Source organism: Salmo salar, chromosome ssa16, assembly GCF_905237065.1.
Source record: "Salmo salar chromosome ssa16, Ssal_v3.1, whole genome shotgun sequence".
Classification (NCBI taxonomy): Eukaryota; Metazoa; Chordata; class Actinopteri; order Salmoniformes; family Salmonidae; genus Salmo; species Salmo salar.
In genome coordinates this window covers 41,031,383-41,103,471 of record NC_059457.1, presented here as the reverse complement: position 1 = coordinate 41,103,471, position 72,089 = coordinate 41,031,383, and the positions used below count along the sequence as shown (strand labels likewise).

The following is a 72,089-nucleotide window of genomic DNA, read 5'->3' as shown; positions in this document are numbered from 1 at the left end:
GGCTGGAATGGGCGACAAGACCATCGCCAAGCAGCTTGGTGAGAAGGTGACAACAGTTGGTGCGATTATTCGCAAATGGAAGAAACACAAAAGAACTGTCAATCTCCCTCGGCCTGGAGCTCCATGCAAGATCTCACCTCGTGGAGTTGCAATGATCATGAGAACGGTGAGGAATCAGCCCAGAACTACACGGGAGGATCTTGTCAATGATCTCAAGGCAGCTGGGACCATAGTCACCAAGAAAACAATTGGTAACACACTACGCCGTAACACACTGTCTCCTGCAGCGCACGCAAGGTCCCCAAGCTCAAGAAAGCACATATACATGCCCGTCTGAAGTTTGCCAATGAACATCTGAATGATTCAGAGGACAACTGGGTGAAAGTGTTGTGGTCAGATGAGACCAAAATGGAGCTCTTTGGCATCAATTGAACTCGCCATGTTTGGAGGAGGAGGAATGCGGCCTATGACCCCAAGAATACCATCCCCACCGTCAAACATGGAGGTGGAAACATTATGCTTTGGGGGTGTTTTTCTGCTAAGGGGACAGGACAACTTCACCGCATCAAAGGGACGATGGACGGGGCCATGTACCATCAAATCTTGGGTGAGAACATCCTTCCCTCAGCCAGGGCATTGAAAATGGGTCGTGGATGGGTATTCCAGCATGACAATGACCCAAAACACACGGCCAAGGCAACAAAGGAGTGGCTCAAGGAGAAGCACATTAAGGTCCTGGAGTGGCCTAGCCAGTCTCCAGACCTTAAACCCATAGAAAGTCTGTGGAGGGAGCGGAAGGTTCGAGTTGCCAAACGTCAGCCACAAAACCTTAATGACTTGGAGAAGATCTGCAAAGAGGAGTGGGACAAAATCCCTCCTAAGATGTGTGCAAACCTGGTGGCCAACTACAAGAAACGTCTGACCTCTGTGATTGCCAACAAGGGTTTTGCCACCAAGTACTAAGTCATGTTTTACAGAGGGGTCAAATACTTATTTCCCTCATTAAAATGCAAATAATTTTATAACATTTTTGACATGCATTTTTCTGGATTTTTTTGTTGTTATTCTATCTCTCACTGTTCAAATAAACCTACCATTCAAATTATAGACTGATCATTTCTTTGTCAGTGGGCAAACGTACAAAATAAGCAGGGGATCAAATACTTTTTCCCCTCACTGTAGCAGTTTAAAATTCAGAAAATGATTTAAATTGCTATTGGCCAATTTTGCCCATGGGGAGCTAACATGGCTTCCATGTCATGGAAATGCATCATAACGCAGAAACCTCAATGTCCTAAACCTCGAAATATAGGGCTCTCGGTCATTATATACCGTAGGCCTATCTAGTGAATCTAACGGTGGGAGAAACAATACAAGGCAAAGGACCTTTGTAAGCATTTCGTTGGATGGTGTATACCATGTGTATCCTGTACTAACTGTATTATGTGCATATGGGGTTCATATGGACTATACTGTAGGTATTCCCTAAAGAAATGAGACATTATAATAACCTATATATAAATGTGGAAATGTTGTGAAATTTCATGTTTAGTCTGACCCACACTTGAAACCATTCCATAGCAATAACGTTGACATGTAACAGGGCTGGATAGTTGTTTCACATGGCCTTTCCTTTGTACAAATTGGCTCAAGCCCTGAAACTAGTCCATAAGTATAATTTTTCATTTTCTAAATTTCAGTGTCAAGACAATGAGCTCAGATGCATCATTGTAAAGTATCAACCCTTGAAGTACCGAGGGGATATTTGTGAGTGTACACTGACTGGCTTGACTCTATCACTCTACCAGTGGAGGCGAGGATGGCCCATAATAATGGCTGGAACAGAGCGAATGGGATGGCATCAAACACATAGAATAACATTCCAGTCAAGCCATTACCAAGAGCCCAACCTCACCAATTAAGGTGCCACCAACCTCCTGTGAGCTACACACTCTCTCTAAATAAGCTATTTCAGTTTTTTAATAATGTGTAACATTTTCTAAAAACATGTTTCCACTTTGTCATTATGGGGTATTGTGTGTAGATTGATGAGGGAAAAAAATATTTCATTTTACGAGGTTGTAATGTAATAAAATGCACTGTGCCTTTAGAAAGTATTCAGAACCCTTGACTTTTTCCACATTTTGTTACATTACAGCCTTATTCTAAAATTGGAGAAAAAAAATTCCTCTGCAATTTACACACAATACCCCATAATGACAAAGCTAAAACAGGTTTTTAGAAATGTTAGCAAATTTATTTACATAAGTATTCAGGCCCTTTGCTATGAGACTCAAAATTGAGCTCAGGTGCATCCTGTTTCCATTGATCATCCTTGAGATGTTTCTATTACAGGGGCTGTCACTGGCTTACTGGTGTTCTTCCATGCCGTCCCTAGGAGGGCTGCGTCACTTGAGTGGGTTGAGTCACTGACGTGGTCTTCCTGTCTGGGTTGGCGCCCCCCCTTGGGTTGTGCTGTGGTGGAGATCTTTGTGGGCTATACTCGGCCTTGTCTCAGGATGGTAAGTTGGTGGTTGAAGATATCCCTCTAGTGGTGCTGTGCTTTGGCAAAGTGGGTGGGGTTATATCCTGCCTATTTGGCCCTGTCCAGGGGTTTCATTGGATGGGGTCACAGTGTCTCCTGACCTCTCCTGTCTCAGCCTCCAGTATTTATGCTGCAGTAGTTTGTGTCGGGGGGCTAGGGTCAGTCTGTTATATCTGTAGTATTTCTCCTGTCTTATCCGGTGTCCTGTGTGAATTTCAGTATGCCCTCTTTCTTTCTCTCGGAGGACCTGAGCCCTAGGACCATGCCTCAGGACTACCTGACCGTGCTGTCCCCAGTCCACCTGGCAGTGCTGCTGCTCCAGTTTCAACTGTTCTGCCTGCGGCTATGGAATCCTGACCTGTTCACCGCACGTGTTACCTGTCCCAGACCTGCTGTTTTCAACTCTCTAGAGATAGCAGGAGCGGTAGATACTCTCAATGATCGGCTATAAAAAGCCAACTGACATTTACTCTTGAGGTGCTGACTTGTTGCACCCTCGACAACTGTGATTGTTATTATTTGACCATGCTGGTCATTTATTAACATTTGAACATCTTGGCCATGTTCTGTTATAATCTCCACCTGGCCCAGCCAGAAGAGGACTGGCCACCCCTCAGCCTGGTTCCTCTCTAGGTTTTTGCCTTTCTAGGGAGTTTTTCCTAGCCAGCGTGCTTCTACACCTGCATTACTTGCTGTTTGGGGTTTTAGGCTGGGTTTCTGTACAGCACTTTGAGATATCAGCTGATGTAAGAAGGGCTATATAAATACATTTGATTCTACAACTTAATTGGAGTCCACCTGAGTGCTCTACAGCACTCAGCAGTCCTGTTCGCTTGTGTGGTCTGCCTCTGCAAGGCTGAGCGGTTGACATTTCCACTTAACCTGTTAGGGCTAGGGGGCAGTATTGACACGGCCGGATAAAAAACGTACCCGATTTAATCTGGTTACTACTCCTGCCCAGTAACTAGAATATGCATATAATTATTGGCTTTGGATAGAAAACACCCTAAAGTTTCTAAAACTGTTTGAATGGTGTCTGTGAGTATAACAGAACTCATATGGCAGGCCAAAACCTGAGAAGATTCCATGCAGGAAGTGGCCTGTCTGACAAGTTGTGTTTCATCTTGGCTCTTTTTATTGAAGACTGAGGATCTTTGCTATAACGTGACACTTCCTACGGCTCCCATAGGCTCTCAGAGCCCGGGAAAAAACGGAACGATATCGAGGCAGCCTCTGGCTGAAACACATTATCGCGTTTGGCAAGTGGCCGATCAGAGTACTATGGGCTTAGGCGCGTGCCCGAGTCGACCCCATGCTTTATTTTCTTTCGTCTGTTTACCTAAACGCAGATTCCCGGTCGGAATATTATCGCTGTTTTATGAGAAAAATGGCATAAAAATTGATTTTAAACAGCGGTTGACATGCTTCGAAGTACGGTAATGGAATATTTAGAATTTTTTTGTCACGAATTGCGCCATGCTCGTCACCCTTATTTACCCTTTCGGATAGTGTCTTGAACGCACGAACAAAACGCCGCTATTTGGATATAACTATGGATTATTTGGGACCAAACCAACATTTGTTATTGAAGTAGAAGTCCTGGGAGTGCATTCTGACGAAGACAGCAAAGGTAATAACATTTTTCTTATAGTAAATCTGACTTTGGTGAGTGCGAAACTTGCTGGGTGTCTAAATAGCTAGCCCTGTGATGCCGGGCTATCTACTGAGAATATTGCAAAATGTGCTTTCACCGAAAAGCTATTTTAAAATCGGACATATCGAGTGCATAGAGGAGTTCTGTATCTATAATTCTTAAAATAATTGTTATGCTTTTTGTGAACTTTTATCGTGAGTCATTTAGTAAATTCACCGGCAGTGTTCGGTGGGAATGCTAGTCACATGCTAGTCACATGCTAATGTAAAAAGCTGGTTTTTGATATAAATATGAACTTGATTGAACAAAACATGCATGTATTGTATAACATAATGTCCTAGGGTTGTCATCTGATGAAGATCATCAAAGGTTAGTGCTACATTTAGCTGTGGTTTGGGTTTATGTGACATTATATGCTAGCAGGTGTCTGATTATTTCTGGCTGGGTACTCTGCTGACATAATCTAATGTTTTGCTTTCGTTGTAAAGCCTTTTTGAAATCGGACAGTGTGGTTAGATTAACGAGACTCTTGTCTTTAAAATGGTGTAAAATAGTCATATGTTTGAAAAATTGAAGTTTTTGCATTTTTTAGGTATTTGAATAACGCACCACGGGATTACACTGGCTGTTGAGTAGGTGGGACGCTTGCCCATAGAGGTTAATAACAGCACTTACAGTTGACCGGGGAAGCTCTAGCAGGGCAGAATGATTTGTTGGAAAAGTGGCATCCTATGATGGTGCCATGTTGAAAGTGACTAAGCGCTTGAGGCCAGTCTAGTGCCAAAGTTTGTACTCAATTTTATACACCAGTCAGCAACAGGTGTGGCTGAAATAGCCAAAGCCACTAATTTGAAGGGGTGTCCATATACATGCCCCATCTACCACACTTCATTTTAGAACGTAAATAAAGACAGGACACAGGAGTAACATTATCACTTGGAATAGTGACAACCCAATTTAATTGGAGATTAATGAGAATTTGGCAAGTACATTTTACAAATACTATTTACAACAAGGAATACAATGAGAATTAAAAAAAAAAAAATACAAAATAAAACAACGAGTCTTCAGTCTTGGTGCTATTTACAAGTTCCTGCTGTAAAGTACAAAAAGAAAGATCATGTTAGATAACCACTCAATTTAAACAGCAACACTAACGGGACATGTGCTAAAACAAACCAGTGTCACAGCTTACCTATAAACGATTCAACACTGTATTCCGGATGTCCTCATAGACCTGGCTGTAGAGCTCTTCTTTAGATTTCAAACCATCCAAATAAACTCCCCTCCAATGTACAGTTCTGAGTCTACTTAAGTAGAGCTTAGATCTGCATTTAACTAGTCTGCAGCCCGTAATACAGATACCACACTTCTGGAGAACATGTAATCCAGCAGCAAGGAGTGCGCCATTTAGTTAGCTAGCTGCTAACAACCCACGTGTGACACAGCCCCAAATATTTGTTTTCATACAATTCTCAGAATCTAATCCTGACAGTCTTAACCATGACAATTAAAACTTGCAAGATCTTTGAAACGCAATGACCTAAATTATTGTTAGGCAATGTAAACCAAACCATCAGATTACCACCCCCCCCCCTTTAAAAAAGACATGTTAGCTAGTACAATTCCAGTGGTGCAGGTGAACTCACTTATAACTGTACAGAAGGAAGCCCTCCACGATCAAAATGTGGACAAGTTGATCTGGGTCAGCCACCTCCGTGGCAGGAGACACATTGACACCGTGGGAGCAGGCAAACTTACAATTTAGTCATTTAGCAGACACTCTTATCCAGAGCAACTTACAGTAGAGTGCATACATTTTTATTACATTTTAAATACTGGCCCCCCGTGGGAATCGAACCCACAACCCTGACGTTGCAAACGCCATGCTCTACCAACTGAGCTACAGTGGGACTACTTCACTGGGTTCTTCACTGGGTTCTCAGCCCATCCTCGTATTGTATTCGCCATGGCATCCATGTCCAATGCTGTGATCACTGCACTGCACAGAACATAGAAAGACAGAAAGGAAAGCAAAGTTTAGAAGGGATATAGCTGGCTGGACAATTTATTCAGTCTTGAATAACGGGGATTGTAGTCTTGGGGTAATATTAATATTGTATGTACTATCAAATGTCATTTTGAGTGATGTTTGTAACACTGAGGGCCAAATACATCGGATGATCAGTTACTCTCCTACAGTGAAATCCAGGCTTAGCATCCCACTGTCTAAAGCCGTCCACCCCGACTTCTATATGATCAGGTTTCTGAAATAACAGTCATCAAAAAACCATTGCTGGGTGATCTGTATACAGGCAGATCCCATTACATCAAGCCAGACACACAGCTGACACATGCAGGGATAATAACATGCAGAAGAGCACAGATGATCTACAATGGCATGCATCATGGTTAATGTTGTGAGTTTTGGATATTAGCTAAAACAGAAAGTCAGGAGATAATATAGCAGCCCTTCCCTTGGCAAGGTCATGCATTGCAAAAAGATTACCACATAGCCATGTTGTAGCCGAGGATAACGCTTACCTTGAAAGTCATCTTGATGCACCACACAACAGTTAGGCAATGACTTGATCAGCCTATTCGTCAAAGTTGTTCTCCCACCATTGGTAACACTGAAAATAGATCAACATCAAATGTCTGATTTAGCAAGGTTTGTGTATTGAAAGTCTGAGTAGTCAACATTGCATGTCAATTAAAAACAAAAAATGGATTAGGTTCCCCTCATAGCTAGTACTAACCAGTGCAATTTATTGAGTGTTAGGCCAACTTTTAGAATATTGTTCTAATTCTAGCTATTCAGTTGCATAGCATTGTTTCAATATTTCCCATGTAATGGTAAAAGGGGCGCTAACATGGCTGCCATATCTTGAATCTGGGATTTAGTAAAATCGGCGCATTATCAGATTGTACGTTTACAAATTCAGAGCGTTTCTCGAGGGAGCACACACTTGAGGCTCTGGTCGAGGAGTAGGGTTGATACGAGCGTTCTGACCTCAACGGCAGTCAAGCGCCCAAGCAAACAGGCTAACGTTGGCTAGCTACTTCCAGACAAAGTAGAGAACACCTGACAATTTTAGTCGCCCTAGCAGGGCTGGTTAGACTGTTTTCATGTTATCCAGCGCGTTGGTGACCAACTGTGCTGCTGGCAACAATTTAATTGTGCTTATTTTCCGACGCTTACTGACACCGGCCATATTCAACGGGTGTTCAGTGTTCATAAATGCATCAGTCATTCTGCGCTCTGGCATACTTACTGAGTGACTCAGAAGTCTGAGTACATACATAGCCAGAGTGAATTTACAAACGCATCCTAAATACAGCTGTTAGTAACTAAACTTCACAAAAAAAAGAAATGTCCTCTCACTGTCAACTGCGTTTATTTTCAGCAAACTTAACATGTTCATACAAATATTTACACATAAGAGTCAACAACTGAGACATGAACTGAATAAGTTTCAGACATGTGACTAACAGAAATGTAATGTTTCCACTGAACAAAGCGGGGTCAAAAGCAAAAGTAAATGTCAGTATCTGGTGGCCACCAGCTGCATTAAGTACTGCAGTGCATCTCCTCATGGACTGCACCAGATTTGCTGTGAGATGTTACCCCTCTTCCATCTGCAAGTTCCTGGGGGGGGAGATGGCCCTAGCCCTCCGATCCAACAGGTCCCAGACGTGCTCGATGGGATTGAGATCAGGGCTTGTCGCTGGCCATGGCAGAAGACGGACATTCCTGTCTTGCAGGAAATCACGCACAGAACGAGCAATATGGCTGGTGGCATTGTCATGCTGGAGGGTCATGTCAGGATGAGCCTGCAGGAAGGGTATCACATAAGAGAGGAGGATGTCTTCCCTGTAACGCACAGCGTTGAGATTGCCTGCAATGACAAGCTCAGTCCGATGATGCTTTGACACAGCGCCCCAGACCATGACGGACCCTCCACCTCGATCCTGTTCCAGAGTACAGGCCTTGGTGTAACGCTCATTCCTTCGAAGAAACGCAAATCCGACCATCACTCCTGGTGAGACAAAACCGCGACTCGTCAGTGAAGAGCACTTTTTGCCAGTCCCATCTGGTATAGCGACGGTGGGTTTGTGCCCATAGGCAACGTTGTTGCCGGTGATGTCTGGCGAGGACCTGCCTTACAACAGGCCTACAAGCCCTCAGCCTATTGCGGAAAGTCTGAGCACTGATGGAGGGGTTGTGCATTCCTGGTGTAACTTGGGCAGTTGTTGTAGCCATTCTGTACCTGTCCCGCAGGTGTGATGTTCGGATGTACCAATCCTGTGCAGGTGTTGTTACACCTTGTCTGCCACTGCGAGGACGATCAGCTGCCCGTCCTATCTCCCTGTAGAGCCGTCTTTGGTGTCTCACAGTACGGACATTGCAATTTATTGCCCTAGCCACATCTGCAGTCCTCATGCCTCCTTGCAGCATGCCTAAGGCACGTTCACACAGATGAGCAGGGACCCTGGGCATATTTCTTTGTTTTTCAGAGTCAGTAGAAAGGCTTCTTTAGTGTCCTAAGTTTTCATAACTGTGACCTTAATTGTCTACTGTCTGTAAGCTGTTAGTGTCTTACGACCATTCCACAGGTGCATGTTCATTAATTGTTTATGGTTCATTGAACAAGCATGGGAAACAGTGTTTAAACCCTTCACAGTGAAGTCACTTGGATTTTTACAAATGATCTTTGAAAGACAGGGTCCTGAAAAAGGGACCTTTCTTTTTTTGCTGAGTTTAGCTAGTTAATGTTACCTTGTAACCTAGCCATGGTGGCTGGACAGGGCAGCTTTACTAGGGCAAATGGATTACATTCCTAACTAAAATTGTGTTAGCTAGCCAGGTTATGTTAACTACTTTGAATAGCAACCAAATATCACATTTAATGGGTTTAGCTAGGTAGTTAGCTAACTGCATCTTTGAATTTAGTCAGAGGTTAGCCGAGAACTCGAAATGTTGACAGTTCTAGCGAGTTATTCTGTTGCTAGTTAATATTAACGTACATCCAAGCCAGTTCACTTGATATTCAGCCATGTAAATGTTAGCTAGATTATAGAAACAAAGCTATCAATGTTTTAAATAAACATTTATAAATACTAGTTGCCAGCCATGTGTAGCCTACTATCGTATGTAGCTACAGCATGGCCAAACATTGTTCTGTGGTATGGCTCTCAATTTCAAACAGACTCCCTCCACTTTTCATGTGAAAGTCCGCGCTGGAAGTTTAAATCTCCCGCCTGACTACAAACGAACGCGTCAGGCGATTTGCTACAAAACCAAGTCAACGGATAACTAGCTGAATGCCGTAAGTAAATTAGCCTTGTCTGGATTCTCGAGCTATTTAAACAAAAAAATGTATTCCTGCAAGAAATTCAACTTTCATAGTAGCCAAGTTCCTAGTTAGCTAAGCACATGGCATGTGTTATTGTTTTGACATCGTCGGTGTTGTGTATCAACTAATGAGGTTATACATGTTTTACTAAGCAAAATGTGTATTATATAATAAACTAATACATGTCGATTTTTTTTACGATAAATTACAACTTACCCGCCAATTCCAATAACGTATTTCATTTTGAGTCGTGTTCTTGAGACTTCTGCTCCAAGTCCCAGTTGAAGTGACACTCACAGCAAAGCACAGTGAAGAATAAAAAATATACTCTGTGGTAGCCAGCATTCTGTGTGCCGTGAATTCTAAATAAATCACTGACAGTGTCACTAGCAAAGCACCCCCACACCATCACACCTCCTCCTCCATGCTTCATGGTGGGAACCACACACACAGAGATCCACCGTTAATCTACTCTGCGTCTCACAAAGACACAGCGGTTGGAACCAAAAATCTCAAATTTGACCAAAGGATAGATTTCCACAAGTCGAATGTCCATTGCTCTTGTCAAAAGTTTGGACACACCTAGTCATTCCAGAGTTTTTCTTTATTTTTTACAATTTTTCTACATTGTAGAATAAAAGTGAAGACATCAAAACTATGGAACAACACATATGGAATAATGTTGTAACCAAAATTAGTGTTAAACAAATCTAAATATATTTCATATTTGAGATTCTTCAAACTAGCCACCCTTTGCCTTGATGACAGCTTTGCACACTCTTGGCATTCTCTCAACCAGCTTTATGAGGTAGTCACCTGGAATGCATTTCAAATAACAGGTGTGCCTCGTTAAAAGTACATTTGTGGAATTTCTTTCCTTCTAAATGTGTTTGAGCCAATCAGTTGTGTTGTGACAAGGTAGGGGTGGTATACAGAAGATATCCCAATTTGGTAAAAGACCAAGTCCATATTATGGCAAGAACAGCTCAAATAAGCAAAGAGAAACGACAGTCCATCATTACGTTAAGACATGAAGGTCAGTCAATTCGGAACATTTCAAGAACTTTTAAAGTTTCTTCAAGTGCAGTCGCAAAAACCATCAAGTGCTATGATGAAACTGGAGCTTATGAGGACCGCCACAGGAAAGGAAGACCCAGAGTTACCTCTGCTGCAGATGATAAATTCACTAAAGTTAACAGCCTCAGACATTGAGTTCAAGTAACGGACACATCTCAACATCATCTGTTCAGAGGAGACTGCGTGAATCAGGCCTTGATGGTCGAATTGCTGCAAAGAAACCACTACTAAAGGACACCAATACGAATAAACTTGCTTGGGCCAAGAAACACAAGCAATGGACATTAGACTGGTGGAAATCTGTCCTTTGCTCTGATGAGTCCAGATTTTAGATTTTTGGTTCCAACCACTGTGTCTTTGTGAGACGCAGAGTAGATGAACGGATGATCTCTGTATATGTGGTTCCCACTGTGAAGCATGGAGGAGGAGGTATGATGGTGTGAGGGTGCTATGCTGGTGACACTGTCAGTGATTTATTTAGAATTCAAGGCACACTAAGCTAACATGGCTACCACAACATTCTGCATTGATATGCCATCACATCTGGTTTTTCGCTTAGTGGGACTATCATTTGTTTTTCAACAGGACAATGACCCAACACACCTCCAGGCGGTGTAAGGGCTATTTGACCAAGAAGGAGAGTGATGGAGTGCTGGCCTCCACAATCACCTGACCTCAACCCTATAGAGATGGTTGGGATGAGTTGGACCGCAGAGTGAAGGAAAATCAGTCAGCAAGTGCTCAGTGTATGTGAGAACTCCTTCAAGACTGTTGGAAGTGCATTCCAGGTGAAGCTGGTTGAGAGAATGCCAAGAGTGTGCAAAAGCTGTCATCAAGGCAAAGGGTGGCTACTTTGAAGAATCTAAAATGTAAAATATAATTAGATTTGTTTAACACTTTTTGGGTTACTACATGATTCCATATGTGTTATTTCATAGTTTTGATATCTTCACTATTATTCTACAGTATATAAAATAGTAAAAATAAAGAAAAACCCTTGAATGAGTAGTAGTCCAAACATTTGACTGGTACTGTAAATCAAAACATTTAGAACAAAATGTATTGTACCAGTTTTTCATGTAGAAAAAAATCTGTATTCCATTCTCCACATATGATAGCCTACCAAGTCCATTGCATATGCTTTAGTTCAAAACACCACAATACTTCTCACACTCCTATGAGTAAACAGGTACAGTATTTGTGCTGCGAGTCATACATGACTGCAATTGTTTTGATGGTGCAGCCAATTACATTGTCCTATGTCATTTGCTGAAGGCCATTCTTAATTTAAATCCATGTGTGTGACTGACCAGTGACCAACTCTGCCTCTGTCACTAATACAGCTGAGCTGATGTAACTGCCGTTTTTTTTTTAAACAGAGCCGGGAGGCTCGTGTTACTCGTCAGAGTGGATGTGGATGTGTGTGTCACGACTGTGTATTAATAGCTTAATTTGAACCCCAACAAGCACCTGTTTGGGAAGTCCAGCATTGCTTCAAGTCAACTCAGTGAACACCTGGACACCCTTACTTTTATGGTAATGCAAATGTAACTGTATTTCTCTCAACAAGTTCGATTCAAGTGAAAGCTATCCATACATTCTGAATGTGTGAAAGATATGCATTACAGCAATGTGTCAATTAGAAATGGAAGAATACAGGTCACAGAGAGATTGTTGGGTGGAACAGTTGATTTTTTTATTTACATGGAAGAATTTACCGTCCCAATCTAAAGAACATAGCTAATCTTCGATCCCCATTTTGAGCTTTGCATTTTGTTTTTAATAAGCTAGAGACAGTATGCTAGCAGACAAATTACCCACTGATCTATTTCAAATCATCCAGTGTAATAACATATTGTGCTTTTAAAGACTGAAAATATGATTGATATCCTTTTTTGGATGCTCAGGAGTTGCTTTCCATGGAGAACATTTACCAAAACAAAATACACTACTGTCAACAAAATCAGTTTACTACCAATGACTTGGAAAAAGTCCCAGTAGTCAACTAAGTGTTAAGAGAATATATTTTTACATTCCACATCATAGTTTTCTGTGTAGAATTTGGTTGAAAGATAGATAGGCACTCAGAAGAACTGACATTCCTTAGAAAAGGGCACTATCCCCAGCAACATTGGGAGACTACAGAAGAACTCCTGCAATTATGTGCCTTGTTTAGGCCTACCTTTTATCTTAAAGGCAAAATAAACGTTCCAGTGTTCGGAATGTTTCGTAAACTTTTCTGAAGACATTTTCTTACTCTGTCCTTTGAATATCGGTTATCTCTAGTCCAGCCCATTATCATCTTCACAATACCTGTCCACAGAAAATGTCTATCTTCAATTTTACATGAATCAAGGTACAGTAACATTTTGAAGTTGGATGGCTTTTCAGAAACATCTAGACATTTCTCATCATCATACTTGCTATAGATGTGCATGCCTAGACAGGTAACCAAAAATGCATGAAATTGTACATACTAAATGCACAAAAATGTCGATAGCACAAAAAATCCATCTTGAGTTACATACAGTATTAGGAAGCCAACCTATACACAGATATATTCTATGCTAACCATTTAATGACAATCAAATTCAATAGTGCAAAACAACACTTACACTGGCAAAACATCATGTATGTAATTCTTACAAAAATAAAAACTATAACACTACCTCCCCTCTACCATCCATTAGGTGAATATCCAATAGAAGGTTTACAGCTCGTCTATTATCTTATAGGACATCTGAAGGGACATTACAGGCTTGCAACATGTTGACATGCTTTGACTGCACCAAAAACAAAGCACAATGGAAAAATGATGTGATTAAATCACATGAATGACTAAAGTAATTTAAACTAAATGCTGTCCTCTTGATTACAGTCAAAAACAGCAAATGTCTTGTTGGTCTTACTTTCAGTGTGCCTTCATATTCATGTACAGACAGAATTTGCGCGGCACATCAGAATGTAAGGTACATGGGTTGGTTGGGCACTGAATGATCCCCAGAACAATCTAGGAATATGGAACAATGGCATCAAAATGATTCATGCAACGCAGCAGATTAAAAATAAGGCCTGTTTAAGGAGACATTATGAGTCAAAAACAAAGCAAAGGTGAAGGCATCTGATGTCTCGCAAAGCCTTCTGGTCTACACAAGGAGTAGCATTGCGCTAATGGGTGAAAGATCATTTATTATGCCACAGCATACACCATTGCTGAGCTCTCTGGGAAGCATTGCTTGACTCTCTCTTCCCTCTTCTTCTCCTCTTTGATCATATCCTCCTCTCAGCATACACTACATCCTCAAGTCTAGTCTACCGTGGTCCCCGCAAGAGCCTCCAACACATCAAACAGGTCTGGTTACCTGCCTGCCTGCTACTGACAGCTTACACCAGTTGCAATATGTCCTGTGGAAAATGTTCTACAATATTCCTGTTTTCTTACATGTCCTGTGGAACATTTTCTTCAATATTCTTGTACGTTTTCCTTACATCTTGACTAATGCAAAGGGATTTCACTTTCACACTGGTATCTATATTTGAAATGGATACAAAACTCATGGTGGGAACTTGGGGGTTGAAAAGTAACTGCTTCAAGCGGTCGTAAAAATGAAGTAACATATGCAGTTGTACAGTCTTTGTAACAGCGAGAGTACCTGTCAGGACTTTGCCTTCCTCTGATTCCTTGGAATCAGTCGCAACCTAAGGTCTTCAGAGGAGTGTGTGTGTATGTGTGTGTGTGTGTGTGCTGGGGGTCAGGTCGGTTCACATCACGATGGAAAAATCATTATTCTTTCTTCAGCTTGATATTGATAAATTAGGAAGTATTCTTAGACTTGTTGGCCTTCCTCTTGCTTCTTATTAAACATTGTTTCCATGCTCCAAACTTCTTTCAGCAACTGCACAGATTAAAAAAGACACCATCATTAAGAAGGAGGCTAATGATTTAAACAACTTGTACAAGAACACAGTTCATTCAATACAGCTTGCCTTATTGAAAAATGAGTGGGGCTGCAACATGCATGACCCCTTAATCCCTGAAAGTCCCATGATGACACAGTGAGACACACACACTCTTCACACGTCCACTCATTAGACCTGGCTGTATGCACTTGACAGGTCATTCCTTTATAATACCATTGCGGACTGACAGGGTCTGATTCTTAAAAAAACTGAGCAGGTGGACATTACGTAACAGTAGACGTTCAAATGGTGCTGGTGGTTAAACATCTGTTTAAGTGGTTTAACGACCACAGAATTATATCTTACAACTAATTTAATAGGATCTCTATGGGCCTGGCTCCTGCCAAAGGCTGCCAGTGGATACCTTATGCACAATGTACAGTGTATTTATGAATGCAGTGCCACCTTGTGGTCCCTATAAGAAGAGCAGTGGAGTGTTGTGTACTTACCATGAGATGAACATAGAGGAAGAGGTCCTTTTCAGATTCCTTGCTCTGCGATCATTGACTTGGGCCTGCAAATGACATGAGTATGAATAAACATGTCTCTGTAACATTGTTTCCCCATCATTCCCTTCTATATTGCTAGTGACAGGAAATATTGCTTGACCATACGGACATGTTGACTACTGCTTGGTCTATACCAGGGATCTCCATCCTTGGTCCTGGAGAGTTACTGGGTTTCCAGGCTGAAGAGGGAGTTAAAGATCCCTGGTCTATACGATATTATAAACTGAGTGGTTCAAGCCCTGAATGCTGATTGGCTGACAGCCGTGGTATATCAGACCATATACCACGGGTATGACAAAACCTTTATTTTTACTGCTCTAATTACGTTGGTAACCAGTTTATAACAGCAATAAGGCCACTCAGGGGTTTGTGGTATATGGCCAATATAACACGGCTAAGGGCTGTATCCAGGCACTCCACTTTGCGTCGTGCATAAGAACAGCCCTTAGCCGTGGTATATTGGCCATATACCACACCCCCTCGTCCCTTATTGCTTAATTCGGCTATCACACACAGGCCGTTGTAGTGCAACTGTCTACTCTCTACCTCTCTGCCTTGGCTGAAGAAGACTCCTGTGGGTTTGCCTGTTGCTGATGTTGCTGCTCCTGCTGCCGCTGTTCCTGCTCCATCCTGTACAGGCAGAGGGACACAATACAGATGTAGGATCTTCGTTTGATCACTCTGGAGGAAATTTAAAACTTGTAGTGTATTTGAGGTTTAAAAACGCTTCTGATGTTTGTAATTTACACTTTGACATGTCAGACATGATTTTCCCCTACAAAAATGTCCATTAAAACAATAGCAAATTGATCAGAAATACAGTGTAGACATTGTTAATATTGTAAATGATTAATGATAAACTTGGATTAGCTAACACAACGTGCCATTGGAACACAGGAGTGATTGATGGTTGCTGATAATGGGCCTCTGTACGCCTATGTAGATATTCCATAAAAAATCTGCCATTTCCAGCTACAATAGTCATTTACAACATTAACAATGTTTACACTGTATTTCTGATCAATTTGATGTTATTTTAATGGACAAAAATGTTTGCTTTTCTTTCAAAAACAAGGACATTTCTAAGTGACGCCAAACTTTTGAACGGTAGTGTAAATCAGATGTAAATGTATTTTACCTTTCTCTCCGAGCCTTGATCCTCTCCTCCTCAAATCTGTAAAAAGAAAGAAAAATCATACGATTCCTATTCCTATCCAAATCCTTTTCAAGTTGGAATACAGATCCTATCTTAAATGTATTCCTTGGCTGAGAATAACATAATTAACATATCAATTCCCATTTGAAAAACTTTGATATTTAAATGTCTTCTTCTATGACTTCTTTACTGCCTCAAAGTCTCTGCCAGGCATCCACGTCTTTTCACTGAAGGAATAATTATTTGCTTGCAAGTTTACATAATCTATTAGTCTACTCCAGCAAAATTGTAAATCACTGCAAGTCAGTGAATGATGGTGGGAGCCAAGTCTTCAGCTCAGTTACTCCCCATGATGGTTGATGATACTTACTGCATTACACATTCTGGGACCTGCACATGTTCCATGGGGACTATCTCTGCCAGCTCATCCAGACTGTGTACATACTGGATCTTATTCATAAACTTCACACTGCAAATAACAACAGGATACAACAACAACAAGATATATTGATGTTTTGTGTACAACTATAAATTGTCAGTCACAGTGACGATATGTATAATATAACTGTGTTATTAATGTGTCGTTGTGTTGTGTGGTCACCTGATAAAGGGCCTGGATATGGCCAGCACAGTGCGGATGAACCAGGTGGGGTGGGCAATGACCAGAGACTTCAGGTTCTTCCTGAGCCTACAGAAACAACACAAATAAGCAGTTACATTTTAGTAATTTAGCAGACGCTCTTATCCAGAGCAATTATGGTTCAGTGTCTTGCTCAAGGGCACATCGACAGATTTTTCACCTAGTCGGCTCAGGGATTTGAACCAGCAACCTTCGTTTACTGGCCCAACGCTCTTAAAACGAAATAAGGAAATACAGCTTAGTATAAGTGAATCCCTTTCCCATTGACTGCCAGTAGCTCCATGAACTTTTCTTAAACTCAGTTGATGTTTATGTCATGCACGTCCATCCTATGTCAACAGCATAAACGTCCGCATTAAACAAGCTGTTGTTCAGTAGTTAGTATAAAATATAAATATCCTTACCTCCTATCAATCATCTGATAGCATTTCTTTAGCCATCCTATGCCCGGCATCTTGCCCCGCGGTGTGGCTCCATTCATGTAGATGATCAAATAGTCCTCAGCCACCAGCATTTCTAGACTGCTAACCACATACCTGAGATGGCAATGTGGAAGGGAAAAATATTGAGGTTCATTTTGTTGCTGCCATTGCAAGCACTAAAGAAATCTCAATCAGGTTATATTTTCTGGCAGCGTAAATGTTCAATCCAACATTCCTACATGATGTATGACATGCTCTCTCTGAAGTGTTTTTTTTAATGATAGCATGTTGTGCATGATAACCTAGTTTAAAATATCACTACGTAGCAAGGCTTTCTGATGGGTGCCTCGTCATAAATCAATAACACAGTTACTCACAGGAAGAGGTTCTCCATGATGTAGTGGTAATCTGCACAGCAGCTGTCGGGCAGGTAGCAGGCTGAGAACACTATGATGGCATTCAGACCCTCACCATAGTAACCTGCAGGAGGAGAGTAGAGCCTGTTAGTTCATCCCGTTGGTGGCACTATGTTGGATGCACAGCCATTTACAGATGTAAACTCAGTTTGACATTTAATAATTGGCACCATGTTGGCAGAGAAAGTTCCATGAATATTAAATGTTAATGAGTTTAACTATGTCGAATCGTATTGCAAAAATCACTGAAGCTGGAGACTCATATCTCCCTCTCTAACTTTAAGCATCAGCTGTCAGAGCAGCTCACAGATCACTGCACCTGTACATAGCCCATCTGTAAATAGCCTATCCAACTACCTCCTCCCCATACTGTTATTTATTTTTTTGCTCCTTTGCACCCCAGTATCTCTACTTGCACATTCATCTTCTGCACATCTATCACTCCAGTGTTCAATTGCTAAATTGTAATTATTTTGCCACTATGGCCTATTTTTTGCCTTACCTCCCTTATCTTACCTCATTTGCACACACTGTATATAGACTTTTTTTCTCTATTGTGTTACTGACTGTATGTTTGTTTATTCCATGTGTAACTCTGTGTTGTTGTTTGTGTCGCACTGCTTTGCTTTATCTTGGCCAGGTCGCATTTGTAAATGAGAACTTGTTCTCAACTGGCCTACCTGGTTAAATAAAGGTGAAATAAAAAATAAAATAAATAGGTATACAGTATCTATGGCTCTGGCTGGATGCTGTTTTCTGGATGCTGTTGGCTGGATGCTGTTGGTTGGATACTGACCCCCATGGGTGATGACGCGGAGATACGGCCTGATGACCTGCATGTCAATACGGTGCTCCTGCTCCCCGATGATCACGGTCCTCCACAGGCGCCCGTTACCCCCCGTCCCATCAGCACAGTCTTCCTCCTCTCCGTCACCAGGCTCCGCTTTGGCGATGGCCACCGGCGTATCATCTGGACATACATAGTGGAAAGTTGAAAGGTGTTTATGCTACAATGTGAAGCTAATGTATTTGTATGAGTGAGACACAATGTATTTATTTTATGTCATCCACCTTTGTATTTCTCTTCAGTATCTTAGCTTTTGTGCTGTTTGGCTGTGGACATAAACATTAGTGTCCTACGCAGCTATTTATCTAGCCGATGTGGGTGCCAGACCGTTTCTGCACGAACTACATTTAGCCAAATAACAGGTTGTCTAAAGCAGAAAGACTGGCACCCAGGCTACCAGGATGGCACAAGAGCTACCAGGCTGGTACCAGGGCTACCATTAATCCATGCCCCATGAGCCCTACTCACCTTCCCACTCCAGCTCATTGCCATTGGTGATAAACTCCAGAGAGTCGTTGTCGTCAGGGGTGTCGATGTCGTCGACGTTGATGTCCAGGTCGTCGGGCGTATCCAGGAAGTCGTCAGACAGCAGGGAACCCTCGCTGTGGTCCAGGGACAGGTTGATATCCGGGGCCACTAATGTACGGCGCTTGCGATGGGTGGACACTACTCCACCTCCGCCACCTCCACTTGCACTAACATTCAAAGAGTTGGGGGGAGCTGCGGCAGAGGAGGTGAGACGCATTAGTAACTGGTAGTGTACACACATAACATCCAGTTGAATTCAGAGTTGCAGGGTTTATGAAGTAGCATGTGAAAAAAAGGTTTTAAAGCATCAGTGTGTGAGGCAAGGATTATTGTCATAAAGTAATATTATTTTTTTGGAACAATATATTTAGTGGCCTTTTTAACAATATAACAATCATCAGCAAAATATGACAATTGGATAATGCCCTGTTATTCATAAAGTAATACTGCTGAAGTTACTTACACTGTATACAGAAAAGTATGTGGACACCCCTTAAAATTAGTGGATTCGGCTATTTCAGCCACACCCGTTGCTGACAGATGTATAAAATCGAGCACACAGCTATGGAATGTCCATAAACAAACATTGGCAGTAGAATGGCTTACTGAAGAGCTCACTGACTTTCAACGTGGCACCGTCATAGGATGCCACCTTTCCAACAAGTCAGTTCTTCAAATTTCTGCCCTGCTAGAGCTGCCCTGGTCAACTGTAAGTGGAAATGTCTAGGAGCAAGAATGGCTCAGCCGCGAAGTGGTAGGCCACACAATATCACAGAACAGGAGCGCCGTGTGCTGAAGCGCGTAGTGCATAAAAATCATCTGTCCTCGGTTGCAACACTCATTTAGCTTCAACAACTGCCTTAATTTTGCTTTGGCAGCAGCTAATGGGGATCCATAATAAATACAAATACAAATCTGGCAGTCTGACGGACGAATCTGGGTTTGACGGATGCCAGGAGTACGCTACCTGCCCCAATGCATAGTGCCAACTGTAAAGTTTGGTGGAGGAGGATTAATGGCCTGGGGCTGTTTTTGCATGGTTCGGGTTAGGCCCCTTAACTCCAGTGAAGGGAAATCTTAACACTAGAGCATACAATGACCTTCTAGACAATTCTGTACTTCCAACTTTGTGGCAACAGTTTGGGGAAGGCCCTTTCCTGTTTCAGCATGACAATGCCCCCATGCACAAACCGAGGTAGATACAGAAATGGTTTGTTGAGATCGATGTGGAAGAACTTGACTGGCCTGCACAGAGCCCTGACCTCAACCACAGTGAACACCTTTGGGATTAATTGGAACGCCGACTGCGAGCCAGGCCTAATCGCCCAACATCAGTGCCCAACCTCACTAATGCTCGTGGCTGAATGGAAGCAAGTCCCCGCAGCAATGTTCCAACATCTAGTGGAAAGCCTTCCCAGAAGACTGGAGGCTGTTATAGCAACAAAGGGGAGACCTCCATGTTAATGCCCATGATTTTGGAATGAGATGTTCAACGAGCAGGTGTCCACATATTTTTGGCCATGTAGTGTAAGTTAATTGAGGTACTTAATGCCAGTCACAGAGTCTTTTAAAGTTACTCACAGGCTTTGTCATCGGTGAGACCACAGGAAGACTCCATGTCACCGTCCTCAGGAAGTGGTCTGAAAAATCAACACAGAGGCACAGCATTCTGTCAGAGCCACAGCCACACACAATAGCATGACATGACGGAACCCTAAAACCAGCCAGTCAGACTTTATTCAAATAAACCAAACCCCAAATAGTCCTGGAAGCACACTAGTACAGTATCACATCATTGCAGATGGTGAAAAATTAACATATGCCAGCAACCTATTGTTCACCTAATACCTTTTTTGCACTGTTGGTTAGAGCCTATAAGTAAACATTTCACTGTAAAGTCTACACCTGTTGTATTCGGCGCACATGACAAATAAACTTTGATTTGATTTGGTTTGAATCATGTCAGTGGGATTGTCAGTGATCTGGCTCAGCACCACAAAGGGAGCACACAGAGAGAGGCTGGATGGTTATTAGCATCTCCCCAGGGAGCTCTTTAGATTATAGCCCTGCCATGTTGAGAGGAGGGAGGGAGAGGCGGTGGTATGTCAAAACCCCCTATTCTCTGTACAGGGAGGCAGACACACTGTTATGTTACCCCGTAACAAGAGGTGTAATTTCCCGTGTCACCTATTGTAATGTGAAACAATGACGAGAAGGAGGAGGGGAATGAAGAGTATAATACAGGGGGAAACAACAACAACTTCAACTAAATACCAAGAGGCACAGAGGAAATATAAGGTATACAGTTCCACTTTGCTTTGCTGCATCATCCTAAAATATCCTTTCATCCTAACATCCCAGGGTGAGCAGAAAGTCCATAACAGAGTGTTGCCAAAACAACATGACTGGCAATAATAAATGACAAGAGCATCCGTTACTCTGCAAGGTGTCCGACCTAGCGTCCCTGAAGACAGACTACTGCTATCACTACTGACAAGCTTCCATTGTTCAATAACCATTTTCCTACATAAAATGAAACCCATGAAGAAGAAATTAAATAGGACTGATATCTAACAAAGGGTATTATAATCCAAAATGTCAAGCAGTCAGGCCATATTCTACTCCTAAAATGACGAGGGCTGAAATATCATATCATAAGAGCTTACCTTATGAAAAAGGAGAAGGATGATTTCAAAGATGATCCAGGCAATTAATTGATTTCACAACCCTAGATCCTATAATATTATGCATTCCCTTATCTCAGTCGATTATAGTGAGCCTCAGGCACATCATCCTTCAGAGCTGCTGCTTTTCTCTTCCTCCTCTTCCCTAAAGCTGACTTGCCACCATTTTCCTGGTGATGCTGTGTTTTTGACTCCTGGCTGCATCACATGACATAGCCCACTGTCATTTAATGAGAGCTGCACATGCTCCCTGCCTCCACTCCCTCAGATGGCAACCTGGACTCAGGGGTAGACGCAACATAGTAAATGTAAATCCGGACACTCCAAATAGTATGATATGTATTCATTTGTGGATGTCCATCATTCATTTCGTATGATATGTAATGAATTTCAATTCGTATGATATGTTATGAATTGCAATTCATTCAATATTTTCAGAATTACAATTCATACAATATGTTATGAATTTGCAAAAGTTATTATATGTTACGATATCCAAGTTGTTGTGGCTAAAATTAGTTAGGTGGCTAGATGACTAATACTAATGGTAGATAGGTGGCTAACGTTAGATAGGCTAGGGATTAGGGTTACTGGTTAAGGTTAGGGTTAGGAGTTAGATTAAATGGTTAAGGTTAGGGTTAGGGGAAGGTTAGCTAACACGCTAAGTAGTTGCAAAGTAGCAAAAAATGTGTAAGTAGTCGCAAAGTTGCTAATTAGCTAAAATGCTCAAGTTGTCCGTGATTAGATTCGAACACTCAACCTTTGGATTGCTAGACGTTTGCGTTATACGTCCACCCATCTACCCCAAACAAACACCCTACATTTGTTTTTGCCTTTAGTAACCTTCTTTCTTATGTAACATACCAATTGTAACATAACAAACAAATTTGTGTGTCCCGGATTTACTTTTACTATATTACGTCTAGTCTATGTGACCAGGCTGCAGATGGAGAGCGAAAGGATGCTGCCTGGTGTCAGGATGCTCTCTCTCTCGCACTCGCACTCTCGCTCCTACAGAGCAAGTATCTGATCTCCGTGCACCTCATAGTGACAATAAAGGGAGATATCACGCCTAAATCAAGTTCTCTTCGTAATTCTTCAGTTATTGGAGGCCAATTAATCTTTATCAATGCAGTGTTTGTGAATGTTTCAGGCATATATTGTCATATAGCTATTGTAGTTTCAGAGAAGGTTGATTTCAGTAGATGGGGGTATCTGCTGGGTAACCCAGTCTATAATTAGACCAGCTGCATGGAGCTAGCCCACTGGGAAATCCTCAAGCACATTTTGCTGAAGCTGATTATTGTAATTCAACAACAAACATCACTGCAAACATGAGTCATTGTCATCTACCAGTTGTGATGAAATGCCATCCACCCATCACATCTCCTCAGTACCGATGCCCAGGTGTTAAAAAACACACACACAGTAACATTCTAAAGTGTTATTTTTTACGGTATGATTATTCTTGCAAGTACAACATAACAAATACTATAAACTGGGTGGTTCGAGCCCTGAATGCTGATTGGCTGACAGCCGTGGTATATCAGACCGTATACTATGGGTATGACAAAACAGTTATTTTTACTGCTCTAATTACATTGGTAACCAGTTTATAATAGCAATAAGGCACCTCGGGGGTTTGTGATATATGGCCAATATACAGTACCACGGCTAAGGGCTGTGTCCAGGCACTCTGCGTTGCGTCGTCCATAAGAACAACCCTTAGCAGTGGTATACTGGCGTTATACACAACCCCTCGGGCCTTATTGCTTAATTATAAACCGGGGCTTTGAGCCCTGAATACTGATTGGCTGACACAAAATTACTTGTTTACTGTTCTAATTACTTTGGTAACCAGTTTATGTAAGGGATAATCAACGAGGGGCTATGTTGTTCTATGGAAAATAATGAACGACGTGGAAGGTGTGTTCTCCGACCTTCCACGGTGTTGCATTATTTTCCAGAGAACACATAGCGCCCTGAGTTGATTGTCCCTTTTATACTATAGCTATAATTGAACATATTTGCCACTAGAAATGTATTCATTTGCCAGTGGAAATGTGCTCAACATCCCTGAGGTACTGTAGCTAGCAAGTTTACTAGATAGCTACAGTAGTTGCCGTGGTAACCAAACAAATAAACTTGCTAGTTTAGCTAACCAAACCATCAGTCCTAGCTTGCCATTATGAAAATCTACAATGCAAATAATGTTTTCAATTCAACTTTTGCTTCCAAAAGCAGCTCAAATATAGAACATGTATGAACTATAGCCATTGAATTCTACTGTGCAAATATGCTGTGCGTTATAGGGAAATAATGCATGCTCTAGAATGGCTTCAAGCCAATCAGAAACAAGTATTGAACAATGCCATGACAACAAATAGCAATAAGGCACCTCAGGTTTGTGGTATATAGCCAATATACCACGGCTAAGGGCTGTTTCCAGGCACTCCGCGTTGCGTCATTTCTAAGAACAGCCCTTAGCCGGGGTATATTGGCCATATACCACACCCCCTCAGGCCTTATTGCTTAATTGTAATCCTTGCGGTTACATTTTAGGCTACGTATACTGTACATGCTGTTGGATTACTGCTGTAAGTACAATGTAACGGTGAGTTATTACAATACTTGATACACAGTAATAAGTACCCTGTAAAGTACAGCATTATCAAAATCGTCTGACACCCACCTGGGAAAGTCATCATCCTGCCACTCGTCTTTATACTCCATGTTATCCATTCTTACAGTCGCCTCATTCCATGGAGGGGAGGAGAGGGGCCTGCGGCACACAGCGACAGACCATGCATAATTAACTAACCAACAATAATCAATCAATCACTTGTTACAATGGAGCGCTTTGAGCTTTTTGAAAAGTGCAACATCACAATTATAGTGATCACTGATCACCATCACTACTATTATTATATTATCAAATTACCTTAAACCAAATCAAACCAATCCTCAGGTATGAAGTGCAAGTGGCAACTTCAATAAGCCCATGTTTTGTGTAACACAGATAATTCCTCCGTTATAAGACAGAGAATGAGTTTGTACAAAAGGAACAATGGTACAGTTATTAGGATTTTTATTTCATTTATCAGTATTTATCATTTCAATTGAGAGGCTTAATCTAGGCCACGGGGCGTTTATCCCCCTATGTAGCATGTGAGGAACATGTGACTCAGGTCCCCTTGCAGCTTCACTCAAAGTCAATCACAATGAAGGAATTTCCTAGGTGGAATCCAAGAGTCCAGGAGAAATCAACTCTGAATCCCTCCTCCTCAGCTGCTAATCCTCAGCCCAGTTGCCACCTTTTTGATGTGTTCAGGTTTATCCTGTCTGTCTGCCACTAGTTGAAATAGACAGTGACAGGCCTACAGCGTAATAATACTGCCTACAGGTAGCTCAAGCTGTGTTAACATCATGGATATCATAAGGTGAATGCACCAATTTGTAAGTCGCTCTGGATAAGAGCGTCTGCTAAATGACGTAAATGTAAATGTAATATTAGTTAGTGCACCGTAGAGTAATCACTGACATTCTGTTTTTGAGGTAAATTTGTAAGTGTAACGTAGGTTTCAGTTTTCGTTACCATCATCCACGGTGTTGAATAAGAAAGAGGCAATGTAATGTTATTAAGAGTCAGATACACAGTGTATTTACTGCTGAGGTTGTATGGTTCATTGCATTAGAATGGGACCGATGTTTTTTAATGGAACTGAAGTCCTACTCTCTTTGTACCTCTTCACTCATGTGGAAAATCAACAAAGCCTGACTGGGGGTGTACTGAGTGACATACAGTAAGTTCCCTAGGTCAGCTGTGGACATATTTATAGAAACATATACACTGACGGAGGGCTCCTTAAGTACAGTACCGATCTGTGGGTAAGTGGCAACACTTACTCTGAGAATTCACACAACACAAATACAGCAAAAATAAATAAGGAGATAACACTACGATTTGTAAGGCAATGTCCTACACACATCACAATGTTCCGATGATCGTCTACATCATGTTGTTGTCCGGCAATACTTTCAAATGCATTGTAAGATGTACTATGGTTTTATAATGTCTTTGTAAAATCATATTAATTGTCAAAGATAGAGGAGTGGTTAGGTAGGTCCGGCTCTATATATATAATGTATACATCTACACCATACACACTCTCAGAGGCTATAGGGAAGTGTCCTTTATATCCAAGGGCATAGCAGAATACCCCAGCCATAACCCACAAAACATGTCACTTCGATTGAGTGTGCAACCGTGAGCCTTATTGTGTGGCCAGAATAATTTGCATACCCTCCTACACCCAACAGTCTGTGCCTAGTGAAGTAATACAGTATCCTATCCAAACTATAATTTGTCAAGTGAAAAGAGAGCTGGCATGTTATCACTACGGAGGGAAGAAGAAAAACAAACTAGCATGAGAGGTAATCAATTGCCCGCATCTTTCATTTATAAAACACTATGGATTTTTTTGTGCCCTCACTATAATGTCCATGCACAGATATTTATAGGATCCTAATACTTTAAGGTAAGACACTGACAACGAAATGATGGTACTACTTTTCTGGAGGGCATACAAATGGAGGCTATGCCTGTAGACAGGAAGGGTATTCAGTATTCTGCCAGGTATTTGAGTAAATGAAGAGGAATTATAGTAGTGTGCAGTATGCATCTGCAAGGAAAATGCAAGAGCAGAATACAATGGAAACAGTCTTCCTTTATCATCTAGTCCTACTGAGTTGATGTAATAGAAAATGGTTTTCATGAGCTACTACACATTTACCACACACACGCACACACACACACACACACACACACACACACACACACACACACACACACACACACACACACACACACACACACACACACACACACACACACACACACACACACACACAGAGTGTACAAGGAGAGTATAAGAAAGAGAGTAGAGGAAGAACGCAAGGGCATCTGGTCTGAGCGGCCGTAGTACTCACATGGGCAATAAGAGATCCTTTGAATCTCTTCCGTCCGTCCGTCTGTGCGTCCCTGTGCATCCACCCTCCTTACTCACTGATGTAAAGATTGGACAGCTAGGAATTGTAATCCTTCAGACCAGGTTTGATGCATGGGTCTCGTGAGGCGCCCCCCTCTCTCTCTACATCCCCTGTGTCAAGGCAGCAGCAGGTGTCTGAAGACAGGGGGCAGCTCTGTTCCCTAACCCCCCCTGGCCACCTCTGTTGGGGAAGGAGAATGTGAAAGAGACTGGCCGTGAAGACTGAAGTGACAGGCTCCTTTAGAGTTCCACTCAACCCTTTAAATTGAAGGCATCAATGCTGGTATCATTATGACTGTTTCTGGTTGTCTATTCTGCCCATGTAATTCTATTTATACTCTAAATCCTTTTGTGATAATCCCTCCTTTCTCCATCCCATAATAGCTATTTCATCTGTGCCAATTCCTCTTCAGCAGTTATACTGTACTATCCTCTCTGCTCATGTTGGTTTATTCCAGTCCATACTGGGATACTCCTCCTGTTCCTATCTGCCTGTTTATTCTAAAAACACCACAAATATATCAAGTCTCTCTTTGTGTTTTTACTCCATGAGCTGCTGTGAATGGTCTTCTATGCCGACTGTTCCCTGGCAACAGCATCTCTCTCTCTCTCTCTCTCTCTCTCTCTCTACACTCAACACATCGCCTCCCCATCCTCTACCCATACACTCACTTATTCAGTCTCACTCTCTCACTTCAGTTCTCCACCAATCATATCCCCCTTTCATCCACACATTTCTCACCCGGCTGCTTATGCTCCACCCATTCTTGTCCTTCCTTCTCCCCTTTTTATGCACAGCTGCAGTAGTGGACTTTCCCTCTATGGAGCATTCTGCCCTAGGCAGCAGTGGTGGCGGCAGGCGGCCATTCAATGCCAGTGGGACACACCATAAGGTCTTATATGTGGCACTTGTCTGACCCTTAATACACGCTTCGTTCACCACTAGTTGAGTTGCATCAGTATGGACTCTGCACAGCTTGTAGATTTTAAACAGAATAGACTATAAATGTTCAGCTATATAGGCCTATACGGATGTAAACTGATTTCAACTGAAACTCATTTGCTCTACACAGTGCACTGATAGGCTACCAATACAACATTTCACCATTCCATTTAGGATGGATATTTGCATGATTCTTACCTCTATACCTCTAATAGCCTACATTTTGTACCTGGTTATGCAAACCACCCGATCTCAGTCGCAGAAGCTACTGTTGGCTACAAGCAAAGCGGTTTATTATTGCAACAATGTATCGAGAAACTGATACTGTAATAACAGAATTTCACACAAACAGTAGGCTACACATTTATAGCTATGGTTTTAAACGGTGAAATACATTGTCCCAGCGCATCTAGAGTTAAAATGGCAATCTGCAGTTGTTACATCCATTTATTTTAGATTAGTTATATATACCCGTCGATGTCTTGAATAACTTCTAATGCCTCATGAGTTTAGTTCAACTGTCGTACCCCATCAGAACCCAAAATATATGCTTGTTTTACTCCAATGTTTGTAAACAATGTAAATGTTTTTTTTTTAAAACACTATAGCCTCAAATAATGGTCAAAACTATCATTTTTATATAATGGAGTTCTTGGATCCATAGCTCTGTCTATTAATTTGAGAGTGGTTCTATTTCTCCAGGCCCATCCCTCTATTTCTCCAGGCTCATCCCTCAAATCAAAACAGAGGCGGGAGCTTTGCCTTGTTATTGTTTCAACTGCGAATTGCCCCTTTAAATGTCGAAGCATGCGCGCGATTATAGATGACAGACACGTGACAGACAGCAGATCCTGTCTGTCCCCGACTCCCAGTACAGTAGATTCCAAGATGGCTGCAAGCAATTATTATGGATTCACGCATGGTGCCGGTCCTCAGTACAGGTAATTACATCGATTCTGGGTATGGGTAGCATGCACCCATCTCGAGTCGTCGTCCCGTCTTATTGCGATGAGTAGCTATGCCTCATTGCTGGTGCGATATTGCAAGCTCGAGGCCTTGGGAGTGCATTGCAATGGATATGCTAGCGAAATTAGGTAGCCAGGCAAGCAGGTCCCAGTCTTGCCCGGCTAAGGAGCGCTTCGCACTTGGAATAGAATTAAACCTCAAACGGTCTCATTAATTTGCCAAATATTAGTTGTCGAGCTAGCTTGCTTACATTATTTGTGTAACAATCACAAACAACCAGTATCTTACTTTGGCATAATGACTAGTTATCTTTTTCTCTAGCGGCAGGGACGCACGAATTAGCTGAAAGTCAGTTTCTGGTCAGTTTTCTAATTTTGAAACTATCTACCTGTCACGTTTTGGGCAAAGTGAATTTGCTGAAAACTTGAGCCACGTTCAGTTGTTAAACTATGCGGGTATAAATGCCATGAATAGAGCCGACAGATTGGATGCAATCCATACTTAATAAAACATTGATCAAATACAAACCAACTGTTTCCTTCTTGAGATTCAATTGACACATGAGCTGAATAGCCATTTTAGAGTAGCAACAATGAGGAAACAGTCGATTGAATTAACATTATATTAAAAGTATGGATTTCAGCAAACCGTTATGCAACAACAGAGGACAAACATAGGTAACGTTACACGGTAAGGGTTTAAGAATTTACATTTAAGTATAGACGCATAGCAACTCAAAGGAGTCGAAGGTTCAAGGTAAAGTCAACTTTTAGATGAGTTGAGGTACTTGACAACTTCAAAATAAATTAGTCAGCAGTCTAGAAGAATGTTGCCAACTTATTTTACAGTTAGAATTAGGGATGCACGATATATCAGCAAACATTTGGGGCGGCAGGGTAGCCTACCGTTGGACTAGTAACCGAAAGGTTGCAAGATCGAATCCCCGAGCTGACAAGGTAAAAATCTGTCGTTCTGCCTAACTATACGGCAGTTAACCCACTGTTCCCCGGTAGGGCGTCATTGAAAATAAGAATTTGTTCTTAACTGACTTGCCTAGTTAAATAAAGGTAAAATAAAACAAATATAGGAATCATCCGATATTAGCTAAAAATGCCAACAAAGGTATCGGCTGATATCTAGTTTAATGCCCGATGTGCAAAACCGATGTCAAAGCTGACGTGCATACCTATATAACGAAGGTACATGATGTAATGACTCCATGTAAAATTTTGCGCTATACATGCAACACAGCTTTCCTAAACTAGACCACAATGTCTGCGGTGTAGTCAAGCAGTCATTTGAAAGTAGAGGTCGACCGATTTAATCGGAATGGCCAAATAATTAGGGCCAATTTCAAGTTTTCATAACAATCGGTAATCGGCATTTTTTGACACTGATTATGGCCGATTACATTGCACTCCACTAGGAGACTGCGTGGCAGGCTGGCTACCTGTTACGCGAGTGCAGCAAGGAGCCAAGGTAAGTTGCTAGTTAGCATTAAACTTATCTTATAAAAAACAATCAATCTTAACATAATCACTAGTTAACTACACATGGTTGATGATATTACTAGTTTATCTAGTGTAACCGATGTGAAATGGCTAGTTAGTTAGCGGTGGTGCGCGCTAATAGCGTTTCAATCAGTGACGTCACTCGCTCTGAGACTTGAAGTAGGGTTTCCCCTTGCCTTGCAAGGGCCGCGGCTTTTGTGGCGCGATGGGTAACGATGCTTCGTGGGTGTCAGTTGTTGATGTGTGCAAGGGTCCCTGGTTCGAGCCCAGGTTGGGGCGAAGAGAGGGACGGAACCTACACAGTTACATATCTAGCTTGTCCTGTGTTGCATATAATAAATGCAGTGCCTCTTAATTTATCATCGAATCACAGCCTACTTCGCCAAACGGGTGATGATTTAACAAGCGCAGTCGCGAAAAAAGCACTGTCATTGCACCAATGTGTACCTAACCATAAACATCAATGCCTTTCTTAAAATCCATACAAAAGTATATATTTTTAAACCTGCATATTTAGTTAATATTGCCTGCTAACATGAATTTCTTTTAACTAGGGAAATTGTGTCACTTCTCTTGTGTTCTGTGCAAGCAGAGTCGGGGTATATGCAGCAGTTTGGGCTGCCTGGCTCGTTGCGAACTGCGTGAAGACCATTTCTTCCTAACAAAGACAGTAAATAATTTGTCAGAATTGTACATAATTATGAAATAACATTGAAGGTTGTGCAATGTAACAGCAATATTTAGACTTAGGGATGCCACCCGTTAGATAAAATACAGAACGGTTCCGTATATCACTGAAAGAATAAACGTTTTGTTTTCAAAATGATAGTTCCCGGATTTGACCATATTAATGACCTAAGGCTCGTATTTCTGTGTTATTATAATTAAGTCTATGACTTGATAGAGCAGTCTGACTGAGCGGTCGTAGGCAGCAGTAGGCTCGTAAGCATTCATTCAAACAGCACTTTCCTGCATTTGCCAGCAGCTCTTCGCTGTGCTTCAAGCATTGCGCTGTTTATGACTTCAAGCCTATCAACTCCCGAGATTTGGCTCGCAATACTATAGTGCCTATAAGAACATCCAATAGTCAAAGGTATATGAAATACAAATGGTATAGAGAGAAATAGTCCTATAATAACTACAACCTTAACTTCTTACCTTGGAATATTGAACACTCATGTTAACAGGAACCACCTTCTTTCATATGTTCTCATGTTCTGAGCAAGGAACTTAAACGTTAGCTTTTTTACATGGCAAATATTGCACTTTTATTTTCTTCTCCAACACTTTGTCTTTGCATTATTTAAACCAAATTAAATGTTTCGTTATTTATTTGAGACTACATTTATTTTATTGATGTACTATATTAAGTTAAAATAAAATTATTCATTCGGTATTGTTGTAGTTTTCATTATTATAAATATAAAAATCGGACGATTAATCGATATCGTCTTTTTCTGGTCCTCCAATAATCGGTATCGGCGTTGAAAAATCATAATTGGTCAACCTCTATTTGAAAGAGTAACAAAATAACAGCGAGACATCTCAAAGGCGAAATCTATTAAAGCCAAGATAATGAAATTCATTGCCCTTGACAATCAACCGTTCTCTGTAGTGGGTGATGTTGGCTTTCGCTGACTGGTTGAGCACCAGTTAACACTGCCAAGTGTGCTATTTTTCCGATGTTTCCCTACCTGGAGTTACACAGTAATAGCGTCACTGCTATTAGCTTCACGACATGCATACTATGGAACCCAGTTTGCGTGTTTGCGTGTCAAAAAAGATACAGTAGTCAGCAAACACTGGCCACGAACGATGCATTTACAATACCGCGTTGGTAATAAAGCATCGTTTGCTCGACCGCAACTTCTGGGGTAGCAAGCTTTAGCTTGGTAACGTAAACTCACTCACTTTTGTACATCGTGCTGGTCCGTACAATTGACCTTATTTTAGCGCCCCAAAAACATAATGCTTCCAGATCAACTGTAATATCAATACCAATGTAAAGCACAATTTCTCCCCTTTCCAACAAAATCAAGGACGAGACCTTCATGATGCCCATCTAATCAAATCAAATCAAATTTATTTTTATATAGCCCTTCGTACATCAGCTGATATTCTCAAAGTGCTGTACAGAAACCCAGCCTAAAACCCCAAACAGCAAGCAAAGCATGTGAAAGAAGCACGGTGGCTAGGAAAAACTCCCTAGGAAAAACTCCCTAGAAAGGCCAAAAACCTAGGAAGAAACCTAGAGGAACCAGGCTATGAGGGGTGGCCAGTCCTCTTCTGGCTGTGCAGGGTGGATATTATAACAGAACATGGTCAAAATGTTAAAATGTTAAAATGTTCATAAATGACCAGCATGGTCAAATAATAATAATCATAGTAGTTGTCGAGGGTGCAACAAGCACGTCCGGTGAACAGGTCAGGGTTCCATAGCCGCAGGCAGAACAGTTGAAACTGGAGCAGCAGCACGGCCAGGTGGACTGGGGACAGCAAGGAGTCATCATACCAGGTAGTCCTGAGGCATGGTCCTAGGGCTCAGGTCCTCCGAGAGAAAGACAGAAAGAGAGAAAGAGAGAATTAGAGAGAGCATATTTAAATACACACAGGACACCGGATAAGACAAGAGAAATACTCCAGATGTAACAGACTGACCCTAGCCCCCGACACAAACTACTGCAGCATAAATACTGGAGGCTGAGACAGGAGGGATCAGAAGACACTGTGGCCCCATCCGATGATACCCCGGACAGGGCCAAACAGGCAGGATATAACCCCACCCACTTTGCCAAAGCACAGCCCCCACACCACTAGAGGGATGTCTCCAACCACCAACTTACCGTCCTAAGACAAGGCCGAGTATAGCCCACAACGATCTCCGCCATGGCACAACCCAAGGGGGGGGGGGGGGGCGCCAACCCAGACAGGAAGACCACGTCAGTGACTCAACCCACTCAAGTGACGCACCCCTCCCATGGACGGCATGGAAGAACACCAGTAGGCCAGTGACTCAGCCCCTGTAAAAGGGTTAGAGGCAGAGAATCCCAGTGGAAAGAGGGGAACCGGCAAGGCAGAGACAGCAAGGGCGGTTCGTTGCTCCAGCCTTTCCGTTCACCTTTACACTCCTGGGCCAGACTATACTTAATCATAGGACCTACTGAAGAGATAAGTCTTTAGTAAAGACTTAAAGGTTGAGACTGAGTCTGCGTCTCTCACATTGGTAGGCAGACCATTCCATAAAAATGGAGCTCTATAGGAGAAAGCCCTACCTCCAGCCGTTTGCTTAGAAATTCTAGGGACAATTAGGAGGCCTGCGTCTTGTGACCGTAGCGTACGTGTAGGTATGTACGGCAGGACCAAATCGGAAAGATGGGTAGGAGCAAGCCCATGTAATGCTTTGTAGGTTAGCAGTAAAACCTTGAAATCAGCCCTTGCCTTAACAGGAAGCCAGTGTAGGGAGGCTAGCACTGGAGTAATATGATCAAATTTTTTGGTTCTAGTCAGGATTCTAGCAGCCGTATTTAGCACTAACTGAAGTTTATTTAGTGCTTTATCCGGGTAGCCGGAAAGTAGAGCATTGCAGTAGTCCAGCCTAGAAGTAACAAAAGCATGGATTAATTTTTCTGCGTCATTTTTGGACAGAAAATTTCTGATTTTTGCAATGTTACGTAGATGGAAAAAAAGCTGTCCTTGAAACAGTCTTGATATGTTCTTCAAAAGAGAGATCAGGGTCCAGAGTAACGCCGAGGTCCTTCACAGTTTTATTTGAGACGACTGTACAACCATCCAGATTAATTGTCAGATTCAACAGAAGATCTCTTTGTTTCTTGGGACCTAGAACAAGCATCTCTGTTTTGTCTGAGTTTAAAAGTAGAAAGTTTGCAGCCATCCACTTCTTTATGTCTGAAACACAGGCTTCTAGCGAGGGCAATTTTGGGGCTTCACCATGTTTCATTGAAATGTACAGCTGTGTGTCGTCCGCATAGCAGTGAAATTTAACATTCTGTTTTCGAATGACATCCCCAAGAGGTAAAATATATAGTGAAAACAATAGTGGTCCTAAAACGGAACCTTGAGGAACACCGAAATTTACAATTGATTTGTCAGAGGACAAACCATTCACAGAGACAAACTGATATCTTTCCGACAGATAAGATCTAAACCAGGCCAGAACTTGTCCATGTAGACCAATTTGGGTTTCCAATCTCTCCAAAAGAATGTGGTGATCGATGGTATCAAAAGCGGCACTAAGATCTAGGAGCACGAGGACAGATGCAGAGCCTCGGTCTGACGTCATTAAAAGGTCATTTACCACCTTCACAAGTGCAGTCTCAGTGCTATGATGGGGTCTAAAACCAGACTGAAGCGTTTCGTATACATTGTTTGTCTTCAGGAAGGCAGTGAGTTGCTGTGCAACAGCTTTTTCTAAAATTTTTGAGAGGAATGGAAGATTCGATATAGGCCGATAGTTTTTTATAATTTCTGGATCAAGATTCGGCTTTTTCAAGAGAGGCTTTATTACTGCCACTTTTAGTGAGCTTGGTACACATCCGGTGGATAGAGAGCCGTTTATTATGTTCAACATAGGAGGGCCAAGCACAGGAAGCAGCTCTTTCAGTAGTTTAGTTGGAATAGGGTCCAGTATGCAGCTTGAGGGTTTGGAGGCCATGATTATTTTCATCATTGCGTCAAGAGAGATAGTACTAAAACACTTTAGTATCTCTCTTGATCCTAGGTCCTGGCAGAGTTGTGCAGACTCAGGACAATGGAGCTTTGGAGGAATACCCAGATTTAAAGAGGAGTCTGTAATTTGCTTTCTAATGATCATGATCTTTTCCTCAAAGAAGTTAATAAATTTATTACTGCTGAAGTGAAAGCCATCCTCCATTTGCGAAGGCTGCTTTTTAGTTAGCTTTGCGACAGTATCAAAAAGAAATTTCGGATTGTTCTTATTTTCCTCAATTAAGTTGGAAAAATAGGATGATCGAGCAGCAGTAAGGGCTCTTCGATACTGCACGGTACTGTCTTTCCAAGCTAGTCGGAAGACTTCCAGTTTGGTGTGGCGCCATTTCCGTTCCAATTTTCTGGAAGCTTGCTTCAGAGCTCGTGTATTTTCTGTATACCAGGGAGCTAGTTTCTTATGACAGATGTTTTTAGTTTTTAGGGGTGCAACTGCATCTAGGGTATTGCGCAAGGTTAAATTGAGTTCCTCGGTTAGGTGGTTAACTGATTTTTGTCCTCTGACGTCCTTGGGTAGGCAGAGGCAGTCTGGAAGGGCATCAAGGAATCTTTGGGTTGTCTGAGAATTTATAGCACGACTTTTAATGCTCCTTGGTTGGGGTCTGAGCAGATTATTTGTTGCAATTGCAAACTTAATATAATGGTGGTCGGATAGTCCAGGATTATGAGGAAAAACATTAAGATCCACAATATTTATTCCATGGGACAAAACTAGGTCCAGAGTATGACTGTGGCAGTGAGTAGGTCCAGAGACATGTTGGACAAAACCCACTGAGTCGATGATGGCTCCGAAAGCCTTTTGGAGTGGGTCTGTGGACTTTTCCATGTGAATGTTAAAGTCACCAAAAATTAGAATATTATCTGCTATGACTACAAGATCCGATAGGAATTCAGGGAACTCAGTGAGGAACACTGCATATGGCCCAGGAGGCCTATAAACAGTAGCTATAAAAAGTGAGTGAGTAGGCTGCATAGATTTCATGACTAGAAGCTCAAAAGACGAAAACGTCATTGTTGTTTTTTTTTTGTAAATTGAAATTTGCTATCGTAAATGTTAGCAACACCTCCGCCTTTGCCGGATGCACGGGGGGTATGGTAACTAATGTAACCAGGGGTGAGGCCTCATTTAACACAGTAAATTCATCAGGCTTAAGCCATGTTTCAGTCAGGCCAATCACATCAAGATTATTATCAGTGATTAGTTCATTGACTATAACTGCCTTGGAAGTGAGGGATCTAACATTAAGTAACCCAATTTTGAGATGTGAGGTATCACAATCTCTTTCAATAATGGCAGGAATGGAGGAGGTCTTTATACTAGTGAGATTGCTAAAGCGAACACCGCCATTTTTAATTTTGCCCAACCTAGATCGAGGCACAGACACGGTCTCAATGGGGAAAGCTGAGCTGACTACGCTGACTGTGCTAGTGGCAGACTCCACTAAGCTGGCAGGCTGGCTAACAGCCTGCTGCCTGGCCTGCACCCTATTTCATTGTGGAGCTAGAGGAGTTAGAGCCCTGTCTATGTTCGTAGATAAGATGAGAGCACCCCTCCAGCTAGGATGGAGTCCGTCACTCCTCAACAGGCCAGGCTTGGTCCTGTTTGTGGGTGAGTCCCAGAAAGAGGGCCAATTATCTACAAATTCTATCTTTTGGGAGGGGCAGAAAACAACAGTTTTCAACCAGCGATTGAGTTGTGAGACTCTGCTGTAGAGCTCATCACTCCCCCTAACTGGGAGGGGGCCAGAGACAATTAATCGATGCCGACACATCTTTCTAGCTGATTTACACGCTGAAGCTATGTTGCGCTTGGTGACCTCTGACTGTTTCATCCTAACATCGTTGGTGCCGACGTGGATAACAATATCTCTATACTCTCTACACTCGCCATCTCTGCATGATTCAAGAAGGCAATGAGCTCCATCGGGTCTTTTTAAAAATGGCGGGCGGGGAAGCTAAACCTATGGCGTGATAGTGAGAAGGAGAGATGTCGTTTGGGGAAACGGCTTTTTTCACTCAATCTGTCCAACTTATCACCTTATTGCCTCTAAAATGTAAATAAAACACTAAAGAGTTTATATAATGTGTCATTTCATACCTATTTGAAGGTTTGTGTCGAATTTGAATCAGTTTAGCACTCCCCTAAAAGGCTGATCTTCAGAAGTAAAGAGCGGCTTTTGAGAGTCATGATAGCTTGTAGTGATGACGCAAAAAATGACTAGGTATCCCCCCTTACCCTGTCCCTTTCTTGTTTTTTATCAGTGAGAGAAGTGCTACACCTGGTGGAGAGAGCCAGCCTGAAAACAATGACCAGTAGAAACTGCAGTCATTTTCATTATTCTTAGCAATGATTTAGGAATCCTTGTAAGTATTGTTGTTCGCCTATTGAAATTGAACTTCAGTTCATGAAAATAAATAGCTAGCCAGCTACTTTTTTATTTATTTTTTATTTATTTGATTTATTTCACCTTTATTTAACCTCTCTAGGGTCGGCGGGACGAAATCGTCCCACCTACTCAACAGCCAGTTGAATCCCGTGGCGCGTTATTCAAATACCTTAGAAATGCTATTACTTCAATTTCTCAAACATATGACTATTTTACAGCATTTTAAAGACAAGACTCTCGTTAATCTAACCACACTGTCCGATTTCAAAAAGGCTTTACAACGAAAACAAAACATTAGATTATGTCAGCAGAGTACCCAGCCAGAAATAATCAGACACCCATTTTTCAAGCTAGCATATAATGTCACATAAACCCAAACCACAGCTAAATGCAGCACTAACCTTTGATGATCTTCATCAGATGACAACCCTAGGACATTATGTTATACAATACATGCATGTTTTGTTCAATCAAGTTCATATTTATATCAAAAACCAGCTTTTTACATTAGCATGTGACGTTCAGAACTAGCATACTAGCAAGCAAGCTTCTGGTGAATTTACTAAATTACTCACGATAAACGTTCACAAAAAGCATAACAATTATTTTAAGAATTATAGATACAGAACTCCTCTATGCACTCGCTATGTCCGATTTTAAAATAGCTTTTCGGTGAAAGCACATTTTGCAATATTCTGAGTAGATAGACCGGCATCACAGGGCTAGCTATTTAGACACCCACCAAGTTTAGCCCTGACCAAAGTCAGATTTACTATAAGAAAAATGTTATTACCTTTGGTGTTCTTCGTCAGAATGCACTCCCAGGACTTCTACTTCAATAACAAATGTTGGTTTGGTTCAAAATAATCCATAGTTATGTTCAAATATCCTCTGTTTTGTTCGTGCGTTCAAGACACTATCCGAATGGTAAAGAAGGGTGACGCGCACGACGCATGTCGTGACAAAACATTTCTAAATATTCCATTACCGTACTTCAAAGCATGTCAACCGCTGTTTAAAATTAAGTTTTATGCCATTTTTCTCGTAAAAAAAGCGATAATATTCCGACCGGGAAAGCGTGTTTACGTTCAAAGAGAGAGAAAATAAAAACATGGGATCCCCTCGTGCACGAGCCTCAGTCTGATGGTACTCTGACCGGCCACTATCCAAACGCGCTAATGTTTTTCAGCCAGAGGCTGGAATTACATCATTAAGCTTTTTCCCGGGTTCTGAGAGCCTATGGGAGCCGTAGGAAGTGTCACGTTACAGCAAAGATCCTCAGTTTTCAATAAACAGAGCCAAGAAGAACAAGAACTTGTCAGACAGGCCACTTCCTGTAAGGAATCTTCTCAGGTTTTTGCCTGCCATATGAGTTCTGTTATACTCAGACACCATTCAAACAGTTTTAGAATCTTTAGGGTGTTTTCTATCCAAAGCCAATAATTATATGCATATTCTAGTTACTGGGCAGGAGTAGTAACTAGATTAAATCGGGTACGTTTTTTTATCCGGCCGTGCAAATACTGCCCCCTATCCCCAACAGGTTAACCAGGTAGGCAAGTTGAGAACAAGTTCTCATTTACAATTGCGACCTGGCCAAGATAAAGTAAAGCAGTTCGACAACATATAACAACACAGAGTTACACATGGAGTAAAACAAACATACAGTCAATAATACAGTAGAAAAATAAGTCTATATACAATGTGAGCAAATGAGGCGAGATAAGGGAGGTAAAGGCAAAAAAGGCCATGGTGGCAAAGTAAATACAATATAGCAAGTAAAATACTACAAATCTACCATTCCAGTGGAAGAAAGTAGAAATAGAAATAATGGGGTGCAAAGGAGCTAAATAAATAAATACAGTAGGGGAAGCGGTAGTTGTTTGGGCTAAATTATAGATGGGTTATGTACAGGTGCAGTGATCTGAGAGCTGCTCTGACAGCTGGTGCTTAAAGCTAGAGAGGGAGATAAGTGTTACCAGTTTCAGAGATTTTTGTAGTTCGTTCCAGTCATTGGCAGCAGAGAACTGGAAGGAGAGACGGCCAAAGGAAGAATTGGCTTTGGGGGTGACCAGAGAGATATACCTGCTGGAGCGGGTGCTACAGGTGGGTGCTGCTATGGTGACCAGTGAGCGGAGATAAGGGGGGACTTTACCTAGCAGGGTCTTGTAGATGACCTGGAGCCAGTGGGTTTTGCGACGATTATGAAGCGAGGGCCAGCCAACGAAAGCGTACAGGTCGCAGTGGTGGGTAGTATATGGGGCTTTGGTGACAAAACGGATGGCACTGTGATAGACTGCATCCAGTTTGTTGAGTAGGGTATTGGAGGCTATTTTGTAAATGACATCGCCGAAGTCGAGGATCGGTAGGATGGTCAGTTTTACAAGGGTATGTTTGGCAGCATGAGTGAAGGATGCTTTGTTGCGAAATAGGAAGCCAATTCTAGATTTAACTTTGGATTGGAGATGTTTGATGTGAGTCTGGAAGGAGAGTTTACAGTCTAACCAGACACCTAGGTATTTGTAGTTGTCCACATATTCTAAGTCAGAACCGTCCAGAGTAGTGATGCTGGACAAGCGGGCTGGTGCAGGCAGCGATCGGTTGAAGAGCATGCATTTAGTTTTACTTGTATTTAGGAGCAGTTGGAGGCCACGGAAGGAGAGTTGTATGGCATTGAAGCTCATCTGGAGGGTTGTTAACAGTGTCCAAAGAAGGGCCAGAAGTATATAGAATGGTGTCGTCTGCGTAGAGGTGGATCAGAGACTCACCAGCAGCAAGAGCGACATCATTGATGTATACAGAGAAAAGAGTTGGCCCAAGAATTGAACCCTGTGGCACCCCCATAGACTGCCAGAGGTCTGGACAACAGGCCCTCCGATTTGACACACTGAACTCTATCAGAGAAGTAGTTGGTGAACCAGGCGAGGCAATCATTAGAGAAACCAAGGCTATTGAGTCTGCCGATGAGGATGTGGTGATTGACAGAGTCGAAAGCTTTGCCCAGGTCAATGAATACGGCAGCACAGTATTGTTTCTTATCAATGGCGATTACGATATCGTTTAGGACCTTGAGCATGGCTGAGGTGCACCCATGACCAGCTCGGAAACCAGATTGCATAGCGGACAAGGTGCGGTGGGATTCGAAATGGTCGGTAATCTGTTTGTTGACTTGGCTTTCGAAGACCTTAGAAAGGAAGGGTAGGATAAATATAGGTCTGTAGCAGTTTGGGTCAAGAGTGTCCCCTCCTTTGAAGAGGGGGATGACAGCAGCTGCTTTCCAATCTTTGGGAATCTCAGACGATACGAAAGAGTTTGAACAGGCTAGTAATAGGGGTTGCAACAATTTCGGCAGATAATTTTAGAAAGAAAGGGTCCAGATTGTCTAGCCCGGCTGATTTGTATGGGTCCAAATTTTGCAGCTCTTTCAGAACATCAGCTGAATGGATTTGGGAGAAGGAGAAATGGGGAAGGCTTGGGCGAGTAGCTGTGGGGGGGTGCAGTGCTGTTGACTGCAGTAGGGGTAGCCAGGTGGAAAGCATGGCCAGCCATAGAAAAATGCTTATTGAAATTCTCAATTATAGTGGGTTTATCAGTGGTGACAGAGTTTCCTATCCTCAGTGCAGTGGGCAGTTGGGAGGAGGTGTTCTTATTCTCCATGGACTTTACAGTGTCCCAGAACTTTTTTGAGTTTGTGTTGCAGGAAGCAAATTTCTGCTTGAAAAAGCTAGACTTGGCTTTTCTAACTGCATGTGTATATTGGTTTATAACTTCCCTGAAAAGTTGCATATCATGGGGGCTGTTCGATGCTAATGCAGAACGCCACAGGATGTTTTTGTGTTGGTTAAGATGGTGAGGAAGGCATTTAAAAAAAATAACCAGGCATCCTCTACTGACGGGATGAGGTCAATATCCTTCCAGGATACCCGGGCCAGGTCGATTAGAAAGGCTTGCTCGCTGAAATGTTTCAGGGAGCGTTTGACAGTGATGAGTGGAGGTCGTTTGACCGCTGACCCATTACGGATGCAGGCAATGAGGCAGTGATCGCTGAGATCTTGGTTGAAAACAGCAGAGGTGTATTTAGAGGGCAAGTTGGTTTGGATGATATCTATGAGGGTGCCCGTGAAGCAGCCAGCTAGCTTCATCTGGCTAGTGACGCTCGACCGGACGGGGTTATGTGTTGTGAAGCTAGCCACAATGATTACCGTAATTTCCGGACTATAAGCTGCAATTTCTTTCCCACGCTTTGAACCTCGCGGCATAAACATGGACGCGGCTAATATATGGATTTTTCCCGCTTTCAATTTTTTTGGAAATGAGATGACTTCAGTGGTTTCAGTGCACAGGAGGAGGAAGATGGTGACCAATGACTTTCTTGGTAGGCTACTGTTTACTGCAAATGTTTAATTTTTTTGTTACAAGCCGTGTTTTCTTAAAGCCTGTGTAAAGTTCATTTGTTTCAATGTACCGGTAGGCACCTGCGGCATATAGACATGTGCGGCTTATTTATGTTCAATATAATACTTTTTTTATTTTTTTATTCAGTGGGTGCGGCTTATATTCAGGTGCGCTCAATAGTCCGGAAATTACAGTAGGCACAATAGTGGAATTTGCTGTTTGCCTTCAAAATTAAAGTATGTCATTGACAGTGATGCCAATGAATACAATAGTAGAATTATGCCATACTTTTATTTTGAAGGCTAACCGCAAAGTCTACTATTGTGGCTAGCTTCACATAGATTGGTCCGACCACCATTAATCAAATAAGAACTGTCTTCTAAATTAGGGTTATTTCAGATGACACGTAGCTATATAGTTAGCTAGCTAACTATAGCTACTGAAACAGATTTCATTTTGCTATGTTTTTGTGGAAGAACATTGTTTGCATCCATGAGCTAGCTAGGTTTTTTTTTATTTTTATGACCAGCGAGACAACTTTACCGGCATCATAGCATATGTATCTATGAATCGTTGGGACATGAAATACGAGTGATGGTATGTAAAAAATTAATGAAGGCATTAAATTATTATGTGACGTGCAGTCATATTCAGGTCCTGTTTGGTCTACAAACACAATTTGACAAGTCAAATTGTGTAAACAGTATCTTTTTTGACACGCAAAGACCCAAAAGGTGTTGTATAGAAATCCTGGTTGAGAATGAAATGACTGAACAAATGAACAACGAAACAGCACAGCAAGTGAAAGAAATAGGTTTTCATTATGTTTTACTGGTAATGGGGACATACGTAAATGGCAACAAAATAACTTTTTGGTCAGTGTGGTCGGTGTATGTGTGTGTGTGTGTGGGTAACCTTAATTTAACTAGGCAAGTCAGTTAAGAACAAATTCTTATTTGCAATGACGGCCTACACCGGCCAAACCCAGACAACGCTGGGCCAATTGTGCGCCGCCCTATGGGACTCCCAATCACGGCCAGATGTGATACAGCCTGGAATTGAACCAGGGACTGTAGTGACGCCTCTTGCAATGAGATGCAGTGCCTTAGACCGCTGTGTGTGTGTGTTAACTATTTAACTGTACTAGAATGCTTAAAAGGTCGCAAAAACTTTAAATATCCGTATCGTATTTTTTGGCAAGGAAAATGTTGGATGTCGGTATCGGCCAAAAATGTCTCATTAGTTACAATACTTTGTTGTCCCACATGATGAAATCGGTGAAGGGACTTTTTTTCTTCCATACTATAGTAGTTCATCACACTGTGCTGGGCGATTTTTGTCCAAACTTGGGTGAATGATGCGTCTTGCCATAGAGATCCGGCATTTCCAAAAATGACACTGATTGACCCAAGATGGGAGCTTTAGTAATTACCTGTAATGTTAGTCACACGCAATATCTCAATTGGCCCGGGGGGCTGCTGCTGCATCATTTGTGGGGGACGGCATGTTTACTGTTGCCTGTTTTTAACTATCACCATAGATACTTTTTTTTTACACTATTTCCTGATGTTTACATGGCAGCCTAGAGCTGCTAGTTGCCAGCTCATTCTACAGCTGTCACTCTCAGTAGATTCTCAGTTTGATTATTTTTTAGAATAAATCAGGCTCACTTGACTGTGATGTCACTGCACTCTCCTTTTATAGGAACATTGCTTTCTTTGGTCAGTTCCATTTTGAAATGTCTGCTGCCTTGTGCCGTTGTGTACCAGTACAGTACGAGTGAGGGAACAGCCTAAACTTTTTTCACAGATTTAATTTGTATTTATTCCCCCCATAATCCATTACTTTGATCTTTCTTTGTCCCTCATGAAACAAATCGTGGTTATTCCAGACAAAAATGCTGACAAAGATGATTTTAGAATGCCTGTGTCGGGAAGGCGGTCTGTTAGCATCGAAATACATTATAATGATAGGGCTGTTGCTTCATGTTTGCAAGGTCATCCTTTTGGCATTGCATATTCTGCAGAAAATAGATTTTCCATCCTTTAAATGTAGAGTGCTGTAGTCTGCAGTGTTGCTTTATTGTGGGTGGTGAGTTCTTATTTCAGTACTCCTCCTTGAGTCATTTTTTAAAATTTAGACTGATGTTTCAGTAGATAGGTGGCTCAACACCGCACTGTCTAAAAACAGGGCAGTGTGTGCTGTAGGCAAATGCATCATGCATGATGATGTTTAATAGATGGCCTATCTCTGGCCAGCCACAGTTCATAGAGTTTTTTTTTTTTTTTTAAATATATTTTTTTAGGAGTAGATCAGCTTTAATACTGCAGATACATTGTGGGTTCTATTAATGTAATTGGTACCAGTCAAACGTTTGGACACCTACTCATTCAAGGGTTTTTCGTTACACAACTGATTGGCTCAAACACATTAAGAAGGAAATAAATTTCAGAAATGAACTTTTAACGAGGCACACCTGTTAATTAAAATGCATTCCAGGTGACTACCTCATGAAGCTGGATGAGAGAATGCCAAGAGTGTGCATAACTGTCATCAAGGCAAAGGTGGCTACTTTGAAGAATCTCAAATAGGGCTGGGCGATGACTATACATCGTGTGACGATCGAAAAACGTCTATCGTTTCATATGCTCTATTGTTTATTTCGTTGTCACATTCTTTACGGCAATATTTTGGACAACACTTTGCGTTCTTCCACACGTGCCGTGTGAAAGGAAATTTGCAACACAAACAAACATGGAGGAGCGTGAACGTGACACAGAGCACGGAGACATCGAGCTCGTAACTAAAAGAGGGGCTACTTCGGGTCGCATGGACGTTGTTTTGGGTATGAAAAGTCTGACACGGACCAGAAAACCGTCCTCTGCAAAATATGCCGCAGGCCGGTCCCGACAACAGGCTCAAACACCACTAACCTACGCAAGAATCATGTGAAACAGTACGGAGAGAGTCTACGGATGAGACGCAAAAAAGTACAGTACAGTGCTCAAAACAAACCCCCGACTCAGACGTTGAAAGAGGCTTTTGTCCGCGGCACACCATATGGCAAAGAATCACGAAGATGGAAGGAGATAACAGCTGCCGTTACAACTTACATCTGCAAAGACATGGCCCCAATTTACACGGTCGAGAAACGGTGGTTTCATGAGTTGGTGCTTTCGTGACTTGGTGCTAACACTCGACCCAATGTACCAAATGCAAATTGATATGTGACACGTATTAATGCCAAAATAACATTCAAAACAGGCAAGCCCCCAAAAACAGGGGGGACAACAAACCTTACCACACAGCCAAGACACAGCAGGAGTGGCTTCAGGACAAGTCTCTGAATGTCCTTGAGTGGCCCAGCAATAGCCCGGACTTGAACCCAATCGTACATCTCTTGGGAGACCTGAAAATAGCTGTGCAGCAACGCTCCCCATACAACCTGACCATGCTTGAGAGGATCTGCAGAGAAGAATGGGAGAAAATCCCCAAATACAGGTTTGCCAAGCTTGTACCGTCATACCCAAGAAGACTCGAGGCTGTAATCACTGCCAAAGGTGCTTCAACAAAGTACTGAGTAAAGGGTCTGAATACTTAGTAAATGTGATATTCCTCTTTTTCATTTTTTAATAAATTGGCAAACATTTCTAAAAACATTTACATTTAAGTCATTTAGCAGACGCTCTTACAAATTGCTTTGTTTGTTATGGGGTATTGTGTCTAGATTGAGTGGGGGGGAAACGATTTAATACATTTTAGAATAAGGCTGTAACCTGACTATGGAAAAAGTCAAAGGGTCTGAACTTTCTGAAGGCAGTGTGTGTGTGGAGTAAACTAATGGACAACAACAGTTATGCTTCTACTTCCAGCTTATATATACATTTTACAGACACTGAATATTTTACATTAGTTATCTTTTTTAATTTGTTTTTAGTCCCACCCTTCAGCTACCCTCAACCCCTCCCATCTATCTCTGAAAACCTTCCAGTTTTGATTTCTAATTGCCATATATTTTTTCAACTGCTGTAATGTTTCACTTTCTATTCTCATAGTTTCTACAGATTGTAAATTAAAGATTAACATTTTTACTAAGAGTATTATTGATCAATTGACCTATGGCTTTTAAAGTCACCAAGGAGTGCTATTTGGAGAGATCCAGGTAAATGTTGCAATTCTTCAGTCATTCCTGTACCTGCGACCAAAACAAAGCTACATATGGGCAGTATCAAAACAAGTGATCTAATGATTCTCTAAACAGCAAAATCTGCAGAGCTGGGCAGAGTTTTTGTCAGTTCATAAACCATGTGCCATGGAATCGGCACATCAAATCTCTTGCCAACTATGGTGCAGTTGTACATTTTTTGGTTCTTAAATTCAACTGGTATACTTTTATTTTTCACAATTTTCTTTAACCAATTTTGGCCTTTAATGTAGGGCTGACAGACAAGTTCCTTACCTTCTTTCACTTGCCTCATTCTTCCCTCCATCTTGTCTCTGTCCCCACAGCGTTCAGCCTCCACCAGCCTATGCCCATCCCACCACAGCCAGCTACAATGTCCAGCCGGCCCCTGCCGTGGCCCATGCAGTGACTGCCTCCTATGCCCCTGCCCCTGCACAACCAGCCAGGCCCGTTGCCTCTGCCTACCCGGTGGCCTACCAGACCCACCCTGCACCCCCAGACTATGGCTACCGGCAGCCGGACCCCACGCCCCAACCCACCACCACCCCACAGACATACCAGCTACCGATATACACCGAAACGGTAAGTCACAATTCCATTCCTTATCATCCCGTTGCATGCTGTTGTCGTGTTTTAGCTATTGCAGTGGTCGATCACGATCGACTGGTCGAGCGTCAAGGAATTCCTAGTCGATCACCAAAAATGTCTGTAGAAAAGCCAACGTGGCTTGTGCTCCTTTTTTTTGTGTGTGTTGCGCTATTAGCCGTAGGTGCACACGTGTCGCTTGCTCTGCGTTTTGATTATTATTAGCAGCAGCTCGTTGTCTATATTTTAATATCGAGGAATATTTCACTTTCTCTGGTCATAGGAACAACATGAATTTATGCATGAGGCAGATGCGGTGCAACTCGAGTTTCGCCATCAGGTGGAGACGGTGTGCCCTCGCTCTGGTCAGTCTCACCGACTGGGGAAAAATCGCTTTGAACGGTCATCCAACTTGGAATTCCAAGTCGGAACTCGGGCTTCTTTCTAGAGCTCCGACTTTCCAATCTAAAGATCATTGACCTCCTTTTTATTCCCGAGTTCCCAGTTGTCTTGAAAACACCATGACCATCAGATGCAGGTACCATCAGTCCAGTAAAATAAAGAAGCGAATTATTAAAATTTATGCTCCGCTGTGCCTCACAAGTGCTACACCAAGTGATCTATTTTGTTATCAAAGCTCGACTTTTGAAGTATAATATGGTCTAAGAAGAACAATATTGGCAGACCATGCATATAGCCAATATGATGTGATAATGTATTAGTCCTACTGCACAAACCTCATTCCTACAGAACAGTTTTTATTAGCTTAATGTTACAGTTAAGTCATGTTTTAAAAATCTGTGCGGTAGATCTCGGCTTGCTTGACTCAAAAGGTTGGTGACCATTGAGCTATTCTATATAAATGCAAATACATGGGGAGAATTTTAGATTGTTAAAGTCACAATCTATTTTGCATACTATTTACACTTTTCTGCCATCCATGTTCATGCTGTAAAACAACCTTTCAGGATAACTACAGTTACGGACGCCTGCCTGCAGCCACTAGTTATGAGACTAAGCAGTACTACCAGACGAGTGTAGCTCCAGCTCAGCGTACACCAACAGAAGCTTACTACCAGACAGGTGAGTCATTGCCAACCTTATTCCCACACATAATCGCACATAAACAGTCATAACACTCTAATACAAAAGCCACTAATTCATTTGAAATGTTCTCTCGTCTGACACTACATCGTTTTTTACTGTGTTATACACTATTAATTTAAACATCTACACTGTGCAAAAGAACTTGGCTGCTGGTATACTACAAAAGCCAGTGTATTGAATATCGTTGAATTGGAGCCAAGCCTGTTAAACAACACTCTGTGATTGTTTCCTTCCCTTCCCTGTAGGCGTGAAGAGTGGCTACAGTCCAGTCAGCACAGTATACAGCCAGCCGCCACCACCACAGAGGCATGTCACAACTTTAAAGCCTCTGGCCCCTGCCAGCTCAGTGTCCACCAGCTACAACATCTACCCAGTGTCCACCAGTGTCCAGCAGCCCCCCATCTCGTCTTACACCCCCTGCTCGTCCTTCAGCTCCACAGCTGGCACCTACTCTGGTAAGAACGAGAGCTTATCCCCACACAGCCAAGAATCAACCATTGTGAAATCCAAGCAAGCACAGCTTGCATATTTGTCACAGCGTATGTTTTTACAGTGTGACACCCCCCACCCTTCTGCCCCGTCTCAACTCTCCATTTTTTACTTCTCAGGCGTCAGCTACTCTACTTATGATTCAAGTGGCTACACTTCCACCCCCTCATACTACCAGCCTGCCCAGCTACCTCCTCCTCAGCCCCAGCCGCCCCCCCAGCAGTCCCATCCGCCTCCCAAGCAGCTCACCAGCTCCTCCTGGAGCAACGCGGGCAGCAACATGGTGACATCTCCCACGGTCAACGCCTACAAGAAGCCCATGTTCCACCAGAACAAGCTTCAGAAGCCGAAAGGGCCGCCCAAGCAACCCCAGCTGCACTACTGCGACATCTGCAAGATCAGCTGTGCTGGACCGCAGGTAGCGGTGCTTTGTGGATGATGCGTTATGAGGGACAGGTTATTTGTTAGCAATGGACATCAGCACTTTAGAGTCAAGTGAATGTACAGTATTTTAACATGCAACAGTTAAACATGCAAAGTGCCTAAGAGGAGACATACTGTAGCAACACAGGATGTAAATTTTTTTGTTGTTGTGGTTGAAGGTTTGCTTTTGTAGATAAGTTTAATTAACTGTTGTTGAATTGTTTTCTCTGCAGACGTACCGAGAGCACCTCGAGGGCCAGAAGCACAAGAAGAAGGATGCAGCTCTCAAGTCTGGCAGCGCGGGGGGGAGCAACGGGCCCCGGGGGATTCAGACCCAGCTACGCTGTGAACTATGTGACATTGCCTGCACTGGCGTAGACGCGTACGCTGCCCATATCCGAGGAGCCAAGCACCAGAAGGTCAGCACAGCTGCACTGACAGGAGGAGTAACCTCAGGCAACTAGCTAGCTAATTGATGCACCGTTTAGCTAGCTAATTGATGCACCGTTTAGCTAGCTAATTGATGCACCGTTTAGCTAGCTAATTGATGCACCGTTTAGCTAGCTAATTGATGCACCGTTTAGCTAGCTAATTTGTCTAGATCAGCTCTGTGATAGTCACACGTTGGTATATCTTTAGTATAACACTTTTTAATCAGGTATTTATGTGACATCCATTTTGTTACTTTTTATTTTATTTAGCCAGTATAGCCCACTTCGTAACAGTTGCCAATGTTTTCCAGGGAGTCCTACGGAGTCCACCTCACAATGTATTATGATGTTTTATTTAGGGCCGGGACGATACCAGTATCACGATACTCGTTAGTATTGTGGCAAGGAAACAAAGCAGATTTAACTTTTTAGGAAAACAGCCCTGTTGGAAACAAACATTATGTTGTCATCCAGAGTCACATGTATTTATTTTCCAAGCTATAGCACACAATATTTTACATACAGCAGGTTTTTAAAGGACCAAAGAGTTTGGTCTCCTTCGTGTTTTCGCCATGGAAAAAAGTATTGCGATACTGGTATCGTCCATGCCTTAGTTTTATTTCTCTCCCTCTTAAAACCCTGTGTAGGTGGTGAAGCTCCACACCAAACTAGGCAAACCTATACCTTCAACTGAGCCTGTTTTAGTGAACAATGCTCCAATTATCTCAACGTCGACAGCTGGGAAGACAACCCCTATCATTGTTACGGCAACTGCCCCGGTAGCACCACCCAAACTGGTGGTCGTAAACGCCACCAAGGCCCCAGCACCTGTGAAGAAGCCAGTCGCACCCAAAATAACCCTCCTTGGTAAGTCTTCCAAGGAATCAGTGTTTATTAGTTGGAATGATGATATCTGTGCTGACAGAATAAACCAATAATGTTTCATTTAAGCAGTAATTTTGGAGTATGGAGCATTTTAACTACAATGCTAAAATGCTCCATACTTATATTTGGCCTTTCTCTTGACAGCCAACAAGCCGGCCACCCCTCCAGTAGCCAAGGAGAATGAGGCCAAGCAGTCAGCAACAGCGTCAAAGAGTGAGACCACGAGTGACGATGAGGACGGGGATGGAGTGGGGAGGCAGGGCGACGTCCAGCCTGTAGGACATGACTATGTGGAGGAGGTAGGAGTTCATTTATTTCTTATTTATTTCATTGATTCACTAACCATGTTGTTAAAAATACTAAGGTTATGGTATGTTGTAATGCAAGTTTACATTTTTTTCCTCAGGTGCGTAATGATGATGGGAAGGTAATTCGCTTCCACTGTAAACTCTGTGAATGCAGTTTCAATGACCCCAATGCTAAAGACATGCACCTGAAGGGACGCAGGCACCGGCTGCAGTACAAGGTAAAAAAATGGATCGTATATAGCACCATCTTTTCGCAAGACGTTTCTAGAGCTAGCAGCTACGCACTACAATGCACTTATTGTACTGCCAAAATGATTAACTGTAACTTAGGCATTGAACCCTGTGACCTGTTGTACAAGCATTATGTCAAGTCACTGCAAAACTAGCGCCACTAGATGGCAGAATGTATTTAGGCAGGATGTAGACATTGCTTGATGTCCTGTAGCCCCCTTGTAATTTGGTCATCTGTTGAATTATGTATACCTTGACACATCATATAATAATTTATTTGGATGATGGCTATAGGCCTACCTCTCAGTTGGAGAGCCTGCTACTCACTCACTGGGTGTGTGGTATGTATGACAGCTCTTGATATTGTTTACTATCCCTTCCATCCCCTCCTGTAGAAGAAGGTGAACCCAGAGCTGCCGGTGGAGATCAAGCCCAGTAATCGGGCCAGGAAGCTGCAAGAGGGCAAACTGAGGAAACAGAAGCAGAAGGCTGTGCTGAAGAGACAGCGGGATGACGAGCAGCGCTGGCACTTGGAGATGAGGTCAGAGCCAGACAGCAGCTGGCAAACAGAGATGAGGTCAGAGCCCTTGCTTAGGCACAGATCTAGGATCAAGCTTACCCTCCCCAAATCCTAGCCTCATCCATTTAGGGTTAAGGTTTGAGCTGTGCTTAGTCATTCTTCCTATGTTTCTTGCTGATGTCAGAGGAAAGCAGACAGGGGAACCTCGCTTGTGGGTGCTGGGTAAACTCCCCATGCAGTTTTGCAGCTCACGCTGTCACACTGTGGTTCAACCAAAAGGGGAATCTCCTGCTTTCTTCAGCAGGCAATGCATGTGTAGAAGCACGGTGGCTAGGAAAAATCCTTTAGAAAGGCAGGAACCTAAAGAGGAACCAGGCTCTGAGGGGTGGTTGTTCCGGGTGGAGATTAGAAGAGTACATGGTCATTAACCTGTTAGGGCTAGGGGGCAGCATTTGCACGTCTGGATAAAAAAATGTACCCGATTTAATCTGGTTACTAATCCTACCCAGTAACTAGAATATGCATATACTTATTATATATGGATAGAAAACACTCTAAAGTTTCTAAAACTGTTTGAATGGTGTCTGTGAGTATAACAGAACTCATTTGGCAGGCAAAACCCTGAGACATTTTCTGACAGGAAGTGGATACCTGATGTGTTGTATTGACTTTAAACCTATCCCATTGAAAAACACAGGGGCTGAGGAATATTTTGGCACTTCCTATTGCTTCCACTAGATGTCACCAGCCTTTACAAAGTGTTTTGAGTCTTCTGGAGGGAGATCTGACCGAACAAGAGCCATGGAACGATGATGTCCCATTAGACACCTGGCGCGCGAGTTCATGTTGGGTACCCTCGTTCCAATACGTTATAAAAGAGTATGCATTCGTCCACCTTGAATATTATTCATGTTCTGGTTAAAAAGGCCCTAATGATTTATGCTATACAACGTTTGACATGTTTGAACGAACGTAAATATATTTTTTCCCCTCGTTCATGACGAGAAGTCCGGCTGGCTTAGATCATGTGCTAACAAGACGGAGATTTTTGGACATAAATGAGCTTTTTTGAACAAAACTACATTCGTTATGGACCTGTGATACCTGGAAGTGACATCTGATGAAGAGAATCAAAGGTAATGGATTATTTACATAGTATTTTCGATTTTAGATCTCCCCAACATGACGTCTAGTCTGTATCGCAACGCGTATTTTTCTGGGCGCAGTGCTCAGATTATTGCAAAGTGTGATTTCCCAGTAAGGTTATTTTTAAATCTGGCAAGTTGATTGCGTTCAAGAGATGTAAATCTATAATTCTTTAAATGACAATATAATATTTTACCAATGTTTTCTAATTTTAATTATTTAATTTGTGACGCTGACTTGACTGCCGGTTATTGGAGGGAAACGATTTCCTCAACATCAATGCCATAGTAAAACGCTGTTTTTGGATATAAATATGAACTTGATAGAACTAAAAATGCATGCATTGTCTAACATAATGTCCTAGGAGTGTCATCTGATGGAGATTGTAAAAGGTTAGTGCATCATTTTAGCTGGTTTTATGGTTTTGGTGACCCTGTCTTTGACTTGACAAAACATTACACACAACTCTTGTAAATGTACTGTCCTAACATACTCTAAATTTATGCTTTCGCCGTAAAACCTTTTTGAAATCGTAAAACGTGGTTAGATTAAGGAGATGTTTATCTTTCAAAGGGTGTAAAATAGTTGTATGTTTGAAAAATTTGAATTTTGACATTTATTTGGATTCAAATTTGCCGCTCTTGAAATGCACCTGCTGTTGATGGAGTGCACCACGGGTGGCACGCTAGCGTCCCACCTAGCCCATAGAGGTTAAGGCCAGATTGTTCTTCAAGATGTTCAAACGTTCATAGATGACCAGCAGGGTTAAATAATAATCAGTGCTTGTAGAGGGTGTAACAGGTCAGTACCTCAGGAGTAAATGTTAGTTGGCTTTTCATAGCTGAGAATTCAGAGGTCGAGGCAGCAGGTGCGATAGAGAGTTGAAAACCGCAGGTCCGGGACAAGGTAGCACGTCCGGTGAACAGGTCAGGGTTCCATAGCCGCAGGCAGAACAGTTGGAGCTGGAGCAGCAGCATGACCAGGTGGACTGAGGACAGCAAGGAGTCATCAGGCAGGTAGTTCTGAGGCATGGTCCTAGGGCTCAGGTCCTCTGGGAGGAGAGGGAGAAAGATAATTAGAGGGAGCATACTTAAATTCACACAGGACACCAGATAAGACAGGAGAATTACACCAGATATACCAGACTGACACTAGCCCTCCGGTACATAGACTATTGCAGCATAGATACTGGAGGCTGAGACGGGGGGTTGAAGGACACTGTGGCCCCATCCAACGATGCCCCCAGACAGGGCCAACCAGGCAGGATATAACCCCACCCACTTTGCCAAAGCACAGCCCCCACACCACTAGAGGGATATCAACAGGCCACGAACTTACTACCCTGAGACAAGGCTGAGTATAGCCCACGAAGATCGCCTCCACCACACGAGCCTGAGGGGGCACAAAACCGGACAGGAAGATTACGTCAGTGACTCAACCCCCTCAAGTGACACACCTAGGGACGGCATGGAAGAGCACTAGTAAGCCAGTGACTCCGCCGCCGTAATATGGTTAGAGGCAGTGCCTTGCCGTTCACCTTCGCACCCCTGGGCCAGACTACACTCAATCATCAAATTGTATTTGTCACATGTGCCGAATACAACAGGTGTAGACCTTACCGTGAAATGCTTACTTACAAGCCCTTAACCAACAATGCAGTTCAATACATAAAGAAGAAAATATTTACTAAAAAAAATAAAAAATATCCAAAAGTAACACAAGAAAATTACATAACAATAACTAGGCTATATAAAGGGGGTATTGGCACCGAGTCAATGTGTTGGGGTACAGGTTAGGACCTACTGAAGAGAAGACTTAAAGTCTGCGTCTCTCACATGAATAGGCAGACCATTCCTTAAAAATAGAGTTCTATAGGAGAAAGCCCTGCCTACAGCTGTTGCTTAGAAATTCTCGGGACAATAAGGAGGCCTGTGTCTTGTGACCGTAGGTGTAGGTATTAACGCAGGACCAGATCGGAGAGATGGGTAGGAGCAAGCACATGTAATGTTTTGTAGGTTAGCAGTAAAACCTTGAACTCAGCCCTAGCCTTAACAGGAAGCCAGTGTAGAGGCTAGCACTGGAGTAATATGATCACATTTTTGGGGGTTCTTGTCAAGATTTTAGCAGCAGTGTTTTACTTCTTCAGCATTGGTGGGTCCCCTGCGGGACGGTTGAGCTAACGTAGGCTAATGTGATTAGCATGAGGTTGTAAGTAACAAAAACATTTCCCAGAACATTGACATATCTGATATTGGCAGAAAGCTTAAATGTTTGTTAATCTAACTGCACTGTCCAATTTACAGTAGCTATTACAGTGAAAGAATACCATGCTATTGTTTGAGGAGAGTGCACAGTTTTGAACTTGAAAAGGTATTATTAAACAAATTAGGCACATTTGGGCAGTCTTGATACAACATTTTGAACAGAAATGCAATGGTTCATTGGATCACCTAAAACTTTGCACATTCACTGCTGCCATCTAGTGGCCATAATCTAAATTGGACCTGGGCTGGAATAATACATTATGGCCTTTCTCTTGCATTTCAAAGATGATGGTACGAAGAAATACAAACATTTTCTTTCTTCTTTCTTTGCATTATCTTTTACCAGATCTAATGTGTTGTTCTCCTACATTCCTTTCACATTTCCAGAATACTTCAGTGTTTCCTTTCAAATGGTACCAAGAATATGCAAATCCTTGCTTCAGGGCCTGAGCTACAGGCAGTTAGATTTGGGTATGTCATTTTAGGCGACATTTTTTGGGGGGCAACCTCCGTAAGAGGTTTTAACACTAACTGAGCTTTATTTAGTGCTTTATTTTTTATATATATATATATATATATTTTTTTTTTCAACTTTATTAGCCAGGTAGGCCAGTTGAGAACAAGTTCTCATCTACAACTGCAACATGGCCAAGATTAAGCAAAGCCGTGCGACACAGAGTTACACATGGGATAAACAAACGTACAGTGTGTGCAAATGTAGTATGATTAGGGAGGTAAGGCATTAAATAGGCAATTAAACACTGGAGTGATAGATGTGCAGAAGATGAATGTGCCAGTAGAGATACTGGGGTGCAAAGGAGCAAAAAATAAATAACAATATGGGGATGAGGTAGTTGGGTGGGCTATTTAGATGGGCTGTGTACAGGTACAATGATCGGTAAGCTGCTCTGACAGCTGATGCTTAAAGTTAGTGAGGGAGTCTCCAACTTCAGTGATTTTTGCAATTCGTTTGTCAATGGCAGCAGAGAACTGGAAGGAAAGGCGGCCAATGGAGGTGTTGGCTTTGGGGATGACCAGTGAAATATACCTGCTGGAGCGCGTGCTACGGGTGGGTGCTGCTATGGTGACCAGTGAGCTGAGATAAGGCGGGGCTTTACCTAGCAAAGACTTGTAGGTGACCTGGAGCCAGTGGGTTTGGCGACAAATATGAAGCGAGGGCCAGCCAATGAGAGCATACAGGTTGCAGTGGTAGGTAGTATATGGGGCTTTGGTGACAAAACAGATGGCACTGTGATAGACTACATCCAGTTTTCTGAGGAGAGTGTTGAAGGCTATTTTGTAAATGACATCACCCGAAGTCAAGGATCGGTAGGATAGTCAGTTTTACGAGGGTATGTTTGGCAGCATGAGTGAAGGATTCTTTGTTGCGAAATAGGAAGTCGAATCTAGATTTAATTTTGGATTGGAGATGCTTAATGTGAGTCTGGAAGGAGAGTTTACAGTCTAACCAGACACCTAGGTATTTGTAGTTGTCCACATGTTCTAAGTCGGAATATCCAGAGTAGTGATGCTAGATGGGCGGGTGCGAGCAGTAATCGGTTGAAGAGCATGCATTTAGTTTTACTTGCATTTAAGAGCAGTTGGAGGCCACAGAAGGATTGTTGTATGGCATTGAAGATCGTCTGGAGGTTTGTTAACACAGTGGCCAAAGAAGGGCCAGAAGTATACAGAATGGTGTCGTCTGCGTAGAGGTGTATCAGAGAATCACCAGCAGCAAGAGCGACATCATTGATATATACAGAGAAAAGAGTCCGCCCGAGAATTGAACCCTGTGGCACCCCCATAGACTGCCAGAGGTCCAGACAACAGGCCCTCCGATTTGACACACTGAACTCTGTCTGAGAACCAGGCGAGGCAGTAATTTGAGAAGCCAAGGCTGTTGAGTCTGCCGATAAGAATGTGGTGATTGACAGAGTCGAAAGCCTTGGCCAGGTCGATGAAGATGGCTGCACAGTATTGTCTTTTATCGATGGCGGTTATGATATCATTTAGGACCTTGAGCGTGGCTGAGGTGCACCCATGACCAGCTCGTAAACCAGATTGCATAGCGGAGAAGGTACGGTGGGATTCGAAATGGTCGGTGATCTGTTTGTTAACTTGGCTTTCGAAGACCTTAGATAGGCAGGGTAGGATAGATATAGGTCTGTAACAGTTTGGGTCTAGAGTATCTCCCCCTTTGAAGAGGGGAATGACCGCGGCAGCTTTCTAGTCTTTAGGGATCTCAGACGATACGAAAGAGAGGTTGAACAGGCTAGTAATAGGGGTTGCAACAATTTCGGCAGATCATTTTAGAAAGAGAGGGTCCAGATTGTCTAGCCCAGCTGATTTGTAGGTGTCCAGATTTTGCAGAACAGCAGCTATCTGGATTTGGGTGAAGGAGAAATGGGGGAGGCTTGGGAAAGTTGCTGTGAGGGGCGCAGAACTATTGACTAGGGTAGAGGTAACCAGGTGGAAAGCATGGCCAGCCGTAGAAAAATGCTGATTGAAATTCTCTATTGTAGATTTATCGGTGGTGAAAGTGTTTCCTAGCCTCAGTGCAGTGGGCAGCTGGGAGGAGGTGCTCTTATTCTCCATGGACTTTAGTGTCCCAGAACTTTTTGGAGTTTGTGCTACAGGATGCACATTTTTGTTTGATAAAGCTAGCCTTTGCTTTCCTAACTGCCTGTGTATATTGGTTCCTAACTTCCCTGAAAAGTTGCATATCGCGGGGGCTATTCGATGCTAATGCAGAACGCCACAGGATGTTTTTGTGCTGGTCAAGGGCAGTTAGGTCTGGGGTGAACCAAGGGCTATATCTTTTCTTAGTTCTACTTTTTTTTGAATGGGGCATGTTTATTTTATAAGGTGAGGAAAGCACTTTTAAAGAATAACCAGGCATCCTGTACTGACGGAATGTCAATATTCTTCCAGGATACCCGGGCCAGGTCGATTAGAAAGGCCTGCTCGCTGAAGTATTTCTGGGTGCTTTTGACAGTGATGAGGGGTGGTCGTTTGACCGCGGACCCATTACGGACGCAGGCAATGAGGCAGTGATCGCTGAGATCCTGGTTGAAGACAGCAGAGGTGTGTTTAGAGTGCAGGTTGGTCAGGATGATATCTATGAGGGTGCCCATGTTTATGGTTTTAGGGTTGTCCAGGTAGATGAGATTTGAGCATTGCAGTAGTCTAATCTAGAAGTGACAAAAGCATGGATTGGCTTTTCTGCATTTTTGGACAAAGTTTCAGATTTTTGTAATGTTACGAAGAAAAAGCTGTTCTTTATAATATTCTTCATATGTTTTTCAAAGCAGAGATCAGGGTCCAGAATAACGCAGAGGTCCTTCAGTTTTACTTGAGACGACTGTATAACCATCAAGTTTAATTGTTAGATCCAACAGAAGATCTCTTTGTTTCTTGGGACCTAGAACTAGCATCTCTGTTTTGTTCGAGTTTAAAAGTAGAACATTTGCCGCAATCCACTTCCTTATGTCTGAAACGCAGGCTTTCAAGGTAGGCTATTTTGGGGCTTCACCATATTTCATTGAAATGTACAGCTGTGTGTCATCTGCATAGCAGTTCAAGATGACATCATCAAGAGGTAGTGTGTGCAGTTGAAGTCGGAAGTTTACATACACTTAGGTTGGAGTCATTAAAACTTGTTTTTCAACCACTCCACAAATTTCTTGTTATCAAACTATAGTTTTAGCAAATCACTTAGGACATCTACTTTGTGCATGACAAGTCATTTTTCCAACAATTGTTTACAGACAGATTATTTCATTTATAATTCACTATCACAATTCCAGTGGATCAGACGTTTACACTAAGTTGACTGTGCCTTTAAACAGCTTGGAAAATTCAAGAAAATGATGTCATGGCTTTATAAGGTTATGATAGGCTAATTGACATCATTTGAGTCAATTGGAGGTGTACCTGTGGATGTATTTCAAGGCCTACCTTCAAACTCATTGCCTCTTTACTTGACATCATGGGGAAATCAGCCAAGACCTCAGAAAAAAAGTTGTAGACCTCCACAAGTCGGGAGCAATTTCTGAAGGTACCATACCGCTCAGGAAGGAGACATGTTCTGTCTCCTAGAGATGAACGTACTTTGGTGCTAAAAGTTCAAATCAATCCCAGAACAACAGCAAAGGACCTTGTGAAGATGCTGGAGGAAACAGGTACAAAAGTATCTATATCCACAGTAAAATGAGTCCTATATCGACTCAGCAAGGAAGAAGCCGCTGCTCCAAAACCGCCATTAAAAAGCCAGACTACGGTTTGCAACTGCACATGGGGACAAAGATCGTACTTTTTAGAGAAATGTCCTCTGGCCTGATGAACCAAAAATAGAACTGTTTGGCCATAATGACCATCATTATGTTTGGAGGGAAAAGGGGGAGGCTTGCAAGCCGAAGAACACCATCCCAACCGTGAAGCACGGGGGTGGCAGCATCATGTTGTGGGGGTGCTTTGCTGCATGGGGGATTGGTGCACTTCACAAAATAGATGGCATCATGAGGAGGAAAATGATGTGGATATATTGAAGCAGCATCTCAAGACATCAGTTAGGAAGTTAAAGCTTGGTCGCAAATGGGTCTTCCAAATAGACAATGACCCCAAGCATACTTCCAAAGTTTTGGCAAAATGGCTTAAGGACAACAAAGTCAAGGTATTGGAGTGGCCATCACCAAGCCTTGACCTCAATCCTATAGAACATTTGTGGGCAGAACTGAAAAAGTGTCCGTGAACAAGAGGCCTACATGCCTGTCTCAGTTACACCAGCTCTGTCAGGAGGAATGGGCCAAAATTCACCCAACTTATTGTGGGAAGCTTGTGGAAGGCTACCTGTAATGTTTGACCCAAGTTAAACAATATAAAGGCAATGCTACCAAATACTAATTGAGTGTATGTAAACTTCTGACCCACTGGGAATGTGATGAAAGAAATAAAAGCTGAAATAAATCATTCTCTCTACTATTATTCTGACATTTCACATTCTTAAAATAAAGTGGTGATCCTAACTGACCTAAGTAAGACAGGCAATTTTTACTCTGATTAAATGTCAGGAATTGTGAAAAACTGAGTTTAAATGTATTTGGCTAAGGTGTATGTAAACTTCCGACTTCAACTGTATGTTTGTGTGGTCCTAAAACGTAACCTTGAGGAACACCGAAACTAACAATTGATTTGTCAGAAGACAAACCATCCACCGAGACAAATTTGATATCTTTTCGACAGATAAGATCTAAACCATGCAAGAACTTGTCCTTGTAGACCAATTAGGGTTTCCAATCTCTCCAAAAGAATGTAATGAACAATGGTGTCAAAAGCAGCACTAAGGTCAAGGAGCATGAGGACCGACGCAGAGCCTTGGTCTGATGCCATTAAATGGTAATTTCCCACCTTCACGAGTGCAGTCTTAGTACTATGATGGGGTCTGAAACATGACCGAAGCCTTTCATTCACATTATTTGTAGAAAAAGCTTCAGGAAAGCAGAAACTCACTGCTTTCCTGAAGCTTTTTCTACACATTTTGAGAGGAATGATATTGATATTGGATATGGGAGATTTGATATAGGCAGATTTGTTTTTTTAAAGTTATTTTAGTCTATAAAAAAAGTAAAAAATAAATCTGGTCGGTTTGGCTTTGTCAAGATGGGCTTTATTACTGCCCCACTTATTGAGTTCGGTACACATTCGGAGGATAGGGAGCCATTTATTATGTTCAACATAGGCTGGCCAAGCACCGGAAGTAGCTCTTTCATTAGCTTAGTTGGAATAGGGTCAGATATGCAGCTTGAGGGTTTAGAGGCCATTACTATTTTTGTGAATGTGTCCAATAGATACAGGATTAAAAAACTTGAGTCTCTCAGGACAACTGAGATTTGAGGGAATTCGCAGATTGAAAAAGGAGTCTGTAATTTGCTTTCTGTTGATCAAGAAGTTCTCTTGATTCCCCCTGCATAATCTTGCAAATTGCTTTCCAACTGTCTCAAAGACATTTCCTTATCTCCTGATCAGCATTTTCACCTGACAGAGATGGGTATCTCAGCAGAAAAATCTACCCAGTCAGAATATTTAATAATCCTGTTCTGAATGTGTGTCCTCTGCCAGCCGCTATGAGGAGGACATGTACTGGAGGAGGAGGGAGGAGGAGCAGTTGTACTGGGGGGAGCAGAGGCACATGATGGCCCCCCCTCCGCTCATGAGCCGGCCCGGCATGCCAGTTCCCCCCCTACTGGTGAGAATTAATCAATCAATCAATCAATCAATCAATCATTGCTCGACTTATATGAACTTGATCACTAGAGAAAAAAACTGGTGTTTTAGCTTTTCAGTTTGTTTCCAGAAGTGGCTAGTTTTAAGAGGGCACCTGGTTTTATTGAGCTCTTCTCTTCTCCCCTTAGCAGCCTATGCGTCGGCCGGACTCCCCAGACGACCGCCACATCATGGCCAAACACTCCACCATCTACCCTGTAGAGGAGGAGCTGCAGGCGGTGCAGAGGATCGTCTCCCACACTGAGAGAGCCCTCAAACTGGTGTCTGTCTCCCTGCTTGAGAGAGAGCCTCCGTCGGCTGCTCCGTCGGCTGCTCCAGAGGCTGCTCCAGAGGCTGCTCCAGAGGCTGCTCCAGAGCCTGATGCTGGAGAGAAAGGGTAAGAGCTGTATGGGTCTGTACTAGTGCAGTACATCATTCACACAATGTTCTATACAACACATTTATACTTGAATGTTCTGTAACGCTGATCCCTCGTGGTGTGGGCCATGGGCATGTAGCCTGATCTGTAGCTTTTTCTTTACTCATCCCTGCTGGTCCTCTTATCTCTGGTGTATAGACCGGAAAACCAGGCGGCCCGTATGCTGAAGGGGGTGATGAGGGTGGGCATCCTGGCCAAGGGCCTGCTGCTCCATGGGGATAGGAACGTGGAGCTCATTCTGCTGGCTGCCAAGAAGCCCACCCTCTCTCTGCTGAAGGACATCGCTGAGCAGCTTCCCAAAGAAATGGCGGTAAGACCACAGTCAGCTTTCCTTTAGTGGAACCACTGTCTTTTGGGATCCGCTGTTTATGAGATGGAGGTGGGATTTTCTACATGCAGTTGGATTACACACCAGAAATATTAATCACATCAATCATTATAAGCAGCTCCCCCCCCCATCGTATTTGTTAGGCAAAGTGTCACAACAGAGGAAATCTGATCATTTTAAATACGAACCACAACTCTTGACTTCATGTCGTGAGGTTGTCATCAGGGCTAAAGTGAAAGAAATCGTCACCAACACTGGAGGAGGAACTAATTGGAAGATCACACTGTATCATTAATTATTAAAGGAGAGTGGATACAGATGGACATCAAGGCTATTCAAGACGAAACAGTTAAGGAGAGGACCTATACCAAACAGATTTGTCTTAAAGTACTTGTTTTCATTCAAATACTTTGGCTGCGCTTGATTGAGCCATGAGCTTGTCTGGCACAATGGAAACAATGAAATAGTAAAACAAATCACTGAGTACATTTTACATTTTTAGTCGCTCTTATCCAGAGCGACTTACAGTAGTGAATGCATACATTTCATAATTTTTTTTCTTCTCAGTACTGGTCCCACGTGGGAATCGAACCCACAACCCTGGTGTTGCAAACACCATGCTCTACCAACTGAGCCACACGGGACCAACTTAGCCACTAAATAAAACACAAGTGCAAATTCTGCACTTCTGGCACTCCAAGCAGGTTCAATTAAATGTTCAAAGCATTTGAAAGAAAACAAATACTTTTTGAGGCCAGGTGTAGATTAAACCTGTGGTGTGAGTGTTGCATTTCCTTCCTCCCTCCTGAACTTCTGCTACAATAAGTGTTTCATTAGTAGTGCATTTGACTGATCTTTAGTGCCACTGCCTGGTTATGACACCTGAACCCTACAGAGAGAGTGGGGCTATAGTTCAAATTTACTCCCTTAAGGTTACATAAAGCCATTGATTAAAAACATTTGTGCCCATGTATTGACAATTACTGTCTAAATATTTTTTTTTATAATTCTGCATTTGTCCACTAGCACAAGGTTATCTAAATTGGCCTTTTTAAAAGCTCAATGCAGCTATTGAGAAATTATTTGAGTATCTGGGGCCAAATACATTAATCCAGTGCCCTATCAAACTAATTCCCCCTGCCCCCCCCCCCCAGTCCATAAAGATAACCCCCTCCTCTGTAGTGAGTAATCCAGTGTCCTTTTAACCGGCAGCCATTTTCTGAAGATCAGTATGAGGTGAAGGCTCACCCTGAGGAAGCCAACATCGTGATTTTTTCGAGCAAGGAGCCAAAAATGCAGGTCACCATCTCTCTAACCTCGCCACTGATGAGGGAGGACCCTGCCCCTGACAAGGAGGAAAAGGCAGGAGACAAAGCGGCTGAGAAAGGTTAGAGAAGCCAAGCTTTCAGTCCAATAAATGCACTGTATGTCCCCCAAACCTCAAGCTGAAAAAAAAAAACTAAAATGGGACTTTTAACCAAGCACATAATGACTATTTCATCCAAATGTGGTAGATATCGTAGAATAATACTTTTGTTTCTCCCATCCCGGCCACTGATGATATGAAGTGAATTGCTTCATCATTTTGTTTCTGTTTCTTGTTTTAATTTATCCATTATTTGTAGTACCAGTAGTCCAGTTGTTTTTCACTTTCCTTTGTCTGATATGGAAATCTAAAGCCGGGCTCTCCGACCTTTCTATGCCATTAGGGTTTGTGTGTTTCTCTGAACATGCCCAGATGGGCCCTATGAAACCATGACAACAATGGAAGTACTGAGCTATGAAGATGATGCCCAGGGATAAGGGTGCATTTAACACTGATTTAACATTGAACGCCATGTCTATTTCTGTCATGTAATTGGTCAATAGTTGCTAAGGGATTTCACAAGGTCCCATGACCTTCCCACACTTCCATCTCTCATGCCTGCAAACTGAAACGGCATTATCAAAGTATTGATTGACAAGGTGTTGGAGTGTAATTCTATCCCCACACAATGGTCTCTATTAAAGTTGGGACAAGATTTATGAATTGATTAGGCTGCGATGCCATTCAACCCCTGTTGCAGTGCAGCACACTCTTAGAACCATTGTGAGATTTAAAACACTCCCTCACCTATTTGAGCTGATTTCACCTTTTTCTATTACTGTATACACTACTTGGAAAACAAATTAGATTTCCCATTGCTTAAGTTGTGTTTGGGTTTGTTGATCAGTGTGTCTGCCTGTATCAGCAGACCTAGACAACCATACAGTATGTACATGTATATCCCCCTGTACCAGAGGATCTAACGCAGGGGTGGGCAATGTTTTTGCTGAAGGGCCATATTGGGATTACCAAATTTTGTGGAGGGCCACGCAGATTCTTTTACGGACTGAATTGTTTGTCGAAAGCAATTTACGGGCCTGAAAAATGGCAGTTATTTGAAATATGTACACTACCGTTCAAAAGTTTGGATCACTTAGAAATGTCCTTGCTTTTGAAGAAACACTTTTTGTTGTCCATTTAAAATAACAGCAAATTGATCAGAAATACAGTGTAGACATTGTTAATGTTGTAAATTGTAGCTGGAAACGGCTTTTTTTAAAATTTTTATGGAACATCTACATAGGCGTACAGAGGCCCATTATCAGCAACCATCACTCCTGTGTTCCAATGGCACGTTGTGTTAGCTAATCCAAGTTTATCATTTTAAAAGGCTAATTGGTCATTAGAAAACCCTTTTGCAATTATGTTAGCACAGCTGGAAACTGTTGTTCTGATTTTAAAGAGGCAATAAAACTGGCTGCCTTTTAGACTAGTTGAGTATCTGGAGCATCAGCATTTGTGGGTTCAATTACAGGCTCAAAATGGCCAGAAACAAAGCACTTTCTTCTGAATCTCGTCAGTCTATTCTTGTTCTGAGAAATGAAGGCTATTCCATGTGAGAAATTTCCAAGAAACTGAAGATCTGGTAGAACGCTGTGTACTACTCCCTTCACAGAACAGCGCAAACTGACTCTAACCAGAATAGAGTAGGAGGCCCCGGTGCACAACTGAGCAAGAGGACAAGTACATTAGTGTCTAGTTTGAGTAACAGATGCCTCACAAGTCCTAAACTGGCAGCTTCATGAAATAGTACCCGCAAAACACCAGTTAAATGTCAACAGTGAAGAGGCGACTCCGTGACGCTGGCCTTCTAGGCAGAGTTGCAAAGAAAAAGCCATATCTCAGACTGGTCAATGAAAAGATTTAAGATGGGCAAAAAGAACACTGGCCAGAGGAACTCTTCCTAGAAGGCCAGCATCCCGGAGTCGCCTCTTCACTGTTGACGTTGAGACTGGTGTTTTGCGGGTACTATTTAATAAAGTTTTATGGTTATTTCTGATCGATTTGATATTTTAATGGATAATTATTTTTATTTTCTTTCAAAAACAAGGACATTTCTAAGTGACCCAAAACTTTTGAATGGTAGTGTATGTCTGTTTATAATTTCTACTTACTTTCTATCTGGTTTTAGATGCTTGAGTGGCCTGGAGTTTTTTTTATTTTATTTTTTTCTCCCAAATAAGCCCCCCCCCCACACACACACACACAGACACACACACACACACACGCATACAACATGTTTTACTCAAACCTCCCGCGGGCAGGATTGAATAGGCTCGTTGGCCAGTTCCAGCCCACAGGCTGTAGTTTGTCCACCCCTGCGGTAATGTCTACCACTCTTGCCACAACAGTCTCTAGGAACATGGAAGTATGGAAAGCCCCATGGTACTGCTTACTATAGCTTATCTTGTGAAATTACTAAGAAGTTACCATTTGGCATTCCATATGTCTATTCAGTTCAATATGTCTGTCTATTGATAAACAGTATGACATGGCAATGGATGCATTAAGAACATTAAGTCCCAAATCAGAATTCCTTTAGTTCCCAACTTGAATGCATTGTAGGCACATTGTCTTACCATGGAAACGATTTGTGGGAAGACAGTCTGATGTAATCATTTTGTTGAATTATCCTGTTTGTCATCTTTTGTTAATCAACACATCCAATGCAATCACTTAAAAAATATTTAAATATCTCTTGTTATTACCGGGCCATAACCCATAAATCTATGTGAAACAGTACTGTAGGTGACACTGCTGGACAGTCATATGTGATCGATCAGTAATCAATGAGCCAGTGTGTCCTTTCTCTCCTACTCTAGGGGTGCCTGAGAAAGACCCTGCTGATGTTCTGAACCAGAACAAGTGCCTGGAATACCTAGCTGCTCTGAGACATGCCAAGTGGTTCCAGGTAAAGACAATATGTACAATGGATCACTTCAAAGTAGCTGGAGTCCCAGATCATGACGATGAGAGCAATGGAGTTGGCAATATGGCACAAACAGATCTGGGACTCAGGCTAACTCCAAAGTACTCCAGGCTAGCCTCTGTAACACTGTTCTGTAACGTGTGTGTGTGTGTGGCATCTACAGGCTCGTGCCAATGGTCTTCAGTCCTGTGTGATCATCATTAGAGTGTTACGGGATCTTTGCCAGCGAGTGCCAACCTGGGGCAAGATGCCATCCTGGGTGAGGATGTTCTGTCTCAGTGTTCAGCTTTTCTAAGGAAGCTAGTTGATGATAATTGAAGTTTGATTGTGTGAATTGTCTTACGTGGCATTTGTGTCCTTTCCCTGTGTTCAGGCTATGGAGCTGCTGGTAGAGAAGGCCATCAGCAGTGCCACAGGGCCCCTCAGCCCAGGGGAAGCCATGCGTCGGGTCCTGGAATGTATCGCTACCGGCATCCTACTGCCAGGTGAGGTAGTTTTAGTATTAGTTAGGCAGGGTGGGATCACCCCACATCTATTAGTTAGGCCAGGTTCACCCCACATCTATTAGTTAGGCCAGGTTCACCCCACATCTATTAGTTAGGCCAGGTTCACCCCACATCTATTAGTTAGGCCAGGTTCACCCCACATCTATTAGTTAGGCCAGGTTCACCCCACATCTATTAGTTAGGCCAGGTTCACCCCACATCTATTAGTTAGGCCAGGTTCACCCCACATCTATTAGTTAGGCCAGGTATATTCACCCCACATCTATTAGTTAGGCCAGGTATATTCACCCCACATCTATTAGTTAGGCCAGGTATATTCACCCCACATCTGTTAGGCCAGGGTGGGATCACCCCCACATCACATTGATCCCGTGTGGCTCAGTTGGTAGAGCATGGCGCTTGCAATGCCAGGGTTGTGGGTTCGATACCCCCAGGGGACCAGTATGAAAATGTATGCGCTACTGGAAGTCGCTCCGGATAAGAGCGTCTGCTAAATTACAAATGTAAAAAAATGTAACGTCTACTGTAGCTCTGTTTTGACCCATCTGGGTGCTTTCCACTGGTCATTCAGGGTCCAAGGGGAAACTTGCGGTTTGCAGTGTGCTTTGTCAGCGGTAAACATACAACTTACTTCATGTTCAGAGCTATGTTTAGTGTGCTTTGTCATCGGTAAACGTAGCTCTGAACAGGAAGTAAGTTGTACAAAGAGGTGGTATGTAAGCAGTGAGTGGAACAATCTAAGTAATGTGGCAGTAGGATGTAAGTGAGAGAGAGTGAGCTCTCTCTCTCCTCTCTCTCCCCTCTCTCCTCTTTCTCTCTCTCTCTCTCTCTCTCTCTCTCAGTACCAGTCAAAAGTTTTGACACCTACTCATTCCAGAGTGTTTCTTTATATTTACTATTTTCTACATTGTAGAATAATAGTGAAGACATCAAAACTATGGAATCATGTAGTAACCAAAAAAGTGTTAAACAAATCAGTGTGTGTACTGATTTTGTGTTCCTCTTTCTTAGACGGTCCTGGGCTGCTGGACCCTTGTGAGAAGCACCAAACCGATGCTCTAGGGAGCATGACCAAACAAGCCAGGGAAGACATTACTGCCAGCGCACAGGTACGCTCACTACCACACTCTCACCATGTGATTGGTATAATCAACTTTAACATTTGTTGGTCTACCATCTTAGACTGGGAAACTGTGCTGCGTACAGAAGACATTGAATATGAATTTCTGTGAAGAAATCATGGATAAGGTGTGTGTGTGTACACACACAACCTTTAAACCCCCTATGTTTCTTTGAGACTCCTCTTTCAATCTCACTGAGATCTCTTCTAATATTGAGTTGCACCCTCTTGCGCTTTTGTCCTCAGAACAGCCTCAATTCGTCAGGGCATGGACTCTACAAGGTGTCAAACGTACCACAGGGATGCTGGCCCATGTTAACTCCAATGCTTCCCACAGTTGTGTCAAGTTGGCTGGATGTCCTTTGGGTGGTGGACCATTCTTGATACACATGGGAAACTGTTGAGCATGAAAAACCCAACAGCGTTGCAGTTCTTGACACAAACCGGTGCGCCTGGCACCTACTAACATACCCTGTTCAAAGGCACTTACATTAGTCTTGCCTATTCACCCTCTGAATGGCACACACAATCCTTGTCTCAATTGTCTCCAGGCTTAAAAATCTTTATTTAACCTGTTAGGGCTAGGGGGCAGTATTGACACGGCTGGATAAAAAACGTACCCGATTTAATCTGGTTACTACTCCTGCCCAGTAACTAGAATATGCATATAATTATTGGCTTTGGATAGAAAACACCCTAAAGTTCCTAAAACTGTTTGAATGGTGTCTGTGAGTATAACAGAACTCAAATGGCAGGCCAAAACCTGAGAAGATTCCATGCAGGAAGTGGCCTGTCTGAGAAGTTGTGTTTCATCTTGGCTCTTTTTATTGAAGACTGAGGATCTTTGCTCTAACGTGACACTTCCTATGGCTCCCATAGGCTCTCAGAGCCCGGGAAAAAGCTGAACGATATCGAGGCAGCCTCTGGCTGAAACACTTTATCGCGTTTGGCAAGTGGCCGATCAGAGTACTATGGGCTTAGGCGCGTGCCCGAGTCGACCGACTGCTTTATTTTCTTTCGTCTGTTTACCTAAACGCAGATTCCCGGTCGGAATATTATCGCTTTTTTATGAGAAAAATGGCATAAAAATTGATTTTAAACAGCGGTTGACATGCTTCGAAGTACGGTAATGGAATATTTAGAATTTTTTTGTCACGAATTGCGCCATGCTCGTCACCCTTATTTACCCTTTCGGATAGTGTCTTGAACGCACAAACAAAACGCCGCTGTTTGGATATAACTATGGATTATTTTGAACCAAACCAACATTTGTTATTGAAGTAGAAGTCCTGGGAGTGCATTCTGACGAAGAACACCAAAGGTAATAACATTTTTCTTATAGTAAATCTGACTTTGGTGAGTGCTACATTTGCTGGGTGTCTAAATAGCTAGCCCTGTGATGCCGGGCTATCTACTGATAATTTTGCAAAATGTGCTTTCACCGAAAAGCTATTTTAAAATCGGACATATCGAGTGCATAGAGGAGTTCTGTATCTATAATTCTTAAAATAATTGTTATGCTTTTTGTGAACGTTTATCGTGAGTAATTTAGTAAATTCACCGGCAGTGTTCGGTGGGAATGCTAGTCACATGCTAGTCACATGCTAATGTAAAAAGCTGGTTTTTGATATAAATATGAACTTGATTGAACAAAACATGCATGTATTGTATAACATAATGTCCTAGGGTTGTCATCTGATGAAGATCATCAAAGGTTAGTGCTGCATTTAGCTGTGGTTTGGGTTTATGTGACATTATATGCTAGCTTGAAAAATGGGTGTCTGATTATTTCTGGCTGGGTACTCTGCTGACATAATCTAATGTTTTGCTTTCGTTGTAAAGCCTTTTTGAAATCGGACAGTGTGGTTAGATTAACGAGAGTCTTGTCTTTAAAATGGTGTAAAATAGTCATATGTTTGAAAAATTGAAGTTTTTGCATTTCTGAGGTTTTTGAATAACGCGCCACGGGATTACACTGGCTGTTACGTAGGTGGGACGATTTTGTGCCACCTACCCTAGAGAGGTTAACCTGTCTCCTCCCCTTCATCTACACTGATTTGAAGTGGATTTAACAAGTGACATCAATCAAGGGATCATAGCTTTGACCTGGATTCACTTGGTCAGTCTGTCATGGAAAGAGCAGGTGTTCTTAAGGTTTTGTACACTCATATCCATCTAACTTAAACCCCTAGTTATTATGCTAGCTCTAATTACACTCCATTCGTCTATGATTTTTACCCATTTGATATGTGTGACAATGGAATGTGTTTGAAGTCCACTGATCCTCCTCTCGTCTCTGATTCCAGCATGCTCTGCGACTGCTGGCGTTCCGTCAGATCCACAAGGTTCTGGGTATGGACTCCCTGCCGGCGTCCAAGGCCAGCGCTCGGAACCGCAAGCGCAGGCGGGACGGGAGCGAGACGGGAGAGGGGGAGGTCAAGAAAGACAAGAAGGACGATACAGATGAGGTGGATGCTTGATCTCTGACAGTGTTAGCTTGGATGGCCGTCTGGTTTTGCTTCTAATGTTGGCATGAGAATGATAGAGTAAAACAGAAACATATCAGCACCCAGGCTAGAGCAGGTTAGTAGTCTATACTGGCAGAATGTCACATCCTTTACGTTTATTTTTAATTCGCAGAATCTATATGAATATAACTGACTTAGTTGTAACATTTGTCTCCCCTAGAGGGAATGGGAGGGGAAAGGTAAAGATGATTTACTCTTAAAATTGTGCTGGAAATTGGCTTTAACGTCAGACTGACTTACTGAGTTTTCTAGGAGCTAATGACTGATAGCCTGGTCCCAGATCTGTATGTGCTTCATGACAATCATCAGAGGAGTTTGCTAAAGCACATACTGATCTGGAACCAGGCTAAATGATTGCATCATTCCATTTCCAGAATATTTGCCCACTCAACTTCTGAAGCCCTCCCATTTACAGTACCTGTACCAACCACTGTTCCTTACATTGTTTTGTATGTACTGTAAGGACTTTTTCCCCTGCTTTTCTTATTGAAGAGAAGATTTAATCCTTTACTGTACAGGCCATTTATCATATACTGAAGACTGCAGGAGTTACTCATTTAGGTGCATATATTGGGTTTATTTTCATCCTACCCACAGCTGGCAGCACCCAAGTAATCATCACTTCAGAGCGCAGCTGCACAGGACCAGATCGTAATGCCCATGGTCAATTTGGTTTGACATTCGATATCGCTATTGGGTTAGTTGGGGACCATCACTAAATTGCACAATGTACATGGGACATTTAAAAATATCAATAGCTCCAAATTTCAATGACTTAACATCAAACCAACTATACATTTTAGAAATGAATATACAAATATTGAAAGAATTTAAAGAGAACAGGTGTGCAACATGAAGTTATTGTCTCATTTACATTGTGTAATTTATTGACAGTCCCTAACTCGCTCCACAGACAGGCTATCCAAAGTCAACCCAACTTTGCCACAGTTGCACACCAGGCGGCTGAAGCGACTTAGTGAAAGAAGTTGGCTAACTTGCTAGCTAGACTACTTTGAGACATGGTTAGACTGTTTCAAGTTATCTAGAAGGGTGAGTGAATGTAACTACTGTTTTGGCATAGTTAAAGTACAAATACTTCCCACGTTCAAACACAGACGAGTAACCCACATCAATGCACGCCTCCGAAACCGTTCTGTTGCATTTCCTAATGAGACTTAAAACCAAGTACATTAAAGTAAGTTTTAAAAATGTACAGTCCATTGTGCCAAAATTGAAAGCAATGACAAATAAAATGCTAAAGCTGTAAAGACTGAAAACAGCGCTTTGTAAAGCACTCTCTCTGTGTAGTCTAAAGATGTCTATAAATTTGTCAGACACCTGTAAAGAAAAAAAATCTGCATTTTTGAAGATGTGATTGATTGCACCACAAAACGCTTTTAAGGAAATCACTGGGTTATAGAATATGTTTTGTGTAAGAGGAGTTGACAGAGAGCTCCTATGTTGCACAGTCTATGTCTAGCATGCTATGAGAATAAAGCTCTTATGAAATGAGTTATTATATGCAGCCATATTCTTTGCATTTAAAAATCTGTCTTTTGTGTGTTTGGAGATTTCATATAATTAATTGATTGGACTTAAATAGCGCTTTTCTAGACATCCAAAGCGCTTTACATATAGTTGAAGTCGGAAGTTTACATACACCTTAGCCAAATATATTTAAATTCAGTTTTTCACAATTCTTGACATTTAATCCTTGTAATAATTCCCTGTTAGGATCACCACCTTATTTTAAGAATGTGAAATGTCAGAATAATAGTAGAGAGAATGATTTATTTCAGCTTTTATTTCTTTCATCACATTCCCAGTGGGTCAGAAGTTTCCATACACTCAATTATTATTTTGTAGCATTGCCTTTATATTGTTTAACTTGGGTCAAATGTTACAGGTAGCCTTCCACAAGCTTCCCACAATAAGTTGGGTAAATTTTGGCCCATTCCTCCTGACAGAGCTGGTATAACTGAGTCAGGTTTGTAGGTCTCCTCGCTTGCACACGCTTTTTCAGTTCTGCCCACAAATGTTCTATGGGATTGAGGTCAGGGCTTTGTGATGGCCACTACAATAACTGGACTTTGTTGTCCTTAAGCCATTTTGCCACAACTTTGGAAGTATGCTTGGGGTCATTGTCCATTTTGAAGACCCATTTGCGATCAAGCTTTAACTTCCTGACTGATGTCTTGAGATGTTGCTTCAATATATTCACATAATTTTCCTGCCTTATGATGCCATCTATT

At 42.3% G+C, this 72,089-nt stretch overlaps 2 protein-coding genes across 6 annotated transcripts; one reads left to right on the top strand and one right to left on the bottom strand.

Moving 5' to 3' along the window:
• Nucleotides 1–12,304: 12,304 nt before the first annotated feature.
• On the bottom strand, nucleotides 12,305–27,475 carry LOC106573823 (caytaxin). 2 transcript variants are annotated; one of them, XM_014149189.2, is made up of 13 exons: nucleotides 26,785–27,475; nucleotides 24,488–24,577; nucleotides 20,693–20,751; nucleotides 19,052–19,303; nucleotides 18,533–18,706; nucleotides 17,698–17,800; nucleotides 17,303–17,434; nucleotides 16,860–16,946; nucleotides 16,629–16,727; nucleotides 16,241–16,276; nucleotides 15,649–15,732; nucleotides 15,043–15,107; nucleotides 12,305–14,529 (listed from the first exon to the last, which is right to left on the bottom strand). In XM_014149189.2, coding segments are annotated over exons 1-12 (1,152 nt in total). In that variant the 5' UTR covers nucleotides 26,787–27,475; the 3' UTR covers nucleotides 12,305–14,529; nucleotides 15,043–15,073. The 2 variants fall into 2 exon arrangements, with proteins under 2 accessions (XP_014004664.1, XP_014004665.1); XM_014149190.2 differs by lacking the exons at nucleotides 24,488–24,577; nucleotides 26,785–27,475 and adding an exon at nucleotides 21,778–22,022.
• A 1,128-nt stretch (nucleotides 27,476–28,603) lies between these two features.
• LOC106573822 (zinc finger RNA-binding protein) lies at nucleotides 28,604–71,349 on the top strand. 4 transcript variants are annotated; one of them, XM_014149188.2, is made up of 19 exons: nucleotides 28,604–28,727; nucleotides 46,298–46,553; nucleotides 47,525–47,639; nucleotides 47,909–48,118; nucleotides 48,272–48,570; nucleotides 48,809–48,994; nucleotides 49,654–49,873; nucleotides 50,036–50,190; nucleotides 50,298–50,417; nucleotides 50,826–50,971; nucleotides 60,478–60,604; nucleotides 60,774–61,018; nucleotides 61,199–61,370; nucleotides 62,601–62,775; nucleotides 65,577–65,665; nucleotides 65,847–65,942; nucleotides 66,057–66,168; nucleotides 67,201–67,298; nucleotides 69,616–71,349. In XM_014149188.2, the coding sequence occupies exons 1-19, from the start codon at nucleotides 28,675–28,677 to the stop codon at nucleotides 69,787–69,789; spliced, it is 3,048 nt and encodes a 1,015-aa protein (XP_014004663.2). In that variant the 5' UTR covers nucleotides 28,604–28,674; the 3' UTR covers nucleotides 69,790–71,349. The 4 variants fall into 4 exon arrangements, with proteins under 4 accessions (XP_014004663.2, XP_014004662.2, XP_014004661.2 ...); XM_014149187.2 differs by having other exon boundaries at nucleotides 60,771–61,018; XM_014149186.2 differs by having other exon boundaries at nucleotides 50,826–51,007.
• Nucleotides 71,350–72,089: the final 740 nt, after the last annotated feature.

Coding starts and splice junctions, on each gene's coding strand:
- LOC106573823 (XM_014149189.2), bottom strand. Junction 16,277..16,628: donor GTCCCAGAATGTGTAATGCA/GTAAGTATCATC, acceptor TTCTTTTTACAG/ATTTGAGGAGGAGAGGATCA. Junction 15,733..16,240: donor ATCAAGGCTCGGAGAGAAAG/GTAAAATACATT, acceptor CTGCCTGTACAG/GATGGAGCAGGAACAGCGGC.
- LOC106573822 (XM_014149185.2), top strand. CDS start 28,675: ATGGCTGCAAGCAATTATTATGGATTCACGCATGGTGCCGGTCCTCAG. Junction 46,554..47,524: donor TACCGATATACACCGAAACG/GTAAGTCACAAT, acceptor ACAACCTTTCAG/GATAACTACAGTTACGGACG. Junction 50,418..50,825: donor GGCACCGGCTGCAGTACAAG/GTAAAAAAATGG, acceptor CCCCTCCTGTAG/AAGAAGGTGAACCCAGAGCT.